The sequence below is a fragment of the Myotis lucifugus genome, unplaced genomic scaffold, assembly GCF_000147115.1.
Source record: "Myotis lucifugus unplaced genomic scaffold, Myoluc2.0 scaffold_9, whole genome shotgun sequence".
NCBI lineage: Eukaryota > Metazoa > Chordata > Mammalia > Chiroptera > Vespertilionidae > Myotis > Myotis lucifugus.
Genome location: NW_005871057.1, coordinates 8,013,546 through 8,085,634, shown reverse-complemented (window position 1 = coordinate 8,085,634; position 72,089 = coordinate 8,013,546). Strand labels below are relative to the sequence as shown.

Below are 72,089 nucleotides of genomic sequence, written 5' to 3'. Positions count from 1 at the left end.
CTTTTTACACTTACAATCTAGATTTGTATCAATAAAAAAATTAAGCTTAAGTCAAAAACCTTTCTAGTGCAGCTAAGGATTGAAATTCACTAGAATCTCCAGCATGTGTTCAGCATATAGAATGTTTACTGAAGTTACTTATTACTGCTGTATTATAGTTAAAAAATTTTTTCTAAATATGCCGGAATCTCAATGAATGTGGCACAAATTTACATGAATATATCATTCAATAGATTTAGAAGAGTTATAGAAGAGTAAAATGTTTGTGCAAAGTGTGGATTTAGTCAATTAGAAATTGATAGTCAAATCTAAAAAGGTATCTTCAAATGTCTATAATATTACTTTCATTCTAACTCTAAAATGATATCTAATTTTCTATATATTTTTATGTAGTAAAATTGGATATATATGTAATTATGATCGTCCCAATCATTTATATAGAAAAAACAATCAAGCTGTATTAGTGCATATTTTACATTTTAACACTAACTGAGAAGAAAAAGCCAACAGACACTAACCTTAATTTACAGAAATGACAAAATGGAAGTTGAAACCACCCAAGTAGATCAGTAAGACAATAGAAGAATGAGTTTCTTTGTTGGCTCTTGTTTGGTTTTTAGATTGCGAGTGTGGCAGAGACTGTAGTTCTCATCCAATATCCAGGTATTCCCTTATATTTCGGAGACCCCACATGACTAGCTGAGTGAAGGTGATGATTTATCACCAAATTTTTGAGGGGAAGAGAAGTGATGGATCACTTGTTATTCATCTCTATAATGTCTGGTTTAAAGCAGCCAAGAATGTGCAGGTCTCTTCAACTTCATTCTTTTTCCTCCTCTGTGAAGCTGGGAACAATTTGAAGAAGGTAGAGTTCCAAGACAGAAACAATCTGGATTCTTAGTCATCACTTAGAACAAAGTTCTTGTAGAAAAGCCACCTGCACCACAGTAGGTGTAATGTGAATGAGAAAATAAAGCTTTTGTAATGAGCCTCTATAATTGTGTCTGTGTGTGTGTGTGGGGGGGGGTGGCGCTGGAGGAGAGGGGGGAGCTGTTTGTTGCAAAAGTTGGCATCCCTTGATTAAAAATGGGGTTATTATCATTTATTTTAGTCCAAATCTCAGGATTTCCCTGGGGAAAGTGTTATTTCTTGCTGATTATAATTGCCTTCCTAGCCTTTATATTACTACTGCTGTATCATTTCCTTATAACATTTTTGTTAAACAGCAGGTATGCCCTGGCCATCTATTCTAGATGATTGATGTGGCGTAGCTCCCTCCCCACACAAATTTCCCTGCTCTTTCTCATAAGCCCCAGGAAGAAATGGAACTATAATGACATCATACAGGGTTTTATTTTACTCTTTTGCTACAGAGTTTAGCATTCTGTGATTTGGAATTTTTTGATTTATATATGTGCTCTGGAAATAAATAGTATTCCCATTTATCTTAGTATCTTCTTCCCCCCCAAATGCCAAAAGATAAGAAATGAATTCTTTGCCAATGCAATCTAAAGTAATATCTAGTCTAACACATCGAATGCCATGATCATTATAATATTTTTTTTGTAATTGACCCCAGCAGCGACACAGAGATTTTCCATCTTGACCCTGGTATGACCGTAGGAAAAGCTCTAACCATCTGGAGTAAGGGAATCACATGTTTTTTAAGCAAATTTCAACCAGAGGCAAAGTACATAAAGATAACAGAAACTGGTCCTTCAAAATGGGTGGAAAATACTTTTCTGGAATAGTGCAATAAACACAACAAAAATCTATTTCTCCAAAAGAGCTATGAGAAAGCTATCAATAATTGTTAAAAATCATCCTATATAATAAAAGCTTAGGTGGTGTCACACCCTTGTGCGATGCCCTCACAAGATGGCTGCCACAAGATGGCCGCGCACACAGCTGAGACAGGGCCTAGTGGCCGCTCCATGTGGTGAGGCCTGGGGGTTCCATGGCTCTGTGTGGTGTGGAGGAGGCCGGTCCTGGTGGGGGAGGCAGATCGCGGCAGGGGAGGGCAGTTGTGGTTGATCAAGTCAGCAGGGGAGTGGTTAGGGGGCAATCAGGATGGCAGGCAGAAGCAGTTCAGGGCAATCATGGAAGGCAGGCAGTCGAGTGGTTAGGAACCAGCAGTCCCGGATTGTGAGAGGGATGTCCAACTGCCGGTTTAGGCCCGATCCCTGCGGGATATCCCCCGAGTAGTCCCAAATTGGAGAGGGTGCAGGCCGGGTTGAGGGACACCCCCCTGTGTATGAATTTTGTTCACCAGGCCTCTAGTCTTTTTATAACTATGGAAATTAACCAAAGGCTTGCAACAATCTGAAGAGTTTGTGTGTTTTTTTTTACTCTAGAAAAATGGCAGAATCTTAAGTTAAAATTAGTGAGCTTTCCAGTTTTTAACTTGCCCTCTCCCTGCTCCACAGTAACTTTGAAAACCAGCAGCCTCATGATTATGATAGTTGGTAAAACCAACAGCCTGTTGAACACTGCAAGCTGGCAGACCATGTTTAGAACACGTCAGAAATCCTCATCCTTAGAGAACAGTCAGTATTTGACTTATCTCATAGCCGCCTGGAAAAGCCCCATTCATAAGAGATAGGGTAGTAAACTTAAAATATGATATAAAAACGACAAAAACATGATATAAAAACAACAGTGATGCAAACAATGACTGATAAAGTGATTAAACTTATTCTAATATCTCCCTGTACACCATATTAAGAGTGAAAACACTCTCAGAGTGTTTGACTAATTTCCCTTGTGATGAAGTATTTAGAACTTTAACTGTAACATCACATGCTCTTCAAACTCGAGAGAAAGCAACATATAACTGACCATGTGCAAAAACGGGTTCAGGTAGGAACATGCCTACTCTGTCTAGAGTTTGTTCTTGTGATTTATTAATAGTCATCACAAATGCTGGCATCACGGGAAACCGTTGTTGAATCAATTTAAATGGGAGGCCAGTGTCAGATGGGGACAAATCAATTCTTGGAATCAGAACAACCTCTCCCTCTGCAGATCCTGTTAATACTTCAGCTTCGATAATGTTAGGTCATAATCTTTTGATAATAAATCTGGTACCATTACTAAGACCCCATTTACGATTGAGATTTCTCAATAGCATGATGATTGCAACCACTTTCACTTTTAATTTATGACACAGCATTCCCGAAGGAGTAATACTATTAAGAAATTCAATGGGAAAATTTTCCTTTTCAGCAGCATCTGTGGAATCAATGGAATCATCACTCAAATATGTGTGAAAATCTCCATCGAGTATATCCAAAATTTTTTCATTTAATTTTTGAACATGCTCATTTTTTGGACAAAGAATTGCACGTTTAGATATATTTTTAATATTATCTATAGATATAGTAGTTCCAAAGGTAGCTTCAGTAATAGATGCATTACAAATCATTTCACAGGGGATTTCAATAATATCCATTCCTAAATGAAAACTGCTATCAAGTTTGCCATCTCCAAGTTTTACTAACCATTCACTATAAGCAGAATCCTCTGATCTCATATTTGTAAGAGACAACTTTCTAAAACATCCCCAAACATTGCAGTACTTTAAACTCATTTGTACTACAGCCAATCCCATAGCATGCGGTACAATACTGAGACATTGTCGAAAATTCCCTCCAAGAAGGAGAATTTTCCCACCAAATACAATATTCAGACTCATAATGTCTCTTAGTAATCTGTCTATGGTGTTTATAGCATGACTGGATGCCATGGTGCATTCATCAATAATGAGAAGTTGGGCCTTTTTAATAGTTTTAGCAACCTCACTGTTTATATCGAGTCCAGAAATTGAAGTTTCATTTAATGGAATTCATAATTTATATAGGGAATGTAGGGTGTTTCCACCGAGAAATAAATTTGCAGCAATTCCTGTAGATGCTGTGGATAAAACAGTACCACCACGACCTCTAATATAACGTATTAAAACTTTATACAGATATGCAGGTGAATAGGATTCCTAGTGGCAGGCCCCTGACAGCAAGCTGGCCACCTGTGGATTCTGTGAGGAATGGGGCTCCCTCCTCCCTCCTGTCAGGGTCCGGGGTGCAGGTGAATGGGGTTCCTGGCTGGCAGGCCACTGACAGCAAGCTATCCAACAGCAGATTCTGTGAGGAATGGCTGCCTCCTCCCTACTGTCAGGGTCTGGTTTCAAGGCCAGCCATGCCCACTGTTGGGCCAGACCCAGAGTTCTACCACACTGTGGCCTCCGCCTCAGAAACCCAAGACTGACTGCTGCTGGGAGCTCCTGGTGCTCCGAGGGTGGGTTCTTCCCTCAGGCCTCATGGGAAACAGCTCAGGGAGGGCGCAGCCCTTGGCAAGGCAACCCAGGACTCAGTACTTCCATGCTCACTTCGATCCGAGGGCGGGTTCCTGCCTGAAACCTTGCCCTCAGGGAAACAGCTGGGGGAGGGCGCAGCCATTTCCAAGACAACCCCTGCAGGACTGACTTCCTTCCGGTTGGTCACGCTTTGGGTCATGATGTTTCTTCCAGGGTTTTTATATAAGTAGATAGATAATACTTTTATTTAAGAATAGGTAAAATTAGTTGCAGGATATTACCAAAGTCAGGTAACCTTTTGTTATAACTTTCCATCTTCACTGAGACTGAAAATCATCCACAAGAGAAATTCTCAGAAATTTGGGTCTGTACTTCTTTAATTGCATAGAACATGTTTTATGCTTGCAGATATTTTAACATAAGACAGTCTGCAGTTCTGCTTGCCAACATGAAATTTGTTTCACACATTTTACAGCAGCTGGTATGATAATGAGCCAGTTTTTATGTAAATTAGTGATCTTCCTAATCAATTTTTAACTACAAAATTTAAATTTTTCTAATTTTTAAGTAAATTTTGTTTTAAATGGCATAATGCTTTATCAAATCTCTTTATTAGGTCTATTTTCCATTATATTAAGTCTCTGGTTTTAAGAGATATTTCTAAAAAGGAAAAAAAAATTCTGCTAGAACAACAGTTTTTTAAAGGTGTGATATAATGAAAGGTACATTTTACTTCCCCTTTAACTAGTACTATTATAGATGATATCTTTAGTAATGAAATATAGTGAAATTGACAAAAAAACTTTAAATATATTTACATTAATCATTTCTTTAGAAAGACAAATGACTACTTTTGGTTCTGAAGCTAATTATTCATTTAAATTGCCTGAGCCAACTTTTTTTCATATTGCAAACTAAGCAAATATAAAATGTATTCAGTTATTTACAGAGTGTAGGTTACTTTATTATTATTTCATGAAATGCTCATTTTTTCTGAGATTAAAGGAAAATACGTATTACTGATGGGCTTGCTGTTCTGCGACTGCATTTATTTGTGCCCTGTAGGATAGTAGTGTCCTCAGGATAAAAAGAAAAATTCTACTTAACCACCACTAAACTTGGAATAAAGTTTAAAGTCATATTTATATTTTATCTGAACAGTATGCATGTCTATGTAAAAACCACAATTGGTTGTACCTTTCAATTTAGTTATTTCTAAAGAAACCAGAGAAAACTTTTGAATTTAAAAATTCAAATATAAAGTAAGATTTATCTATGACTCAATATCATAAATATTTCAAAGACCCATTGGGTATATTGTGAAACACCAATAATCTAAGTTAAAGGATATAGGAACATTTTTATCCTCATCAATTTGAACAATTAAATGAATCTTTAATATTCAACGATGAGGTTTTTAAAATGATCATGGATTTGGCTTTTATATTTTTAAAAATCTTTATTGTTGAAAGTATTACATATGTCCTCCTGTTTCCCCCATTGACCTCTTTTAGTGTGCCCCTGCCCCCCACCCAAGCCTTCACCACCCTATTGTCTGTGTCCATGGGTTATGCATATATGCATACAAGTTTTTTTGGTTGATCTCTTCCCACCCACCTCCCCTTCCCTCTGAGATTCCAGTTTGTTCCATGCTTCTATGTCTCTGGATCTATTTTGTTCATCAGTTTATTTTGTTCATTAGATTCGACATATGAGTGAGATCATGTGATACTTCTCTTTCTCTAAGTGGCTTATTTTGCTTAGCATAATACTCTCCAGGTCCCTCCATGCTGTCTCAAAAGGTAAGGTCCTTCTTTTTTACTGCTGCATAGTATTCCATGGGGTAAATGTACCACAGCTTTTTTATCCACTCATATATTGATGGGCCCCTTGGCTGTTTCCAGATCTTAGCTATTGTAAATTGTGCTGCTATGAACTTAGGGGTGCATACATTCTTTCTGATTGGTGTTTCTGGTTTCTTAGGATATATTCCTAGAAGTGGGATCACTGGGTCAAATGGCAGTTCCATATTTAATCTTTTGAGGAAACTCCATACTGTTTTTCACAGTGGCTGCACCAGCTTACATTCCCACCAGCAGTGTACTAGTGTTCCCTTTTCTCTACATCCTCTCCAGCATTTGTCATTTGATAAGGAGTTAATCTCCAAAATACATAAGGAACTCATACAACTTAATAAAAGGAAGACAAGTAATCCAATTTAAAAAATGGGCAAAGGAACTAAATAGACATTTCTCCAAAATGGACATACAGATGGCCAAGAAACATGAAAAAATGCTCAAAGTCACTGATCATCAGAGATGCAAATTAAAACCACAATGAGGTATCACTTTACACCTGTCAGAATGGCTACCATCAATAAATTAGCAAATGACAAGTGCTGTGAGGAAGTGGGGAAAAGGAAACCCTGAAAAGAAAAGGAAAAAAAAAACTTTTTGTGTGTGTGTAAATCTCCATTTTTCTGAACTCTGGTGTTACATCTTTGGGAGTTTTTTAATAATATTGTCATTTTGAAAAATTTGGTGCTTAAAAGTGGATACCAAATTAAGAAAGTGATTTAGAGAAGGGCAGACTATTTTTTTTTTTTACAGTCTGTAACAGATGCCTCTGACTGTATGAACTCTGACAACCAAAGTCTCAGTGTTTTGTTTTGCAATGTGTGGCTAATAACTGTACCTACATCATGGGGCTGGTGTAAGGATTAAGAAAAATAAAGCATACAAATTATTCCACACATTGTAAATACAGTGTGGCCAAAAAGATCAGTCTTCTTTTTCTTGCAGGTTGAAATCTTCCAAGTTCTGCTCTTCCCCTGTGTGTGCTGCCTCCACCCCCCTCCCACACCAACACCATGTGGTCATTTTCCCACTCAGTGATGAGAAAACACTCAATACTCATTAGCTAAAATATAGTAATTGAACATTAAAAATTTTAAGGGTCTTTATTGTTAAAATATGCAAATGGATATTTTGTATCTTTGTGACAGGTTGTCAGACTCACCTCTTGGGATCTCCCTGTCCCCTTCTTATTTTCAAAGGGGTCTAGCTCTTGTGTTAATTCTCCATTTTCCTCCTGTTAAAGTCTATACCTTCACAAGTGAGCATGAAAAAATGAACTCTGAAGCCTGTGGATCCGGGTTTAAATCTCCATTCTGTCATTGAACTAGCTGTGTGATGCTTTTCATTTTTTTCCCTATCACCTCTGTATAATGTCTAGATTAGGAAAACCACCTCATTAATTAATTGAAAAGATTAAATAAGCCATTTAAAGCCCTAGGTACTTAGTGCAAAACTTAATAGCTATTTTCCTTTATTCCCCCTCATTGGCATCAGGACATAAATTAGTATTGGACATGTTTGAGGATACCGCTCCCCAAATACTTTGTGACTTGGTGCTTTGTACATGCATTTGAGATAAGTGTCAAACATCCGTGTAAAAGAGTGAGGGAGGAATATTTGCAGGCAAGTACTAGTAAGCCTTCTTGTTACTACTGTAAACCATTCCTACAAGCATGCAAAAAACTTTGTTTTCCACAGAAAATCCTAATTCTACTTATTTTCTTAATTCTCAGTTGCTATTGGTATTATTTCACTATATCTCAATTTCAATATATACTGTACAAATTATATGTATGAACACAATATTTGCCTGTCACCAATATGTGAAGTAAAAAGCAAATTCTGCATGATATTCTGTTAAGAGGTTTATTGAAACTGTTATTTTATTCCTGTGGGGCAGCAATCAGAGTATTTTTTACACATGGCAAGGCAGGGGCATCCAGGGGATCAAATCAAATTTAATAATAATAATAATAATAATAAAAACTATTTTAAAGAGACTGAGAAAAAGCTCTCTTGGCTGCCTTAAAAGCTAAGGATTAGTAGCAATGTTCTGACCTGAAATTTAGGTCTTGTGATTTCTTTCCAGGAGATTTTTTTTCAGTGCATGAAAAACCTGTCTGAAATGGGTTTATTATTTAATTCATTCGTAGCTGGATATGGACAGTTAAAATCTGTGGGATTGTTGGAAGGCCTAGAAGTGCACAGAGGTATTTTTATTAATCATCTGGAAGCGAAAAATATCCTTTACCAAGTCACCAACCTTTCTGCTATAATATGTTTAAGGTTCACTTTGCATTTATTTCAAATTTTGAAAATTTCAAGGACATGGAATTTAATCTCTGGAGCATAAGCCATGTTTAGGGGAAGATTCATGCATTTTCAAAAGGAGGCTAAGCTTTGTGCTCAGAGATGTATATTTTAGGAATTCTCCACTTGGCTTAATTATGATTGTGTCTTGATTGCCAGAAGAAGTGAGTCAGCCTTCACTTTGTACTGAGACCCCTTGGAGAAGAGTTGGAAGCTAAGGGGCCAGATAGGGTGCGGGTCAGCGCCAGAAACAGCCTTACCTAACTTGGCCAGAAGCGCTATCAGGCCGTGGCTTGCTGGCGGAAGCCCAGAGTGCTTTTCTTTTACCAGAGATGTGAATGAGCGGCTTGGAGAGAAAGCTAGGGAAAAAAATAAATAAAAGGTACCTTGAGTCACCCACTTTTTCTAGTCCCATTACCGCCTCTCAGAGAATATTCAGACGGTGAGAGGTCAGACCATTTCTATTGTCACCCTCGCTGAGACAGAGGTGGGGGGTGCGGGGGCGGGCAACTGGTGTCTACCCTTTGGGAGCGGGGTGGGGAGGCCCGGGTGGCCCGGGGATGTGCTTTGTTTAGCTTTGGGGCGGGCTCCCGGGTCCATGCAGCCCCGCCGGGTCCAGCCGGAGCGCTGGGAGGACGGGGGCAGCCGCAGCGGCCTCTGCGTCAAGGGGCGGTGGAGCGGGGAGGGGCGGTGCCGGCCCGGGGCTCCGGCCCCCCGCCCCCCGCCTCCCGCCCCCCGCCCCCCGCCTCCCGCCTCCCGCAGCCTCCCCTCTCCCCGCAGCCTGTCAGTACGGGCGGTCAGGCTAGTGGGCGCCTCCATCACACACACACACACACACACACACACACACCTCTCTCTCTCTCTCTCTCTCTCTCTCTCTCTCTCTCTCTCTCTCTCTCTCTCCCCACGCGCGCGCTGCATCTCGTGCTCCTTCCCAGCCCCTCGCAGGCCCTGGCGAGTCCCTCGGTGCCAGCCCTCTGGGCTGCGACCCCTCAACCCGCCCAGGGCCCGCCCTTGGCAGGCAGCAGCTGCTCGCCAGACCGCTCCTTCCCCGCCTCCCTCGCAGGCACCTGGCCCCGACCCGTTGGCACCGCTGCTCCTGTCGGACGTGGAAGCGGCCAGAGGAGCCGGTTGGACCCGCTAACGGTAACGCGCTCCCGCCGCCGAGGGCTCGGTTTACTAGGGTGGGGCTCGCCGGCAGCCACCCTGGGAGCCCGGGGACGCGGGCGGGAGCGGAATCGATGCTGGACCCGGGAAGGCTGTGTGTCCGGAGGTGAGGGCAGGGAGGGAGGGAGACTCCAAAACGCTGGGCTCTGCAGGAGACCTTCCGGGCCGTGCGCCCTGCAGCCCATCCGAGCACCCCCGGAGGGGAGGCGAGGAGCAGAGCGTGGGGGGAAGCACATGGGTCGAAACGTGCCGCCTCCTCCTTTCCTTCTCGTCGTGGAAACTGCCCACGGCCTCCCCGAGAGACTGCTCCTTTCCAAGTCAGATCTGGATGGGCTGAGGGTGGGGTTCCCCGGGGCAAGTCCAGGAGGAAAGCTGGGAGGGTCGCGACGGAGAAAGGCGCTCCTGAGGTTCTAGGTGCGTTGGAAACCCACCCCCGAGAGTGTGAGCGGCGCTGCGGGGAGGGAGCAGCCTCATTCCTCGTTGGCCCCGGTTGCTTTTGCTACTACTCGCGGCGACCGCCAAAGGCTGTGTGTTTTCACTGGAGCCCAACTACCTTTCGCCCGAGGCGTGCAGCGATCCGTGTTCCTAAAGTGAGCCTCTCCCCGGGCCGGGGCACGTGGCTACCTTGGACAGCACAGCCCGGCCGGGTGCTCCTGCGCACCCGGGAATTGCAGAGTGCGCCGCTGAGGGTGGTGTTGCTGGGATTTCAAGGAGATGATGGGGGGTGGGGGAGGACTGGAAACCCAGACCATTTCTGCGTTTCATCCACAGGGCTGGTCTGCGAGTGGCCTGGACAGAGGACACTTCTGAGTTTAGGACAGCCTTTCATGAAGGCACTCCAACCAGCCTTATAAATAAGAATGAATGAATGAGATGTCATGTCTCTGACAGTTAGTTGTCTCCCCCTGGGTGGCAGAGGCTTCGGGGGCCGGAATCAGTTTCTTTTCAGCGGGGAAGCGGCTTTTGCGCGCGCGTTGGCGGTGAACGCAGCCCTAGGTTCGCGCTCTCAGTTTCCCTTCTCTTTCCTCGCCCCTCGCGGGGACAGGCTGGAGTGAGAGGGGGCGGCCCTCACTCGGGCGCGGTGACGTCACAGTGTTTGGGTGCTTATGCAAATGACTGCGGCCGTTTCTCCCGGTCCGGCCGTTCTCCTTGGAGGTCTTAAAGGTAGACCCGGTCGTTCCTCTGCACCGTTTGTGTGGTTCCCCGTGCAGAAAGCGAGAGGACTGAAGGCTTTGCTTCACGTATTTCGTTTGGGCTCCTCATCACCCAGTTTTTAAAGCTGCCGTATAGCATTGCATGCCTGGTTGCTCAGGAGATATCCTGCTCTGACAAAGCGGCCCCGCCCAGATCCTGACCCCGCCCAGCACCATGCTGCAAGAACTGGGACGCTGCTGATACCCACTGACGTGTCTTCAGAGCCTAGTACTGGGCTTGACTTGTAAAAGGTTCTTCACTAGTACTTGGTGCCTGAATTTTCCTTGAAGAGTCCGTGCATTGCCCTCAGTAAGTTCAGAGTATTCGACCATCAGAGTCGTGGATTTCATTTTTGTGAGCGCGAGTGCCATTTTTACCCACCTGTATCTTTGCTGCAATATATTATCCCACCAAATTTTGAATGGAATGCATTGATGATTTTTCTCCAAATGAAGCATTCAGTATATTCTTTTTTCCCCCCCCAGAAAGACAGAAAATAACTGTTTTGAAAGGAAGACAATCTGTTTGTTGACACTTCTTTTTCTGATTGCAGTTGTATACCTGATTCAAGAATTACTTTATACTCCCAATATGTATAACTCAAAATATAGTATTTCAATGACATTATGAAAAGTTTTCATACATGTTTCTAGGAGATAAGTGCTCTATTATCCACTTAATAAATAAGAAATGCTATCTTAGTCCCTTCAGGCTGCCATAACAAAATACCATGAACTGGGTGGTCTAAAAACAACAGAAATTTAATTTCTCCCAGTTCTGGAGGCTGGGAAGTCCAAGATCAAGGCACCAGCACATTCTAGGTGTCTGGTGAGAACCAGATTCCTGATTTATAGATGGTGCCTTCTCATTGTGCCCTCACATAGTGGAAGGGTCTAAGTTAGCTCTGTTTTTATTTTATTTTTTTTAATTTTTATTTTTTGCTAGAGGCCCACTGCACGAATTTGTGCACATTGATAGTAAATTAATTAGAAGGTGGCCAGCAGGGCAGGACTGGGAGAGATGGGCCAGACACACCCTGGAGCCAGCCTTCCACGGTCCCTCCCCAGCTGGTTATACCTGGGTGGTGCTGGGGCTCAATGGGCATCTGTGGAGTGAGCGGGGTCTCTCCGGCAGGTGGGGTCCCTTGGCCTGGCCTGTGGGGGATCAGGCCGAAACTGTTCCTCTGACTCTCCTTGAAGTGTCACAGAGTGCGAGAGGACACTCTGCAAAGTTGCTTGTCACTTGGCAGCTCCTGTGTTGAGCATCTGCCCCCTGGTGGTCAGTGCATATCATAGCTGTCAGCCGGTCAGTCGGTTGCTTAGTTTTTTATATATATAGACTAGAGGCCCGGTGCACAAAAATTTGTGCACTCGGGGGGGGGGACCCTCAGTCCGGCTGTGCCCTCTCACAGTCTGGGACCCCTCGGGGCATGCCCATCTGCTGGCTGAGGCCTGCTCCCCAGGGGATTGGGCCTAAGCCTGCAATCAGACATTCCTCTGGCAGCCCGGCAGCCCTCGGGGGATGTCCACTTGCCAGCGGGGAGCAGACCTAAGCTGCAGTCGGACATCCTTAGTGCTGCTGAGGAGGCAGGAGAGGCTCCCACCACCACGGCTGTACTGGCAGCCGTCAGCCTGGCTTGTGGCTGAGCAGAGCTCCTCCATGTGGGAGCTCACTGACCACCAGAGGGCAGCTTGTGCATTGAGCGTCTGCCCCCTGGTGGTCAGTGTGTGTCATAGTGACCAGTCATTCCCAGTCTTTCTGCTGTTAGGGACAGTTTGCATATTACCCTGTTACTATATAGGATAGAGGCCTGGTGCACGGGTGAGGGCTGGCTGGTTTGCCCTGAAGGGTGTCCCGGATCAGGGTGGGGGTCCTGCTTGGGTGCCTGGCCAGCCTGGGTGAGGGGCTGATGGCTGTTTTCAGGCTGCCCACACCCCCTTCAGGGTGGGGGTCCCCACTGGGGTGCCTCGCCTGTCTGGTTGAGGGGCTTAGGGCTGTTTTCAGGCAGGCCAGGCCTGCAACTGAAGCTCCCAGTCTCTCCTTTTTTTCTTTTTTTTTATTCTGGGATTTATTTACCTTCTGTAATTGAAACTTTTTTGCAGGCTGGCTGGCTGAAAGTAGGTACCTGGGGTTTGTCTGATTTCAGGCTGCCCGCACCCACTTCAGGGTGGGGGTCCCCACTGGGGTTTGTTTAGCTTCTATAATTGCAACATCCTTGCATCTGGAGCTCAGAACTGGGCCGCAGCAGGCGGGGAACCTTGGCTTCCTCCATCTCCGGGGCAACCAAGCCTCATGTTCGCTTCAGCTGCGTGGCTGCCGGCCGCCATCTTGGTTGGCAGTTAATTTGCATATCACCCTGATTAGCCAATGGGAAGTGTAGCGGAGGTATGGTTAAATACCATGTTTGTCTATTATTAGATAAGATTACTTCCTAAAAGTCCAACTTCTTATCACATGGGGTTAGGATTTCAACATTTGAATTTAATGGGGGAAGATAAACATTCAAACCACAGCAAATAGTAAAGAATTTTTAAATTAGATAATAGCTATTTGAGAGACCAGTAATCAGAAGAGATCCCTGACTTTTCAATAATTGAATACTTAAAATAACTTGGAATAATTACTAAAACCTAAAATCTATATTTATAATGATTTATTCAGTGATCACAGTTCAAATTTTACTATGTGTATGGTAGAAAATATACTTCCTATCAAAAAACAAAACTTTTTTATAAATAGGCAAGCATTTGCATTCTTTAGATCTCTGGGGTTGTTCTCCATTTAAAAAATCATTGACTTAGAATGATAGACTTGAAAGAAACCTCAGTGATTATCAAAAGCTTTGAAAACTTCTACTTCTCAACTTCTATTACTACATGCATATGCATGATTAGATATAATAACATATTCCTATTCACAGTAGGTTTTAAAATAGTTTTTGAGCAGATGGCTTTATTAACAAAAATCATAGGCATAATCTGATATATGAAAACATTTAAGGTTATATGGCAGGAATCTTAGATTTATTTCCAATTTTCCTTATAACATAAAACAAATATTCTTCTAGACATATTTAGGAATATTTCTAAATAAAAAATTATCTGCTTAAATATTAACTTTGATCAATAGTGATTGTCTCATATTCCTTGGTGAAAACAAACTGTATATACTGGGATGCAGAGTGCTTTTTAAGTGCACAATGTCACTTGATATAGGATAGAGCTATTTTCACTCTTAAAGGTCACTTTATTTCTTCGTGATTACTAAGGTATGCTTTCACATAAGATTAATTGATTATTATCTTTGAGTAGAATGCTTACCCTGGGAACTTTTCGCCTATCAAAGTGAAAAATCAAGATGCAGAATTGTGAATACTGGTATAGTAACAGTTGTGTAAAAAATGAAATAGGTTGGGTAGATGAAGAAAAAGCACATTAACTTGAATATACCTGAGGAAACAGCATAAAGGTGATATAACTAGTAGAAGTTGTGCAGCTGATAAATAATAGAGCGAGGACACAACTCCAAGTTTGCCAGATTAAAATGCTGTTAGCCATGCATTAGTTAAATTACTATGCCAACAGTTTATCTTTAGATAATTCAATAAAGGTAGACCTTTAGATAATTTATGTCTTGCAAATCACAATTTCTTATATGTCAGATATTTCCTTCCAGCAAAAGTAATTTGGGAAATTAGCTTATTTCAGTTTTTCAATGGTTATATTTATTCTTTTAGTCAACTACTATTTATTAAGCTCTAGGGGGAAACAATGCAAATTAAAACTATTTTTTTCTGAAAACCTTTTCCATATCAAAACCTTGTTGGACAGTTTCAAGTAGTCACCATGAGAAGTTTTGTCCTTTTTCTAGAGATGTGTCTATTATTTAAAACTAGTAGCCCAGTGCACAAAATTCATGCACATTAAAAGGGAATTAATTAAAGGAAATATTATAATATTGCTATTTTCCCTTTCTCTATAATAAGAATGTCAGAGATAAAAGAAAATTAGTAAAAGGTATATGAAAATAATATATAAATTTGTTAATAAATAAACAATCACAACATGATATAATAACAACAAAGACATGATATAAAAACAACATGATGTAAAAATAACATTGATACAAACAATGAGTGATAAATTGATTAAACTTACTCTAATATCTCTCTGTATACCACATTAAGAGTGAAAACACTTTCAGAGTGCTTGACTAATATCCCTTGTGACGAAATATTTACAACTTTAACTTTAACATCACATGCTCTTCAAACTCGAGAGAAAGCAACATATAACTGACCATGTGCAAAAACAAGTTCAGGTAGGAATATTCCTACTCTGTCTAGAGTTTGTCCTTGTGATTTATTAATAGTCATCGCAAATGCTGGCATCACAGGAAACTGTCTTCAAATTAATTTAAATGGGAGCCCAGTGTCAGATGGGGACAATTCAATTCTTGGAATCAGAACAACCTCTCCTTCTGCAGATCCTGTTAATACTTCAGCTTCGATAATGTTGGGTTGCAATCTTTTAATAATAAATCTAGTACCATTACAAAGACCCCATTTACTATTAAGATTTCTCAGTAGCATGATGATTGCACCCACTTTCAATTTTAATTTATGACATGGCATTCCCAAAGGAGTAATGCTATTAAGAAATTCGATGGGAAAATTTTCCTTTTCAGCATCATCTGTTGAATCAATGGAATCATCACTCAAATACGTGTGAAAATCTCCATTGAGTATATCCAAAATTTCGCCATTTAATTTTTGAACGTGCTCATTTTTTGGACAAAGAATCTCATGTTTAGATATATTTTTAATATTATCTATAGATATAGTATTTCCAAAGGTAACTTCAGTAATAGATGCATTACAAATCATTTCACAGGGGATTTCAGTAATATCCATTGCCCATCTCCGAGTTTTACTAACCATTCACTATAAGCAGAATCCTCTGATCTCATATTTGTTTTGAGACAACTTTCTGAAACATCACCAAACATTATAGTACTTTAAACTCATTTGTACTATGGCCGATCGCATAGCATGTGGCACAATACTGAGACATTGTCGAAAATTCCCTCGGAGAAGGAGAACTTTCCCACCAAATGCAACATTCAAATTCATAATTTCTCTTAGTAATCTGCCTCAGGGCGCTCCAGGTGCTCTGAGGGCGGGTTCCTCCCTCAGGCCTCATCCTCACCAGAAACAGCTTGGGGAGGGTGCCTCAGGGCCAGTGGGACTGATGAAAGTGGGGGAGGTGGCAGGGAGGTGGTGTCTGCGCTTCTGATCATTTGCACACTCCTGCGGGCCATCAGAAGCCTCTGGCAGCTATCACCACAGCAACCCAGGACTCAGTGCCTTTGCGTTCTGAGGGAAGGTTCCCCCCCGCAGGCCTCACTGGAAATAGCTCAGGGAGGGCGCCTCAGGATTGGTGGTACTGATGGAAGTTGGGGGGGGGGGGGCGCGGGGGCATGGAGTTAGTGCCTGCGCTTCTGATCACTTGCACACTGTGTTTTATACCACAACCTGTGGCATTGACTGTGAAGGTCGCCACGGCAACCCAGCGCTGACTGCAGGACTGACTCTGGTTGGTCGAGCCTCTGGTCATTACTGACCCAGGATTTTTATATATTAGGATATTGGTAATGATTTTCTATCAGCATTTTCTTCATAGTCTTCCTATTAATCTTCACCAAATTTTAATTGTTTGCTTTTCGCATATATATTCTAGTTTTGGAAACAACTAAACATCTAATCATAAAGGCAAAAATATAGGTTACATGGTCATGTTAAATAATTATATTTTCTTAGGGTTACCATCCACCCTGTCTTATTAATTAAGATTATAAATTAAAGTATGATGGGCTGCTTCTCTGACTTCTAAAGTAAAAATAACAGCAATTCCATGAAATAATTTCATTTTTTTCTAGCAACAACTGGGCAGAATTCTTGGAGTATCATTTCTAAAGCCTCCTGATCCAGCTTTGAAGAGAAGCACATGTGTTTAATCACTTTTTAAAACTGACAGTCTCATTGGTTTGTAGACAAGCCTTGTACACTACTTGGTCTGTATCTGAAAAGGGTATAAGATACAGTATAACAGAAGATGAACTAGAGAAAGAAAAACTGCCAAAGTGATGGCAGTTTGAGTTGTTTGAGAGAATGTTCACACAAATACCGTGAGGCATTTTTTACTACTTTCTGTGTGTATTTATGTTGTTCCTTGTGTTTGGTGTGGTCTCACTCTCTCTGCCCAACTCTTATGCCACTTTTATCCAACATTACTGGACTCTGTTACTGTAATGAAGCTGGGTCATTTAAATTATGCAATATAGTGTAATTATTTGAGATATGCCTTTCTCTCTTAGATATAAGCAACTTAAAGCAGATATTGTATGTTTCATGTATGTTTGTATCCCTGAATGTTCATCATAATATCAAATGAGTGAATAAATGAATACATTAACAGAAGAGATTCTGTATAAAAGAAATTTATTTATAGGAGTGGCATGCAATTGTTTATGTAGTTCTATAAGTAATAAAATGGGACCTATACTTTAGTGAGAAAGGAAAAAAGGAAGAATTTTTTAAAAAGAGTCACCAAATTTTTAAAAATATATTTTTATTGATTTCAGAGAGGAAGGGAGAGGGAGAGAGAGAAACATCGACAATGAGAGAGAATCATTGACCGGCTGCCTCCTGCATGCCCCCTAATGGGGATGGAGCCTGCCTGCAACCAAGGCATGTGCCCTTGACTGGAATCGAGCTCGGGACCCTTCAGTCCGAAGGCCGATGCTCTATGCACTGAGCCAAACAAGCTAGGGCAAGAGTCAAGAAATTTTAATTACAAATGAACAGAGAATATTTTATGCATTGAGTTTGTCTTATCAAAGTGGAATTTTGATAGAAGGAAGATGTTAAATAAACTAAAATGTGTATGAAGCTCATGTAAACTATATAATTCTTACACTTGTGGAAATGTTAAGCTCTGAAAGGCCAACAATCATATGTTTTATATTTTGTAGAAAGATGTTTTATCATATAAATTAATAAGAAATGGTATTAATTTTAGTATTTTCCTTATTAAATACTATCATTTTTAATTTAAAATTTTACAGATACCTGTAGAATATTGGACACACAGATCCAGGATCCGTAAGACTTTTCCACCTTGAATCAAGGATTTAGTTGATATCCTCCTGTCTTTTCTTCATATCAACTAAATTATTTTTTAAAAGAATTAACAAATTTGCCATAAGAGAATTTAAGAAAAATAATACAACCCACACTCTCTAATGCCTAAGAATAGCAAGATGGTAAAAAAAGAATTAGAAGATGAAGTTATTGAATCTGCCAAAGACCTTCTTTCCAATGAAGATGCAGCTGATGATGCTTTTAAGAAAAGTGAACTAATTGTTGATGTCCAAAAAGAGAACCATACAGATGCTAAAGTATCTAACATCAAAGATGAAAGACAAGGTTGGAAGAATAGGCTACAATACATCCTTGCCCAAGTTGGATTTTCTGTAGGTCTAGGAAATGTGTGGCGATTCCCATACCTATGTCAGAAGAATGGGGGTGGTAAGTTTTATTTTTTTAAGTGATACATTGCTGAATAGATTTCAATTGATTATCTCAAATAGCTGCTGTTGTTGCTGGAGTCTCAGTAGTTTAGAAACTATGAATTTTATTATAAAGCTAGGGAGATTCCTTTGTTGAAAATGAGTTTCACTGTTTTCAGAATAGGTTTCCATAGGAGCAGATGGCTTGCTATGAATACACAAGGATTGCTTTAAAGGTAATACATTCTCAGATTCTTTCTGTGGATTCTATTAAAAAATTTCTAAATTACTGACTTTTTAAACAAATGTTGCATCTCTTGTGCCTGTCGGTTATTCTCTTTGGAAAAAACTGGTTTCTGGTATAAGGCAATATTTGTGAAGACAAAACTTTCTTTCTATGACTTATTAAATCTGAATTTTTCAAGTTGTTTTACTCTCCATAAAAACAAAAATTACATATCATTTAGAATGATTATAGTCTTCTAATGCTGACCAGAACTTTAAAGATTTCAGTAGAAGGGATTTAATGGGATCCTTTACAATAAAGAGTAATATGCAAATTGACCATCACTCCCTCACAAAGATGGCTGCCTATGACCAGGCGGGCAGGGGCTTAGTGAGGGATGACCAAACGACTGAACAGCAGACTGCATGGGGCAATCAGGCTGACAGGGGGGTTAGTGAGGGATGACCAAATGACTGAACAGCATGCTGCGTGGGGCAACCAGGCTGGCGGGGGTTGGGGGGCCATGACGGGTGACCAGGCTGGCATGGGGCCAGTAAGAGGCGACCAGGCCAGCAGGAGGGCAGTTAGGGGTGACCAGGCTAGCAGGGGCATTTGGGGGTGATTAGGCTGGCGGGGGGGGCAGTTAGGGGCTACCAGGCCAGCAGAGGGGGCCAGTTGTGGGTGCCAGGCTGGTGGGGGGGCTGTTAGGAGCGACCAGGCAGGCAGGCAGGTGAGCAATTAGGAGCCGGTGGTCCAGGATTGTGAGAGGGATATCCAACTGTAGGTTAGGCCCAATCCTGGCAGTCGGATATCCCCCAAAGAGTCCCGGATTGGAGAGGGTTCAGGCTGGGCTGTGGGGGACCCCCCCATGCATAAATTTTGTGCACCAGGCCTCTAGTAATTAATATTATACCAGTCATTCTTTATCCTTAAATATCATACATATTTGGTTCCCAATTCTGTAGTATTTGGGGGACAATGTTTTGTTTTAAAGAAAACTTTAAAGAAATTAGAATCCTTAGTTTTAAACAAAAATATATACATCAGCATGATACTGTAGTTTTTTGTATTTGTGCATATAAATACCAGGGGTTATTTAGCAAGTATTTCTTAAAAATTAAGGGGGGTGGACACATACAAAGGAATAGATTGTTTGTGTAGGACATAATCTTTATAGTACACCAAAGTCAAACTGAATGTTTACTAACATTTAGTTTGAAGCTTTATTACTTATATACATGGAAGTTGTTAAAATAAGCGTGGCTAAAAACTAAATATTTTATGTGCCTCATTTCAGTACCCAAAGGATAGAAAGAATATTTTAGTATTTGAGTCTAGTTTGTGATAGTTTTGTTGACTGAACAAATATTTTTAATTTTTATGTGATTGCCACCTACAAATCAAATGAAATAATATAACCATTCAATATGGAATTTCTTCTTAGCCACTAAAGATAAAAGTGTTATGGTGACAAAATAAGGTTTAAAATCTTGCTTAGTTAATTCAACCAGGCACAAAATCACAGGTTTGAAAAAACTAGCCTGTTTGACAAATCTTCCTGAGAGGTCGGAATCAATACATAGTCGGTGATCCACTACAGATCACATCATTCCACTGAAATTGTGAGCTCCTTAGCGACTCGGTAACATCACATTATTTATCAAATCAGCTATAAGCAGCTGTGCACTACCCTGCTTTGCGTTTCTTACAAATCACTTCATTTGTCATGACTTTGAGAAGATGAAATCTAATTTTCAGACCTCTCCCCTTATAAACCTTATTCATACTGTAAAGGAAGAAAGTTTTCTTGACTGAAGTGTCAGGTTGCCTTCCATTTAATACAATTTTTGTCTTGATGGAGAGCTGACAAAGAATTTCGTATTTAGTAATTAGCAAAGTGGCTCTTCTTTCTAATTTTCATGTGAAAGTAGTCAAAATGCGCTTCCTAATATTGTTTCCTTTCTTCAAATCACAAATACTAGAGAGTGATATTACAAAATACCAGTGAACTTCTCTCATTTCAAGATGGCTGTTAGAGTACAAAAGATTTTGCTCAATATGCAGTATAGCTTTGAGCCTTCTAGGTACTCAAGTGGTATCTTCTGGCTGCTGAGTCAAAGAGCCTCGCTACCCAAATCTTACTTATTCATTATTTGAGGCACTTTATGAATAATATGAATAAAAAGTAATAAACCTAATGTAAGTTGATTTATCTGAAAATATACTTAAAGCACAATGGTTAAGCTTAATAAGTGGTATAACATAGAAGCTACCAGCTCATAGTTTGAAATCAATTTGACTATGAATCCTAGCTCAGTGGTTGGCAAACTGTGGCCCTCGAGCCACATGCGGCTCTTTGGCCCCTTGAGTGTGGCTCTTCCACAAAATACCAACTTCTGCGCATGGGGAATGAAGTTTCAATCACACTGTACATGCGCGCCCACACGTGGTATTTTGTGGAAGAGCCACGCTCAAGGGGCCAAAGAGCCGCATGTGGCTCGCGAGCCGCAGTTTGCCAACCACTGGAGCTCTTTCGGACACTAGCCATGTGATCTTTTATAAGTTATTGTACTTTTTCTGGCTTATTTCCCACACCTATAAAATGAGGAAAATAATAGTACTTATGGCACTTACCCATTGGATTCTTATAAGGAATAAATGAGTAACTAACTACATGTACCTGACAAATGGTAAATAGTCATATTTTAGCCATGACTATTTTTAATATTAGATTAAAATAATCTAATATTTTTAATATTAGATTAATTTGAGTTAGAGAAAAAAGCTAAGTATCTAATATAATGTCTTGCATACATAACTGAGGAAAAATTTCCAATGAGTCCAGTCTTAATTAATTCTCTTTTTTTCTCCCCTGGTCATTCACTCACACATAAACCCATTCATATTCTAGGATTTGATGCAGGTGTTAAAATGCACTTTCATTTCTTTTGGAAACATTTTCAGGTTATTAGTGTCTGAATGTTACAAATCATTTTAGAATTAGAAATTTGGTAGTTCTGTTTTATAAGCTATGCATCCATGCTTTACATTATTTATTCCTTTGAACAATCAATTCAAGTCCAAAAGACTAAAAGTCAGCCATAATACAGTAAAGATCATTGACCACTGTATTAGGGAAAATTCTTGCATATGGTCATTATTTCAGCATTAGATAAATGTTGAGATAAATAATTTGAAAAAATATTAATATTTAACTTTTCATCTGAATACCTGAACAATTTGTACAGCTTCCTAAATCTATTTAATACAACTTAACATTTTTAAAAATTGGAAGATGTAATAAATGGCCTTTTATTTAAAAAGGGAATTGGTACAATTGATTGCATAACTCACCTGACAGTATCTGGTTGGACAAAACTCCAATAAGAAATTTGAATGTAGGTCTTACAGGTTATTTAAGGAATGATTTGTATACATATTCTCATGTAGAAGTGAGTATAGGTTTCACATTTAACTTTACCAATTAACTGTCTAATATTAACTATGTCAAATGGTACATTTAAAAATCACTATTTATATATATCTTAATTTGCGATTTAGCTGTAGCATATTTTTTAAGCATAGAAACTCTACTAAAAGGATAATAGCATATATTTTATAATAGACTAGTGGTCCGGTGCACAAAATTCGTGCAGGGTGGGGGGGGCAGTGTCCCTCAGCCTGGCCTGCACTCTCTCCAATCTGGGACCCTATGGACATCCCTCTCACAATCTGGGACTGCTGGCTCCTAACCGCTTGCCTGCCTGCTTGCCTGATCACCCCCTAACTGCTCCCCTGCCGGCCGATCTCCCCCAACTGCCCTCCACTGTCACAACCCGCCTCCTCTGCTGGGACCCACCTCCTCTGTGTGAGGTGGCGGAGATGACGGAACTGGCCTCCTCTGTGCTATGCGGAGCGGCCGCCAGGCCCCACCACCACTGTGTGCGTGGCCATCTTGTGGTGGCCATCTTGTGACAACATCATGTGTGAAGGCCACCTAAGCTTTTATTAGTATAGATAGTATAGATGGTGGCCATCTTGTGGTGGCCATCTTGTGATGACGTCACGCGCGAGGGCCCCCTAAGCTTTTATTAGTATAGATATGAAATGTCTTTGTTTCTGTCAATCTCACCACCCCATCACAGAATTTTGGAAAATAAAAAATTGCTTGTTTCCTAAAGTGTACTTTTTATATGAAGTATATATAGGGAAAATGACATTTCTCTGTGTTAGAGGTTATTTTATTTTATTATATTTTTATTTGAAGCAGCCATTTCTTCTCCTTTGTTGTTATTTAAGAAGAAGAGTCAGTTTTAGTAATATAAAATTTCATTCATTTTAATTTATCTGATTTGCAGTACTTGATTTATATCAATAGATGAATTTGAACAAAATTTAATAAAGTACTTCATAAATATTGTATGAATAAGATTTTTATGATGCCTGGCTGGTGTGGCTCAGTGTTTGAGTGTCAACCTATGAAACAGGAGGTCACGATTCCATCCCTGGTCAGGGCACATGCCCAGGTTGCAGGCTCAATCCCCAGTGGGGGGCATGCAGAAGGCAGCCAATCATTGATTCTCTGTCATCATTGATGTTTATATCGCTCTCTCCCTCTCTCTTCCTCACTGAAACCAATAAAAATAATATTTTTTTAAAAAAAGATTTCATGAGTTTGTGAAACCTACTTGAGAAAATAATTAATGTTAAGGAGACAATTATTTTATGGAAAAGTAAGTTGTTTACCCTTTCATTAAAATGAAACCAAGCTATTCATTGATATACTTACTTTTATCATAATTATTTTTTATCAGAAAGTCTTTGTAGCAGACAAATTGAGGTTTCAAATACTAGAAAGTTTAAAGTAATGAAATTGCATTTTCTTTAAAGTCCTTTATATTTATTATATATAGAAGTTCAAATATCATCTTTTATGAGATAATGAGAATTAGTGTATTCTCTACTGTGACTGTTAAAAATATAATCTATTTTATTTGTTCTTGTTTCTGTAGGTGCATATCTTTTGCCATTTTTTCTATTGCTTATGATAGTAGGTATTCCACTTTTTTTTCTGGAACTTGCTCTGGGGCAAAGAATTCGACGAGGAAGCATTGGTGTGTGGAATTACATAAGCCCTAAATTGGGTGGTATTGGATTTACAAGTTGTATAGTAAGTTTCCTGATACAGTATATGCCATAAAATTTTTATAATGTTTGGATTTATATTATTTGTATTTAAATAAAATATTTATGTATTTCTACTGAACTGTTTAATTATCTTTTAAAAACACTATAGGAGATTTTACTAATACACAAAACAAGATGAAATATATTAATATAGTTCAATCTTATTACTGCATGTTCTTAAGACCTGTGAGAGACTTTTTTTCAGAAAAGATAATGTGTTTTAAATGAAAATAAAATGAATAAGATTTTTAAAATGTTAAATGGGGTCATATACATATTATCCCATTGTTTCAAAGGAAGGGGCATCAGAGGTTTAATGTAACCACACTATTTTATTTTGCAGGTGAGCTTGTTTGTGGCTCTCTACTACAATGTCATCATTGGCTGGAGTGTGTTTTATTTTTCTCAGTCTTTTCAGTTTCCTCTACCTTGGGATAACTGTCCTTTGGTGAAAAATGCTACCCATACTTGTAAGACATGGCCAATATAATGTTTTTATATTTAATGATTATAAAGTTGGTAAAGGAATGAGCTTTCAAGATTTTTAAAAATAATGTAGAAAAAATTATTATCATAACAACTTTCCTCACATTTAGGATTGCCATACTCAGAGAGGTAGAACTTGGGCACCATCTAAGTTTACTAACTCTTCCCAAGTTACTTCTTCTCAGTTAAGCATAGTTGGTGTACAATATATTAGTAGTTATAATAGTTTCAGGTGTACAATGTGGTGACTTGATATCTCTATAAGTTACAATGTAATAACCCCACTAATTCTAGTAATCATCTGTTACTGTGCAAACCTTTCACAATATTATTGACTACATTCTCCTTCTCGAGTCGTTTTGTTGTGCCCCATGATATTAGGGTGAAATATTGTTAACTTTGACAGCCTTTAATTTTGTACACCTCTTTTGATGCCTTATAGTTTTTGTTAAAATAAAACAAAGGACAAAAAAAGTACTATTGAAGTAATTGTTTTATTTCATAGTTTTTCTATCATTTATTTTTATATCCTAGAATATAATAAAGAACATTTCCTTATAATGATGTCAAGTAAATATAGAATATGCCTAAAATTTTCTTGTAGCCACAATTTAAAAATAAACAGGTGAAATATTTTATTTAATCCTATGTATCCCAAAATGTTAACATTTCAACGTATAATTAATATAAAGTTATTAATGTAATAATTTGCATTATATTTCTCATATTAAGTCTCCAAAATTTTCTTTGTATTGTATATTACAAGACAGGTCATTTCGGGCTAGCTTATTGCAAAAGTCACATATGGTCAGCCACCCGTGCATTTGACACCTGTGCCCCAGTAAGATAATTCTGGGAGTGGAAGGGGCTATAAATTTGATATGTTTTCCTTACTTTGATAAAAAGTTCATGTGTTTTTATTAATAATTGTGTGATAAGAAATATCAAAGAGGATACATGTCTGTTGATATTTCACTTCTTCTGCAGTTGAGTTTTTATTGTGAATTTAAATGCTTCTGTAGAATAGTAATACTTTTCTAGAAAATGTTGAGAATTGATTTATAGCCTTATTGGGAAAAAATTCTTATTACTCTTTATAATCTGAAATTACTGTGTTATCTTTCTTTCTACAGTGGTAGAGCCAGAATGTGAAAAAAGTTCTGACACCACCTATTACTGGTACAGAAAAGCACTGGATATTTCCAGTTCCATTTCTGAAAGCGGGGGCTTAAACTGGAAGATGACCATCAGCTTGCTGGTTGCCTGGGCCATTGTTTGCTTCGCTATGATCAAAGGCATTCAGTCTTCTGAAAAAGTTAGTGTGTTAGAGACCCTCCTGATTCTGCAATCTCTGTGGGCAAATTGCAAGTAGCGCTTTGTTCTACATAGTTAATTAAAGATTGATAAAAAGTGGTGCTTTTATGATATGTTTACATTAATAAAACGACATAAGCAAAGAGATAAGTGTTTTATACTGAAATATAAAGTAATTTATAATCTTTTATTTCATCAAGAGTTTTGAAATTTTTTGTCAATACCATTTTTTTCTATTTATTGAGTTTACCCTAATATTTTGATTCTCCGATTATCAGTCAGTTCCAAACATGGAAATCGGGGAAAGTGGTAGAATAAAGAATTTTTTCATTTTAGTTGTCTTATATTATTCTAAGGAATGCTTGCATAAGATATCTTAATATGGTCTCTAGTGTGGAGGGTTTCTTAAAGATCTGAGCAGCACTAGGTAAATTATAAATTATCATAATTATAAATTATTATGATAATCTCAACAACCCACTCAGAGTAAATCTAAAAGACTAAAGGGCGCGCCTTCCAGTGCAAATGGAAAATGTTAAGTGGCTGTGGTTGAAAAAGGCATTAAGTGAATTCTAGAAACTTAGAATTCTTTTTTTTTAAGAATACATTAGTAAAGTAATTGTTATTCACTCTTTTGCTTTCATATTGCATTTTTTCATTATTACTGTCATTGTTTTAATGCTCTTATATCTCTTGGATGGACCATAGCAAGAATTTATTATTGATTCTTCTTTGCCTTTAATAATCTATTTCTAATATTTTTTTCTTTCCAAAGCATAGATCTGATTGTATATCTTTCCAGGCTAATATATTACCAATCACCAGCATATACTAGAAGTGGAGATAATAGTAGTAGTAGTAATAAATGATGATAGTGAAGGTGATTCCCACAATGATCAGAGCAAGAACAATAACAGAAGCTAATATTTATTGCAAGTGCTTTTTGCTCTAGGAAATGTGTTAGGTACTTTATATATTTTATCCCATTGAATTCTAAAGAAAACTCTAAGAAGTAATTACTATTCTCAGGCCTTCTTTACAGATATAAAATAATTTTGAGAAATTAGGTAATTTCCCTAAAGAATCGTGGCTAGTAATTGCTACCTGGAGTAAAACCCAGCTCTGTGTAAATCTAGAGCCCATATTATTTAATTGCAACCCTATAATGCCTCTCACTGCCATATTTTTTTACATCATATAGTTAAGATTTTTAGGTCAGAAGTCTACGTAATTCATCTTTGCTTCCTGTTACTTCATCTTAAATTAAAAATGTTTGATGATTTTAACTTGTAAATCACAACTAATTTCATATTTACCTTCCTGCTGGAACTCCCACACCATTTTTCCTTTGGAAAAATCAATGTGATAAATAACACATCTAAATATCTTTTCATCTTTTTCTGAGTGTCAATATACAATTAAATAAGTTCAATTAATTGGTTCAATTTGGTGTCTTCTACCATTCTGAGACACATTGCAGTCATATTTCAAATAAAGGGATCGATTCTTAAGTCACATCTAAGCACATTTACATGTTTCTTAAGATAATGTCATTTGGTAGAAAGAGAACCAAAAGTGGTTAGCCAGAGAAGTAAAAAAAATCTTTGTGCTTGAGTCTTACTGCCACATTTTGTTTCTTTTTAATCTGAGTGTGTCTTATCATTATTTTTTTAAAAAATTCATCCTTTTCTTATCACAAAATTTTGTGGTTATTTTTCTTATTCATACAATATAACTTTAGAAAATTTTAATATAAACTTATATATCATATATAATTTATTATTTAAATTAGAAGGTTTCAGTGGCTTTGGGGCAATATTTGAATAAATAATTCAGTAGTCACAGATGAGGAAAAAGCTGTAATTTGAGCAAAGATATGAAAATTGAAATTGTTATAATTCCTCAGTCTGAAACAAGTTAAACTTAATAGAGAAATGTGTGCCAGGGATAAATATAAAGCTCTCTGTTTGCCTGTAAAACAAAAAGAGCCTCCAAATAAATAATCACACAAGTACAGGATAGAGAAACATAATTTATGGGCAATATGGTTTAAAGGAAGTATATGAAAATACCATTTAGAGAATTTAGCAGTTAAAAGAAGAATGTGAGTCAACTTGCATTAGGCTTTGTCAACACACACACACACACACACACACACACACACACACACACCCCACAAGGACTGACTAGAAACTTCATGAGATAAAAGAAGAGTATGATAATCAGCTGATCCATGCCTGTAATACTGGATCAGCTGATCCATGCCTGTAATACTGGATTTTACTGAAATCTTTATTTCTCCCTGTATCGTGGAGAGAAATTTCAACCCTGTGATCGCAATCTTCACCTCGCTGAATAAAAAGAAGAATAAGGCTTAATCCGTGCTACAGAGAACAGAACTATGGTCAAATAGTGTGAATTACGGAGAATGGTGGGGTAGTGATACATCCTCAAATAAAGGAAGACTTTTCAGGAATCAAGCCTGATAACAAGGAAACGAGTTCTCTCAGTGAGTGTGAGCATGTCCATTTGTTACGGTCTCTGTTAAGGGGATACCTGCCCCAAGATGAAGTATGCAAATGAGAAGTTCTAATTTTTCTTCTAACTCTAAGTTAATACTTTTTGGCCAATACTACTTTGCCATTATTTCCTACTACTATGCTAAGGACTTGGTGTACATTAGCATGTGTAAATCTTTCTGTCAGTCAGGTGATTCGCATCTACACTAATAAAAGACAAAGATGCTAATTGACCATACCTTCGCTATGCCTCAAGCCACGCCCACCAGCCAATCATAGCGACTATATGCAAATTAACCCAACCAAGATGGCGGCCGGCAGCCACGGAGCTAGAGCAAGCAGGAGGCTTGGTTGCCTGGGCGATGGAGGAAGCCAAGCTTCCCGCCTACCCTGAGCTGGCTGTTGCCTTCGCTCATGGCAACAAAGTTTCAATTATAGAAGACAAATAAATCCCAGATACCTGCTTCCAGCCAGCCTCCACTGGGAGCTTGGGTGGCTGGGGGCCGTGGCCAGCCTGCAAACAGCTATCAGCCCCTCACCCAGGATGGCCACACCCTCATGGGGTGAGGGTTCCCGATGGGGGCTTAGCCAGCCTGAAAACTGCCCTCAGCCCCTCAACTAGACTGGCCAGGCACCCCAGCAGGACCCCCCACCATGAAGGGGCTGTGACCAGCCTGAAAACTGCCATCAGCCACTCACCCAGACTGGCCAGGCACCCCAGAAGGACCACCCCACCCTGAAGGGGGTGTGGCCAGCCTGAAAACAGCCCTCAGACTGGCCAGGCACCCCAGCAGGACCCCCCCCACCCCCACCCTGAAGGGGGTGTGGGCAGCCTGCAAACAGCCATCAGCCCCTCACCCAGGCTGGCCAGGCACTCCTATATAATAAAAGGGTAATATGCAAATTGACCCTAACAGCAGAACGACTGGGAATGACTGGTCACTATGACACACATTGACCACCAGGGGGCAGATGCTCGATGCAGGAGCTTCCCCATGGTGGTCAGTGTGCTCCCACAGGGGGAGCTCTGCTCAGCCACAAGCCAGGCTGACGGCTGCCATTACACTGGTGATGGTGGGAGCCTCTCCCGCCTCCTCAGCAGCACTAAGGATGTCCGACTGCAGCTTAGGCCTGCTCTCCTCTGGCAAGTGGACATCCCCCGAGGGCTCCCAGGCTGCCAGAGGGAGGTCTAATGGCCAGCTTAGGCCCAATCCCCTGGGAAGCGGGCCTAAGCCTGCATGTGGTCATTTCCTGAGGGGTCCCAAACTGCAAGAGGGCACAGGCTGGGGTGAGGGATTTTTGTGCACTGGGCGTCTAGTGGTTTTATAAAACCTCATTTTCCTGCAAAATTAGCATGTTTAAGGAGAACAAATGTCCAGAATTGGCTATAAAGTCCTCAAAGAAAATGACTTTCTCAAAGTGTGTTTATAATAAGCATTTTAATATTAAAAAAAACTAACAAAATTATTTCGTATGTTTTATGGTCTTCAGTGGTTCGGTGGAATGGAAATATTTTCAGACAATGTGTTTGTTGATAAACTAATCTCTTACTGAAAGGCATTCCAGTTGTCAAGATCCAGAGGGTCTTAAAATTAGCCAAAGAAACATTTCACTGTTTCATTTCTCAGTTCTTAAAAGTGTTTATTTTCTGGACGAGGTAGTCAGTCATTCATCAAATCATTTAATGCATATATATTGATTGAGCACCTACTATGTGTCAGGCACTGACCTTGTTCTGAAGATAGAGGGATGAACAAGGCAGACAAAACACCTTCCCTCATGAAATGTCCAGTCTAGTGGCAGAGGAAGACAATAAACATATTTGAAAAATAATTTCATTTAGCAATGAATAAAATAAAGTGTTGTAAGGAGAATGTGTAGACTTTTACATATAGAGAGGTAGATGAACCTATTTTTAATAATAGTAGGTATCTATTTGGTATAAGATTATACCCATATGATTAAAGAAATAATTTGAGTTTAAAAACTCAAATGGTAGAAGACACCAAATTGAACCAATTAATTGAACTTATTTAATTGTATATTGACATTCATCTGGACACCTCTGTAAAGAGCTGGCTTCGGATTCATCTTAAATCTCAGAATTTAATAATTAATATTTTGGTGTGTGTGTGTTTTACCTGTGACCTACTTAATACTACTTACATGTTTAAATTTTTGGTCATTATTTTTCTCCGTGTCACATTAAATATAATTTTTTAAAATATATTTTTATTGATTTCAGAGAGGAAGGGAGAGGAAGAGAGAGATAGAGACATCAATGATGAGAGGGAATCATCGATCGGCTGCCTCCTGCATGTTGGACCGATTGCCCTTGACCGGAATCAAATCTGGGACCCTTTGGTCCGCAGGTCAACACTCTATCCACTGAGCCAAACTGGCCAGGGCTAAATATAAAGTTTTATTGTTCATTTTAGGAAGCTATGCTAGAGTCTTTTCATTGAATCCAAATCAGGGTCTTTAAGAACTCAAATACTTGTTGAACTAGTAAATGAAAATTGAAATGATCTGACAATATAATTAGTTCATAATTTTAAAAATATTTCAGAATAAAGATGAGTTTAATTTTTATGGAATGTATGCATAAAGGAAAACTTAACTTTGTATAAATTCTGTACATTTTTTGAGTATTTACTATATGTTAGGAATTAACAAATATGAAAATATGAATAGGGCACAGTTTTGTCCTCATGGAACCCATAATTTAATGGGTGAGATAGATAATTACAGCAGAATAAATGCAGTAATAGAGGTATATAAAAAATGCACGATGGGCTATGGCTGGGTAGCTCAGTTGGTTAAGAATGTTATCCCAATACGTCAAGGTTGTGGGTTCAATCCCCTGTCAGGGTACATACAAGAATCAATCAATGAATGCATAAATATGTGGAACAACAAAACATGATCTCTCACTCTTTAAAACCAATAAATATTTTTTAAAAAAATCAATGAATGCATAAATAAGTTGAACAACAAATTGATCTCTTTCTCTCTCTCTTTCTCTCTGTCTCTCTCTCTTTCAAATCAACAAATAAAAAAATTTAAAATTTAGATGTAGTCACTGAAATTAACATGAATCTGGGGTAAGTTTTCATAGAGAAGGTAACTTTGGGGCTAGAGTATGTGTTTGAGGAGAAAAAATAATGGATGCATGGAAAATAGCATGTACAAAGCCCAAAGATTGCTGAGTACACACACCTTTATGACTTTTACATACAACTCGTGCAGCTCTTGAAAGATGAAACTTGAAATGTAAGTTGACTTACATTCTAACAGTAGATGGGCTGTTAGAATGATTGGCTGTTACATACCAAACGATGTAGACCATTTGAGGATCTTTAGCTATTCATTGACACCATCAAATCTTTAGAGAGATCATTCTAGTGTAGATGATGGATTTCAGGAATGAAGGGAAAATCTGGAGGTTAGGTAACCAGGAAATTATTTTAATGGTGATACATCAGTAAGGTTGGAAACAATTAGATATATGTGTGAATTCAGTGGTAGAATCAATAATTTTGCTTGATGAGTTGGTTATGGAACATGGGCAAGAGGGACTTATTATGGGTGTGATTAGCCTGGACAAATAAAAGTACAGGAAGAGTCATTTCTTCTCTTAGTCTCTAATTTGAAGTTATATTAAGAACATGCTGATAATATGTCACAGTTATTGGAAAAACCATAACCTATTCAGACTACTTTATTGTGTAGCCTTCATTTTCACTTTTAAAGTAAGTCGAATTAATGAAAGTAAGTCATTTATGAGGCAGGAAAGTTGAGTTCTGTTAAAAAAACACCTCCTTTACAAAGTAAATTCTTACTTCTGGCTAGCATCAAGATTTGTGAAGAAGAATCATAAAAAAGAATAGCTTTAATTCAAGTGAGATCAAGACTATTTAAGTAGATACATAAACTGGCAAATTTAAAGAATACTAAAATTAAGCAATAAGAAGAATAAAAAGTACTCCATCTGAAGGCATTCTGATCTCAAGTAATTAAGGAATTAAACCAATTTTAAATGATTATAAAATTATGTTTTATTAAAAACTAGAGGCCCAGTGCACGGATTCATGCACCAATGGGGTCCCTCAGCCTTGCCTGCAGCCTCTCGTAATCCGGGACCCCTTGGAGGATGTCAGACTGCCAGTTTCGGCCCAATCCCCACAGGCCTGACTGAGGGGCTGAAACTGGCAGTCTGACATCCCCCAACGGATGTAGTAATGCACAAAGCAACAGGTGGCCGGAGAGGAGTCTAAGCCCAGGCCAGGCGCCATGCTGCTCCAGCTCATCTCAGCCCCGCTGTGCTTGCCGCTGCCACCATGTGGTAGCGCTGCCATGGAGGTGGGAGAGGCTCATGCCACCTCAGCTGCACTCGCCAGCCATGGGCACGGCATCTGGCACCCATCAGTCAGCTGAGCAGCGCTCCCGCTGTGGGAGTGCACTGACCGCCAGGAGGCAGTTCCTATGTTGAGCATCTGCCCTCTGGTGGTCAGTGTGCATCATAGCAACTGGTTGACCCGTCGTTTGGCCACTTAAGCTTATAGATAGATAGATAATTAAATTAAAATATTGATTTTACGTATGTTGGGATTTTATTCATAACTAAAGGCCTGGTGCATGACATTTGTGCACTGAGGGGGGGCCTCTCCAGTCTGGGACCCCAAGGGGTCCTTAATGCTGCCACAGAGTCGGGAGAGGCTCCCGCCACTGCTGCTGCCCTCGCCAGCCGTGAGTCCGGCTTCTGGCTGCGTGGTGTCCCCCTGTGGGAGCACACTGACCAATAGGGGCAGCTCCTGTGTTGAGCTTCTGCCCCCTGCTGGTCAGTGCTCATCATAGCGACTGGCCATTCTGCCGTTTGGTCAATTTGCATATTAGCCTTTTATTATATAGTACTAGAGTCCTGGTGCACGGACTTTATTTTGCACTCCCAAAATTTGTGCATGGGAGAGGGGTCTCTCAGCCTGGCCTGCACCCTCTAGCAATCCAGGACCCCTCAGGGATGTCCGACTGCCATTTAGGCCCAATCCCTATGGGCAGTTGGACATCCCTCTCAAAATCTGGGACCTCTGGCTCCTAATTGCTTGCCTGCCCACCTGCCTGACCACCCCTAATCACTCTGCCTGCCTGCCTGATTGCGCCTAACTGCTCATCTGCCTGCCTGCCTGATGGCTCCCAACTGCTCACCTGCCTGCCTGATCGCCCTTAACTGCCTCTGCCTGCCTGCCTGACCTCCCCTAACCTCTCTGCCTACCAGCCTAATTGTCCCTAACCACCTGTGCCTTGGCCCCCACCACCGTGGCTTCATCAAAAGGATGTCCGGAATGACATTCGGAAGGTTGTTCAGCTGTCCAGTCTAATTAGCATATTATGCTTTTATTATTATAGACTAGAGGCTTGGTGCATACAATTTGAGGGAAGGGTGTCCCTCAGTCAGGCCTGCACCCTCTCCAATCTGGGACCACTCGGGGGATGTCTGACTGCCAGTTTAGGCCCGATCCCTGCGGGCCTAAACCGGCAGTCAGACTCCCCCTTGCAATCTGGGACTACTGGCTCCTAACTGCTCGCCTGCCTGCCTGATTGCCCCTAACTGTCTCTGCTTGCCAGCCTGGTTGCCCCCTAACTATTCCCCTGCCAGCCTAGCTGCTCCCTAACTGCTCCCCTGCCAACCTGATCACCCCTTAACTGCCTCTACCTTGGCCTCTGGCACCGTGGCTTTGTCCGGAAGGATGTCCAGAAGACACCCGGTCTAATTAGCATGTTACCCTTTAATTAGTGTAGATAAGTTTTTCTTAGGGTGTTCCCCATGCATTTAAATATAAGTACAATTAAATGCAATTATTAAAAATAATACATATCATTTAAAAATAAAAATAAATGCAATTAAATAACAGTGGATAGAACTATAGAAGTGCAAATTATAATATTGATATGTATGCTGTTTGTCTATAGGTATTACTGGATTCAGTATTTCTTACTTGCCCTACACAGGTTTCTCCTCCATTCTTCCCACCCTCCCTCCATTCCTTCCCTCCACAGATACATATTGTATACCTACTATGTGCCAGCAATTGTATTAGGTGTTTGGGATATGATAGTGAACAGGAGAGAAAAGGCCCCTGACCTCACAGAGTTTACATTCAAGTAGGAGAGACTGGAAATTAACAAGCAAACATAAAACAAACCAAAAAACAGAACAAAACAAACATAATTTCAACAGTGCTGAGTCCTGTAAGTAAACAAAACAAGATAATGTCACACAGGGTAAAGGGGATACAGGGGAGGGCAGTTAGTGATATTGGATGGAAGAAAGCACAGCTGTTTTAGATTGGTCTAAGCAGACTTCCTGGAACAGATAAAGCTGAGACATAAATAGCAAGGAGAAAGCTCCTGTGCAGATACGGGAGATGAGTGCAGCCCTGCTCTGGCCCTAAGTTGAAGCGCTTAGTCTTAGGACAGGTAACAAGGGCCTGCGGGACTAGAGTTCAGTGGGAAGTGAGTGGTGGGACAGGCAAATAGGGCTCTGATGTAAGGCTTTGCAGGTTCGAGGGAAGAATTGGGATTTTATTTCAACTGTATTCAAAGTCCCTGGGATATGTTAAGCAGGGGATGAGTTAATCCAAGGCATCTCTGGTTAAACACCTGAAACCGGTTAGGAAAATATTACAAAAAGTGCAGGACTACTTCTGAACCTTTAACTTCAGCCACTGGATGGATGGTGGGCCATTTACTGAGATGGAGGTGCGTGAGGATGGGTCTGGGGGAAACTGAGAAGTTACCTTCTGAATCTGAAATATTTTAGAGACTTAATAGGCTTCCCCCTGGAGATATCAAGGAGGCAGTAAATGTCTGGATAGGACATTATTTTTCTGTAAAAAACATTTGCTTAACTTAAAGCAAAGCTTCTGAAGCCGATGGTTATTTGTTTAAGTTCCTTGGGGGATTTAAAAGGGACCACTCTCTAGTCCAGAAGCTAGACAGAATCATAAGGAAAGTTTGGTTAATGAAAAAAAAAAGACTTTTTTTTTTAACCTAAAACAATAAAGTAAGAATTTTTTAGGGGATTAGTGCCCATTTATTTCTCTTAAATATTGTTTATTTTCTAAACTATAATGAATCAACACTATTCAAATTACACAATATCTCTGGACTATTGTAAAGGAGATTAAATAGAACTTTCTTATTTCTTAGTACATCTCAAACAAGATCTTAAATAAGTCATAAAATCAAGACTAATAAGCATTCTCAGATGGCTATACAAGTTATTAATCATTTTATTAACCATATAAAAATAGTAACTGTCAAAGTATAGAACAGAACACAATCTGAACTATAAAAAAGAATATATGTGTCTCACCTATTTTTGTTTTTTTTCTTTGCAGATTGTGTATTTTAGTTCTCTGTCTCCATATGTGATACTTATATGTTTCCTAGTCAGATCACTCTTCCTAGAAGGTTCAACTTATGGCATCCGCCACATGTTTACCCCTCAGGTATGTACTTTGTTTCTATTTAAGACTTATGATCTTGAAATCATTATATTTGTTGTTAAAATTTTCCCACAGTTTGATTCCAGAGATAATTGTCCTAACATATATACATCAGGCTTTCAAAGTATAGCTGTTATGTTATCTAGCTTAGATAAACCAGAGATTTTATATGTCTTTAATTATCTCCATCTAGCTCCAATTTTAAATGTACCATTTTAGTTCTAGATTAAGGCTGTCACTATTGAAACTTTAACAATTTCTCTATTATATTAAATTGACTTCCAATTTCTATACTTGTAAATTTTAGAACTTTTCAGTCTTTATTTTTCTCCTTCTATTTCAGTGGGTTCTTAACATTTTGTGTCATGGATCCCTTTTAAAAAGACAATAATAGGAACTTCTTACCAGAGAACATATTCATTTTCTTATTGTGCCAGGAGGTGAACAAAACATATAAAATCCATGGACCCAGGTTAAATCCCTTCTCAGAGAAAATCAATCTTGTTTTGTTTTGAAATTTTGTACTTTATAAAATAATATTTACTTGGTGAGTTTTGTAAATAAATGTACATTTTAGGAAAATTCTCATTTGATTTCATAAAAGGCTCAGAACTTCAGTATGCTCTGTCATTCCGTTTAGTGCTGAACTCAATGCTGGGCACATTGAACACGCACAGCAATCTTTGTGGACCAGGTATTTTGATTTGACAGGAAAGAAAACCAAGTTTTGAGATGTATATTTATTTGGTTAGTCATGAAATGAACTTATACCCCACTATTACTTTGCTAATACTATTTAAGGCAGACAATTTCAAATTTAGGTCAGCAATTGGAAGTTACTTGAAGAATGATCATGGTGTTAGACTTGGGCAGAAGATACTAGCTTCCCAAGAATTATTTGTCACTTGAGATAGCTGCTTTGATACTCTGTACAAGGGGCTGTGTTTTTTAGGTATCTGGTTCTAACTTGGTATTCATTCTCTAGTAGCAAAAATATTGACATTGGTGTCTGGTGTTCTTGAGTGGTTCATAAGTCCTGTTTAACATCTATCATTGTTGGGACACTTCACTGAGTAACTAGTTAAGATTCATCAGTTTTGGCTACATTATAATGCAAATCACCTTCAAATGGGACATAACTTAGTGACCAACATTATTTATAATATTAAAAAAGAAAAGTGTTTTAAGTTTAAAACAACTAACTAGCTTTGGTATGACTTTCTGGCATATCACCTTTTTCTAAGTTGGCAATTGTTTGAGACATAATTCTCAATATTTGATTTAAATAGATATTTTGGAATTTAAACCCTTTGTTATGGCACTTTTTGCATGGCCCCTATATTCAAATCTGCAGCATTATTAACATTCTAAACCGGGTCTACAGATCACTTAAAATATAGTTAATTCTTTGTTCAGCTCACTTTTCATTGACTGTAGATAAGATTCTGTGTTAGTTCACTATACGGTGTGATAGTTGATATAATAACAATAAGAAGGTGTTAATTACTTTGAATTTACATTGCTTATATAAGGGAAAAGTACCTTAACACATGAAATATTCCCTAAACTGTGAATGGAGATTTAGTTCCTGAATTAGAAGTATAGCAATCTGAATAATGTCCTTAGTAAATAAGTGCTTTCTGCCACCTAGTGGGTGAAGTGGAGATAGGCAGTTGATTGTAGTAGTAGTAGATCAACACAGAATTAGTTAAGATAACAATGGTCAATAAACAATATGCCTATCTCAGTTAATTATACATACATTATAAGTATAATAATTATTATGTTATGAAAAAGTCATACATTTCAATAATAATAACTAAATGAATTGAACAATAAATTCTAATATTTGAGAGAACCATGGATTTTGTCATCTCTGAGTGTGTTCACATTTCTGTTCTACCCCAGAACTGCTGTGCAACCTTAGGCAGGTTCCTTAACCTTTCAAAGATGTAGATAATAGCAGCAACAATTTCATGGATTATTGAAAAGATTAAATCAGATTATATATATATAATCATCAATGTGCCTGCCACTGTAGTCTATATATGTTGGCAGTTTTTGAGCAGTGAGAGTGTGGTAGGCAATGTGGCAAGTTGTGTCTTATTACCCCCATGATTCAGCTAGGGAAGCAGAAACAGAAAGGACTGGCCACTTACCCTAGGGGGCACTATTTAGACTATTTGGATTATTAAGTGGCAGAATCAGTATCTGAAACTGTCCGTGGATTTCATGTTCTTACCTGTATTTGGCATTGCTCCCATGAAAGGTAGTTTCATCACAATTGTTAAAAAAAAATGCCAGTTAAAAACATTACTGTTACTGAAATCCAACTTAACTATTTATTGTGGTCTTTGACACATATGCCTAATATTAGTTGTTCCATTTGAAAGGTTTGATAATTATTTAAGAAGTAAAGCAGAGTTACTTGAAATACATGTTCAGCACAGATTCAGAACTTTAGAACTTTGGATCTGAAAGGGTCTTAGATATGATATGAGGTGTGGGCAAAAGTAGGTTTAATTTACCAGCCATCATTACTTAAAAGGTAAATCATAAGTAGGGATCTGAAATAATAGCAATAATAATAATAACAAGAAGACAAGTAAATAATACAATAATAAATAATGACATACGATTAAACTCTGCTTTGCGTACTCACAACTGTGAGTCTACTTTTGCCTACCCCTGTAGGTGCATTTCTCTAACTATGAAAAAGAAGGCTTTCAGGAAAATCTATTTGAATGAATGAATAATATATGAATTAACACATATGTGGATATGCAAAATACAAATAGTTTAATTCTACCATACTCATGATTAATATCTGCTTTGACTATTAGACTTCCACCAGAAAACACAAAACAGGGTTTTAGTTAAGTAATTATTTAACTTTTACTGATAATTGATTTATTTTGCTTTGGGAAGAAAACAAAGACATAAACAGGAAGTAATTGAAAATAGTTCACTTCTCTTTTAAATAGTCCTTTGATGATTTGTCTTAAAGTATTTAAAAATTTCCATGTAGATAGAAAATCTCTATGTAAGTAACATCTCCCTCTGTAAGCTTGGTCATCTATAGTATTTCTTGTTCATATTTCTTGTTTCATTTTCAAATGAAAAACCTATTATTTCTAATTAAGAACAGATTACCCCCCTAATTTAAATATTATGATGATATATTTAATCAATACAACTAATTCCATGTAGATTATTCTGAACTATTATTTTGAAGCTGATTTCTGTTATGTTTCATTTTAAACAGCTTGAAAAAATGCTGGAACCCCAAACCTGGAGAGAAGCGGCTACTCAGGTGTTCTTTGCCCTCGATCTGGGATTTGGTGGTGTCATCGCCTTTTCAAGTTACAGCAAGAGAGACAACAACTGCCAGTTTGATGCTGTGCTGGTGCCCTTGGTCAATTTTTTCACTTCTATCTTGGCCACATTGGTGGTGTTTGCAGTTCTGGGCTTCAAAGCAAACGTCATAAATAAGAAATGCATTGAAGAGTATGAGTATTAATTTCCTTTAGCATTTGATGGCAGAATTATATAGAAATTAAACCCCCCAAACTCTTAAGTGTTCATTAACATGTTGTTCTGTTTTTCAGAAATGCTATAATGATTGAAAAATTTTTGAAAATGGGCAACATTCCTCAGGCCATTATTCCCCCTAACATCAAGATTTCAACTATCACTGCAGAAGCTTATCACGAAGTTTATGACATCATCAAAAGAGTGAAAGGGGAGGAGTTTCCTGCTCTTGATCTTCGTTACTGTAAAGTTGAAGATGAGCTAAATAAAGTTAGTAGCTATATTTAAGCAATAAAATAGGTATTATTCAGTTAAAAGATTCATTCTCCAGAAGACATTTTTGGTTAGGAAAATGACCGTTACAGTTTTAAAATTTACATTCTTTATTTCAGAGGACAACTTTCTTAAATCATTAAAGGTTTCCTTTATTTTTTTAAATTTCTTTATTGATTAAGTTATTACATATGTGTCCTTATCCCCACATTACCCCCTCACCTCCCCCCCACTCATGCCCTCATTCCCCTGTTGTCTGTGTCCATTGGTTAGGCCTATATGCTTGCATGTAAGTCCTTTAGTTGATTTCTCCCCCTTACCCCCACCCTCCCCTACCTTCCTCTGAGGTTTGATGGTCTGATCGATGTTTCTCTGTCTCTGGATCTGTTTTTGTTCATCAGTTTATGTTGTTCATTATATTCCATAAATGAGTGAGATCACGTGATATTTATCTTTCTCTGACTGGCTTATTTCACTTAGCATAATGCTCTCCAGTTCCATCCATGCTGTTGCAAATGGTAAGAACTCCTTTTTTTACCGCAGCGTAGTATTCCATTGTGTAGATGTACCACCATTTTTTTAATCCACTCATCTACTAATGGGCACTTAGGCTGTTTCTAAATCTTAGCTATGGTGAATTGTGCTGCTATGAACATAGGGGTGCATATATCCTTTCTGATTGGTGTTTCTAGTTTCTTGGGATATATTCCTAGAAGTGGGATCACTGGGTCAAATGGAAGTTCCATTTTTAGTTTTTTGAGGAAACTCCATACTGTTCTCCACAGTGGCTGCACCAGTCTGCATTCCCACCAGCAGTGCACGAGGGTTCCTTTTTCTCCACTTCCTCACCAGCACTTGTCTTTTGTTGATTTGTTGATGATAGCCATTCTGACAGGTGTGAGATGGTACCTCATTGTTGTTTTGATTTGTATCTCTTGGATGATTAGTGACTTTGAGCATGTTTTCATATGTATCTTGACCTTTCTTCTGTCTTCTTTCAAAAAGTATCTATTTAGGTCCATTGCCCATTTTTTGTTTTTGATTGAGTTCTTTATCTTCCTTTTGTTAAGTTGTATGAGTTCCCTATAAATGCATGCAAAAAAATGAAACTAGGCCACCAACTTACACCATACACAAAAATAAACTCAAAATGGATAAAGGACTTAAACATAACATGGGAAACCATAAAAATACTAGAGGAATCCACAGGCAGCAAAATCTCAGACATATGCCGAAGCAATTTCTTCACTGATACTGCTCCTAGGGCAATGGAAACTAAAGAGAAAATAAACAAATGGGACTACATCAAAATAAAAAGCTTTTGCACAGCAAAAGAAACCATCAACAAAACAATAAGAAAGCCCACTGCATGGGAGAACATATTTGCTAATGTTATCACCGATAAGGGTTTAATCTCCAACATTTACAGGGTGCTCATACAACCTAACAAAAGGTTTCCTTTACTTTTAAAAGCAATTTCATTGATTAATCCACAGTAATTTAAAATATGAATATAAATGAAGTGATTTTCATCATATAAAATCAAATCAGCCTGATACCTTTCCTGGTATAATATTTAATATAAAAATTGTACCATGATTATCACATATTGCATGACTATTTTGATATATTAATAATTTTTGGTCATTTTAATAATTGTGTTCAACAAGTTATGATTAAATTCTTTTTCTTTGCCAGTGTAATGTATTTTAATAAATATAAAATAGATTAACACTAATATTCTTGTATTGCTTACCACCTTTTCCCTGTATTGTCAAAAATAAAGTGTCATAGAGAAATTAGCCATTAATCACTTGATTTAAGATACTTGAGCCTAACATAAAGTATCATGTGCAGCATGATCTCACTCATATGTGGAATCTAAATAACAAAATAAACTGATGAACGAAGTGGATCCAGAGACATAGAAGCATGGAACAGAGTGCAGAATCTGGAAGGGAAGGCAGGGGAGGGTGGGTGGGTGGGAAGTAATCAACCAAAGACCTTGTATGCATATATGCATAACCCAGGGACACAGACAACAGGTGGTCAAGGCTGGGGGTCGGACTGGGTGGGCTGGAAGGGGTCAATGGGGGAAAAAGTGGGACATGTGTCATACTTCCAACAATAAAGAATTATGTAAAAACAAACAAAAAATAATATCCTCCTTGTTCAGCAGAGTGAAGGGCACTCATGGCTGCGGGATCAGGGCCTCCTGTGGCATGATTATGTCACTTCCTGATCCCATGCAGCCCTCTCTCACAGAGCATGTAGCTTTGGGAGGGAGGGCTACTGTGGTCCTTGGTCCCCTGTGCCCTCCTGACATGAGGTCTCATGCTTGATCTGACCCACCCTTTCAAATCCCCTATTCACTCCTAGTGATTTTCTGCTAGGACCCTGCTTCCAATCTTCCTTGAGCCAAGCATCCAAGGGCTGGCATGGGGGGAACTGTTACAGAGCTGGTTAGTCAGATGTACATGTCAGGATAGGTCTGAACATAAAAAAAAAGAATCATGTGCAGAAAATTATGGAAAAACTATATATATATATATATATATATATATATATATATATATATATATAGTTTTATATACATATAAATATATATAAACCTAATATAAACCTATATATATCTAATATGCTAAGGGTCTGACCAATTGGTCTACCATTTGGTGCATACTGACCACCAGGAGGCAGACGCTCCAACCCGTAAGGTTAACTTGCTGCTGGGGTCCAGCCAATCAGGACAGGGTAAGAAGGGCTGGACACGCCCTGGAGCCTTCCTGTGGTTCCTCCCCAGCTGGCCAGCATCTTGTGTTCCTCCCCAGCTGGCTGGCCCCCATTGGCCTGGATTGAGACTGGGCAAGAAAGACCCAATTGGCCCCAGTCGCTGGCCAGGCTGAGGGACCTCACACATGCACGAGTTTGTGCACCTGGCCTTTAGTCAATAATATAAAAATCTTGAATCCTGTAAGGAAAGACAATCTTAGCCTTTAAAGGTGTTTTGTTGTTTTTAAATTCTGGTTTATTTGTTTTCTTTATGAGATAAGACAATCAACTTGTTAGTTGAAAGGCACAGTTTCTTAGGAGACAATGTGATTCTGCATGTTTATTTCCAGTCCCTCAAGGCATTATTCAGAGTTTCTCTTCTTTGTAACTGATGTATGTAGCCATCACTTAAAATTGCTCTGTATTCATGTTGTTATTCTGTCTATTTTACAGGAGGTTGAGGGAATTGGTTTAGCTTTCATTGCCTTTACAGAAGCGATGACACATTTCCCTCTAGCTCCCTTGTGGTCAGTGTTGTTCTTCCTCATGCTGATAAATCTAGGCCTCAGCAGCATGTTTGGATTCATCGAAGGGATCATCACGCCTGTGGTGGACAGTTTCAAAGTGAGCAAAGAATTGGTTACTGGTGAGTTTTTATGTACTTGACTTTCCATTGACTGATACAGGCCATTTTACTCTTGGTGTTGTTTGGGGTTTTATTAATGTCTATTTGTAAATATGTATTGCTAATATTTGTTATTTTTTATATAACTGTATAATCATATAACTATGTAATGTATAATTGCAAATGATAGACTTAATACATCATACTATTAGTGAATATTTTTACATTGCTCTTAATTAATAGTAATGTCATCATGAATTACTGTCACTAGAATAAAGTCATAGATTGTTTATGTATTAATTTGTATACAAGTCAAATAATTAACTATAGTAAGGTGGCTCAGACTTCAAATTCCTTTCCCAAATTTTCTAAAATTGATAAATCCAAATTTCTAGTGTAGAAGAAGTTGTGGTCTACTAGTAGTTCATAGTTCTAGTAGGAAAGCAAATAAAACAACTTATCAATATCGATGCTTGTTAATAAGCCAATCTGCAAGCACTTAGTAAAGTACCATTTTGAACTGCATTTGAAGGATGTAAAAGATATGAGAAATTATAACAGAGAAACAAAGATATAGGCAAGCCACTTCTCCAAAAAAACAATTGTATTGTTAATTAAAAGCAATCTGGGTAGATAAAAGACTTGTACCATGTAATATACTTATAGGTAGCATAATAGAGACTTTACATGTCATACAAATTAAGAAGAAACAAAAGTCATCTTGAATTTGAAAGAGGAGAGGTCTTCTCACAGGTCAGAGGATGTAGCACATGGAGAGCTAAAGAGAACAGTGAGGAAGCCAACCAGACCAGCGTGCAAGAACAGTGTTGGGAAGTGATGCAAAAATAAATTGGCTAAAAAACATGTAGGTGATCTTGAATGCTGGGCAGTGGTGCACAAGCTCCCTGAGGTTCTGTGTTTAGCTCTGAAATATTTCAGTAATATTTTATGTGTAAATAAGTCTCAAATATACACCTTTACCACTTACTGCTCTGCTAAGTGTGTGTGTGTGTGTGTGTGTGTGTGTGTGTAAAGCAATTTAAGCAGTTCCTTAAATATTGATACTAAATATCCTCCACTCAGCTGAACAAAAATGAGAAACTTCTTTATCTTTATCAAAAGGCAGTTTCTACTTCTTCAGTTTCTATTCCACTTAAGGCTATTGATATTCTGCCTGATGTGCAGGCTAAATAACAGCCATCTTTGCTGCTTTCCTCGTCTTTGTCTCATAGCCAAAGCCCGTGAGGTAAGCGGGCTTGCAAATTCAGGAAAAAGCAACAGTGTAGAGGGAAGAACACACATGGTAGTGTCTGCTGCCTACTGGGAGACCTATTTGGGCAGAGCAAAGGGAATGTATTCTCTTCCCCCATTACCTGTCTTTGGGATCATACCTGTATTCAAGTTATATTTGACCCCAATAAAGTGATCCTCCATCAACTTTGCCAGATGTATTTTTGTCTTCTCTAGTGGAACAGTGAGATTTAAATAAGTGAATCCCCTGTGATCTTTTCATCTCACATCTCCAGCAAAACTCTGTCTGTACCACCTAGAATTCACTTTCTTCACGTTTGCCTTATACTGTGGTGTAATTAGGAGACAGTGGAAGTGACACAGACTATGGTCCATATTCAAGCTTTGCTACTTCCATCCTGAGACTTTTAAGTACAATATACTGTGACAAGCATTTAAACATTTCAATATATGATAGATTCCAAGTATAGTACATGTTACTTCTCATTATATATATATATATATATATATATATATATATATATATATAATTTGTTTATGTATGGTGCAGCTCATAACCCTAGCATAGTGCTTCAGAGATGGCCTAATATGACCCATACCTGTTGACATTGTTGGAAACCCCATCTTCAAACCCAGGGATTTCTGTGTTCTCACCTTCTTTTGCTTTTGCTCACTTCTGTTAAAAGGTGGTTGACAACTAGAACACAGTCATCTTTTATTTTTGAGGGTTTCTCTACTAATGTGCATGAGAGAATAAAAAGTCAAACAAAACTATGGTAATATTATATGGATTCCAGAAGTTTCTCTAAGTTTTTATATTAATGGTCAGAAGTTTCTCTATCTTTTTCAGATTCTAGTGCAGAAATTTCTTTTAGGTGGTTCTTCTTAGGTTGGATAATCAAATTGCTCAACCCTGTTATAATTGTACTAGAGGCCCGGTGCACGAAATTTGTGCATGGAGGGGGTGTTGCACCCTTTCCTATCTGGAACCCCTTGAGGGATGTCCGACTGTCAGTTTAGGCCCGATCTCTCACAATCCAGGACCGCTGGCTCCTAACCACTCACCTGCCTGCCAGCCTGATCACCCCCTAACCACTCCGTTGGAGGCTTGATCGACGCCTAACTGCTCCCTTGCTGGCCTGATCATCCCCAACTGCCCTCCCTTGCTGGCCTGGTTGCCCACAACTTCCCTCCCCTACCGCGTGAGGCGGCAGAGACACTGGTACTGGCATCCACCATGCCGCATGGAGCTGCAGAACCCCCAGGTCTCACTGTGCAGAGCAGCTGCCAGGTCCCATCTCCGCTATGCACATGCTATCTTGTGATGCCATCTTGTGACGACGTGAGGGTGTGACGACCACCTAGGCTTTTATTAGTATAGATTCCCAACTGGTCTGTTAAGCAATATCAAAATATAGATTTGGGTTGGTGCTAAGGCAAGGCCTGCTAAGTTTTTTTAGTTATGCTTTAAAAATAACCAGACTTCAGTAAAATATAAAACTATGTATTTTATCACAATTTTATTATAAGCTGCATTACTCTCATTATTAATGCAGAAATTCATAGCTTCCAAAACTATAAAATGAGATTAAAACTAGGAATGACCACCCAGTCGATGTGGCTCAGTGGTTGAATTCCCAGTCAGGGCACATGCCCGGGTTGTCGGCTTGATCCCCAGTTTGGGGTGTACAAGAGACAGCAGATCAATGATTCTCTGTCATCATTGATGTTTCTATCTCCCTATCCCTCTCCCTCCTCTCTGAAATCAATAAAAACATATTTTGAAAATACGTAAGAATGACCTATGAAAATTTTCTGCTGGAAAAGTTCACTTTGCTCTTAATAAAGAGAAGAAAGGCATGGGGATTTATACTTTTAAAATCTTCACAGTTTTACCTCATTTATTATTTGTGCTTGGTAAGTAAGTTTGCATAGACTAAGGGAGATGGTTGTATTACTCTCTAACAATGAATTTATATTAAATGTGTGCTAAATCCAGGTAACTATTACCACTATGTAATGTTCCACAATATTAAGAAAGGTATTGCCTATGCATATTATTGACAAGTTATAAAAGTGAAAACAAAATTATATTTTGAATATAGTAAATCATAATACGACTTAAAATACTTGATTCTAAATAAGGGCTTAATTTTTTCATTTATTCCTTTTGTCCAGTTATTTGTTGTCTTCTGGCATTTTGTGTTGGTCTGATATTTGTGCAACGTTCTGGAAATTACTTTGTTATAATGCTTGATGGTTATTCTGCTACGCTGCCGCTTCTAATTGTAGTCATTTTTGAGAATATTGCTGTATCCTTTATCTATGGAGCAGATAAGTAAGTATATTTTCATCTTTATTTTGGAAACACCAATTGACATTATCTATTTAATTTAGAAGGGGAGAAAAATGATTAGAGGGGAAAATACCACAAACAAAATCTTTTGAAGGCTCTTCTTTATTTAACAATTTTAATGAAGTATATTCGCCTATTAGTAATTAGATCGAATTGTGTAGATGGTAATATAGTCTAGGATTCTGGAGCTTGGATTTAATACAGGTTGTCAAATAGAAACGTCCAAGATCTAGTGGCTATTTTCCACAAACCTTATTGTTTTGAGTTATTGTTATCTATGTTTTACAGATGAGAAAACTCAGGCTCAGTGAGATACCAAGTGACTTGCTCATCAAACCTGCCCAGAGACAGACCTGGGACTCATAGTCATTTCTGCTTAACTCCCAGCCTATGCTCCTCATTACTTTGCTGACCTGTTTCATGAGAGGAATTTCATTTTTTTTTATATTTTATTGATTTTTTACAGAGAGGAAGGGAGAGAGATAGAGAGTTAGAAACATCGATGAGAGAGAAACATCGATCAGCTGCCTCCTGCACATCACCCACTGGGGACGTGACCGCAACCAAGGTACATGCCCTTGACCGGAATCGAACCTGGGACCTTTAGGTCCGCAGGCCGACGCTCTATTCACTGAGCCAAACCGGTTTCGGCAAGGAGGAATTTCATTTTTTATGCTACATAATGCCTTGTGTAACAGGCCAATTTTGGGAAAATACAGGGTGTCCCCCAAAAATGTATACACAGTTTAATAGCTGATAGCTCAATTTTGAGAATGAAATGTATTTTAATAAACACTGCCTTTATAATTATCCAAAGTGTGTGTATACATTTTGGGGACACCATATATGTACTGCTCTGAGATATATATGGCATTTGATATACACAACTTCATATTTATATGGAGTCATTATTTGAATTCACTAGATGCCTTTAACCTCTGAATTATATACCTGCTTGATGTGAGAGGTGTATATACTTGCTGTGAGATGAAGCATGAGAGTAATCTCAGAAGAAAAATGTTCCTGGAGGCATTTTTGGCAAAATATTGTCCATTTTTTTAAGTTTCTGTCTTTAGTGAACATGTATAGACTAAAGCAATAAGATCATCAAGCTTATTAGAGGTCTGTGTAAAGTAGGAATGTGTGTTGAATGAAGACCAGAGCCCTCTTACACATCACAGAGAGGAACATATTGACATTGAATAAGCTTTGTGAGAATGTTTTCATTACTGTCAAAAGCTCCAGGTAAGGGAACTTCCATTTTGTAGTCATGTACTAGATAGCAATAGTAGCAATGGCTGTCTGACATGCACTGATTCTTAAACTTCATAAAAATACTCTGTGGTAACTAATAGCATCCATGTCACATGGAGAATGTGCCCTCCTGTACAGAAGGACTTACTACATTAGTTGTAGAGCTAGGACTTTAACTTTGACTTTAATTTCAAAACCAGCCATCTGGACACTCTATCAAGCTACCTACAAGTTCTAACCTGCATTGTATTGAAATTTGATAAAGTATTGATGATGTTGTGTTCATAGAGTAGGAAGTCATCAGTAGAAGGAGACATTTCAGTAGTTGGCTAAAGAGTGCTTTACCTAAATAAAAATTACAGTATGTATTTAACTGGTTCCATTTTACTTTATATGATCTTAATTTATGTCATCTTCCAGTGTAACTTTTTGATAAGTATAAAATGTCATATGGTATCATGTCTAATTCCCTGTCAAATCATTGGTCTAATGCACATTTATAAGGTAATACATAAAATTGAGAAATAATTGCCTTCTTTTTATTTAGATTTATGGAAGACCTAAGAGATATGCTGGGCTTTGCTCCCTACAGATATTACTACTATTTGTGGAAATATATTACGCCTCTAGTGCTATTATTCCTGCTAATAACTTCTACTGTGAATATGATATTAAATCCTCCTGGCTATGATGCATGGAATAAAGACAAGGTAAAATACAAAATAAGGAAGTTTTTACCTTTTGCTTTCTTCACAGTATATTTTACTATTTAATGACTGGTGTTGCTTTTATGCAAAAATCTTGAGATTTATGTTTTGTTCATTCCCAAACATATATGATTTTTTTATACATTGTAGATTTTTATACATTGTAGATTACATCAAATATTAATTTGGTTCTCATTAAAGTAGCTTTATTCATGTCACCACATAGATGAACCAATGATTATTCAGCCTTGAACTAGAAAATATATTGCTCAAACCACCAGAAATATTTTCCCTTACAAATGTATTAAATCATATCCCAGATACTATTTTCTGATGAAAAGATGCATCAACCATATAGATACAATGTAAACAACTGTCGAAGTAATATTTTGTTATAACTATTTTATATTAGCAATGACTATTTCAGTTCTGTCTTCAGGCTGCATTACCCATATCATAATGCAACCATTATGTATACATGGGATGTTATAAAGTTAGAGTGCTTATTTTTCAGGAGTATTTCTGACCTTTATTCTATGGTCAATAATTCTATATAGTAACAACTGAATTCATGGCGAGGCATAAACAAGTCTGTTATCCCTCACCAAAACCCCAGAAATGTGATAAAATTTAGATTTCAAAAGTCAATATGGCATATGTAACAGGTATCTATTGCTTAATAACAAACTACCTCCTCAATGTCACAATTGAAAGCAATGCTGATTATTCTTTCTTGGGTGCTATGGGTGAGCTGGATGAGTCTTCTTTTGTTCTTGCCTGAGCTAACTCATGCAGTTGATTAAACTTGAAGAGCCAGAGTCTCTCTGTAATTTTTTATTCTTGGCTTCTTCCAACTAATATGACTTATGGCAGCATTCTATGACATGAGCAGAAATTGCAAGGCCTTTAAGGTCTAACCTCGAAGTTGCTTAATTTCACTTCTAAGCCATTCTATTGGACATAGTAAGTCACAAGAACAGGTCGAATACTTTGCTTACAAACCTGAGACAAATATAATATTTTTTTCCATACTTGCAGGGAAAATAGATTATTAATACATATTTTGGTGTTAACAGGCATCTAAGGAATTTCTGAGATATCCAACGTGGGCAATGGTTATCTGTATATCTCTGGTAGTCGTAGCACTCCTCCCCATCCCGGCTGTCTTCATCATCCGTTGCTTCAACCTTATGGAAAACAGTTCCGGTAATTTAGCCTCCGTGGCCTATAAGAGAGGAAGGGTACTAAAGGAGCCTGTAAACTTAGAGGGAGATGATGCAAGCCTCATTCATGAAAATTCAAGCGAAATGTCATCTCCAAATTTGGGTAAAAATATTTATCGGAAGCAGAGTGGATCACCGACGTTGGACACTGCTCCCAATGGGCGATACGGAATAGGGTATTTGATGGCAGATGTGGCAGATATGCCAGATCTGCCCGAATCTGACTTGTAGCTGGGGGCGGGGGTGTTGGATCAGGAGGGTTTATTTTGGTTAATTGGTATCACTGAACATTGTCTTCATGAAGAGAGAAGCTTTAGGCCTCACTTATCAGAGGGCATCTCAGGTGTCCCCTGGCTGTGATCTTTAACACGAACAGTGTATGCAAATTCAGCTGGTGTGTTCCTTTGGGTTCTCCAGTTTACATTCGCACAGGAAGAGTGGCAGACAAAGCTTACAGGGACTGAGGTTCACGTTTGTCAGAATTTTTAAAAACACTTTTGGTGATTTTTTTCAAGTATTTCTTTCTCTACAAAAACAGGTGTTACCTCAGTTTCTAATAATTTCTGGATGAAATGGCATTTGCAATTCAAAAATGGTGGACGCACTTTAAAATGCATAAGTTTGCCTTTAGGGTAACTCCCAGCATTACAATGAACAGTTCTGTAAGTTGGTGCCTCTCAGCACATTTCTGTGACTATTTTGTGTAGATAGGCTGTACTTATTTTGGTTGCATTGATACCTTGTCAGGCAATTAGTTGAAGAAAACTGCAAAGTATTTTCTTATGTGATTGCTGTATAGTGCAATAGTATCAAAGAATAAGAAGGCACTGATGTTGAGACGAAAAGTTATATTCAGGATCATGTGTATGATGGTTGTATATTTTGTGTGAAATATGTGTGAAAATGACATAAGTGTGAATCACTTAGCACTCTCAAGAATTATGCAGATTCTGCATTGTTCTATGCCGTGTGCCTAAAAAACCTACTTGATGTTTATTGTGGATTCAATATTACTCATAGTATATTTATACAATATACTTGCAGTGTATATAGATGTATATTAGTATTCTAAGTACTGATTTAAAAACTTGAAGCAAGATGGCATTTTATTTCATATCTTTCTGTTTTGCTTCTGTTTTCTGCAAATATGAATCCTTTTTTAAGTGATTGTTAAAATTGTACGGCATTACATTTTAAGCTACAAATAAAATTTAAAAATGATATTTGTTTTTCACATTGATTTTTCTTGTATCACTTGAACTGGATTACTTTGCATTTCAGTCAACACTTAGGAATTTCATCATAATTAGCCATCATATTTCAAGTAGGATCAATATATGATTAACAGAGTTACCACTACTTTGGAGACAACAGCAAAGTAGAGTATTACGGTGAAATGGTGTTTTGATGTGGTCCCACAATTCTTGAAAAAAATACTTGTAGTCTCCCAGGAAACCACATGTACAGTTGGCAGCTTGCTGGTCAGTATTATCTCAGAAGTATAAAATATTATGGTGATTTTTATGAAACTGTTGTATATATGAAATTAGATGAAGCAGGAGAACTCCACTGAGTACCATCTCATTAAAAGGCTTTTATTTATAACTATAAAAATATATTAGTTGTATTTTTTAAATTATGGCTAAAGCAGCAAAAAATGGGAGATAGTACCGCATCATATCCATTGATTCCTCTTTGCCAAATATTCTTGGTCTGCTATAGGCATATATTATAGACTGCATAATATTTTATACTTCTGAGTCTCTCCTTTTCGTTTATTTTCATTAGTCTGTTCTTCAGCTACCCATTCATTTATTTATTTGCTCATCCTTTCAGCATCTATTCACCAAGAATCTATCTTATTCTCAGTGGTAAGCCATGCACCACTGTAAATAGAATATGAATTATCCATCTTTTCCCCAGTTTCTCTCCTTCCTCACGGACACCCCTTCCCCACCCTTTCCCAGGCAGTGTAGTATTTAATCAGTGAATGGTAGTATGAATTATTCTCCTCTGCACTTTAAAATTTGAGGCTACTTGTTTTTGTATTACTTTCCACTACTTCTGTAAACTATGGTGTACACTTGCCCCTGAACATAACATAGCCAAGTATTGTGTATCTTCAAATATAAAGGCAGGCTGGGGAGTGTGCAGGAGGGCTGATAGTGTGTGCAGAGTGGAATATAAGAACAATAGAGAAAAAAATTACTATTATATATTAGAGTCATAATGTGGGAGTCTAACATATTGGTGCAATGAAGTCTTAGGATGTAATTTTGTGAAAGTATATTTGCATTTCCATGTGTCTCTGTTTATGTGCATTTTTAGACAGAAGTTTATTTTTTCATTTAATCTTCAAATATGTACAAGATTTCAGAAAGTTTAAGATAAAGATACAGTGTTATTAATTACTAGAGGCCAGGTGCATGAATTTGTGCACGGGTGGAATCCAGCTGGCCCACCCTAATCGGGGTCAGGGGAAAGGATGTGGGAGGTTGGTAGTTGAACTCCTGGTTGGTCAACTCCTGCCCAAGGGGACAATTTGCATATTAGCCTTTCATTATTTAGGATAATTATGCTTTTGAGTTGCCTGTGCCCTTTCTGTATATTTTAAACATACTGAATTGGAATCCTTTTAGAATTGGATGCAGGACATGAATATTTTTTTAAAAAAAACACATATTGTAATGTTAGTTAGGTACCACAGGAATGAAAAAGATAAAAAGAAGTACAAGTAAAATATGAAACCGGGTTGTCTTGAAAGAGAAAGAAAACAACAATGTGAAAACTGTGATAACGGGTGAACACCATTTGGTGGATAGAAGCTGGAATTTAAAATAAACCCTTTGAAAGTAAAATATCTTTCTCCTTTTGATTTTGTTCTGGTCACTGTGTTTCCTGAACAATCCCAAAGAGATTCCTATTTATCTTGATTGACTATGAATAAAATCAATAGCAATCACATGGATTTTTTCCCCATACACTTTAGTTGTAAATTGTTTGAACCGTAATGTATTGACAAAAAGAAAAAAACCATAAAACTCTAGAAAACTGTTGGAAATATTAAAGATAACACTTTCCATAAGCTATCCATTACTGAGCATAGCACATTTTTACCTTTATAACTTAGAACCGAAGTAAAATGTTCCATATGTTATTTTGCCTCAAATGACTGACTCCAAAATTGGCTGATTTACTAGTTATCCTGATATGCATTCCCACCTAAAACATTGCCTTAAGAATGCTTATCACGTGGAGGTAAAAGAGAAAAGGTGCTGAGACATTATCTCGTCCTAAAATCAATGTCTTTTGAATTCTACTAATGTTTTAGCATACCACAGTGATTCCTGGCACCATCATCAAAACACACAGATGTATGTATTACCACACCACCACCACCAAAAACAAAATACCTGATTTATATGAACAGCAAGAAATGTGCCATGTGGTGCCTAGACAATGCCATATGTGCCGCCATGTACATAAAAGGAGCCATGCCTGTAGATTAATGGTGATATCTCAGCTGCTATTCTGTTTCCACTGATGGCCTTTTCAGGGCATATTCAGTTGTGTACTAAGGAAGGTAAAGGTTCTTTAGAAGAGACTGACGTATTTCTAAGAATACAGTTTTCTCAGTAAAAAAGAAACACATTAAAAGGGCTGCAAATATATCTCATTTTACTGTTCTTTAAAGGAATGCTTATAAAACAAGCAACCAAAAAAAAAAAAAAGAAGAAGCAGAACATGATACCCCAGAGCACCCCAATCTGAAATGAATGAGTAAACCTTACATTTGTGAGCATGGTAGCAATGATGACATTCATTTTATCTGTTCATCACAAGCAGTTACCCATATTATTATGCTTTTTAAAATGGGTTTTTATTGATTTTGGAGAGAGGAAGGGAGAAGGAGAGAGAGATAGAAACATCAATGATGAGAGAGAATCATCTATCAGCTGCCTCCTGCATGTCCCCTACTGAGAATCAAGCCTGCAATCTGGGCATGTGCCCTGACCAGGAATCAAACCTTGACCTCCTGGTTCATAGGTTGATGCTCAATCACTGAGTCACACTGGTTGGACTTTACCCACATTATTAACCAGATACACCAAATTCATAGATGCAGAGGCCTGGCCTATATTCATTTCTCCAAAGATCTCTCTTTTGTCAGTAATATGTTTTTTTCCCTTTCATTTTAAGGTTTGCTTTATTTTAGGTAAATATTTAAATGATCAAATTGGGAGATTTGAGGTCAGTTAGATTAAAACTGGTAGAATTAAACAATGAAGATAGTTTTTCTGAGCAAGAGAGGATCTGGATGGTCCAATCTCTGGGGGGAAAAAGCAAGTAGAAATTTATTGATTGTCTGCTTTCTTAATAGACATTTGGGTAGAATTATTTTAATTAAGCCTTTCTGTAAATATAAGAGATTTAATCATCTCAAACTTTTTTTTTAGATGCTGTAGATAGTAATGCAATGTCAATGTAGAATACCAACCAACAGGCCATTTTGATAGGGGAGGGGCATGTAATAGTTAAAGAATCACAGTTGTTTTATACTTATTCACATAGAAAAGAGATTTTTCTTACAGACCCTGGGAAACTGAAGGATGTGTCACCAGAAGGAAATCAGGGACCAGAGACAAGGATATCTCAAAGCCCAGATGAGCCGGACACTGAAAAGAAGATACCTGTTATGCTCGGATCAAGGGTAGAACCTACCTGAGAGGAGACAGCGTCCCGGGGCTATCTTTGCAAGGACAATGATAGAAAGAAGGCCCTGGGAACTCCCCAGTTTTAGATTTTTTTACCCACCCTCTAACCTTATATAAACACTGGCTTGAAATGAAATGTCAGAGCAGTCTTTTCAAAGTATTACACCTGCCGCTCTCTCAGATGGCCAGTCATCTGAATAATAAAAAGCACCACAAAGATTCAACCTTGTCTCTACTTATTCGAGTCTGGTATTGATGGGTAGCAGGATCCTTTCGTGTCCAGTTTCAATTTGAAATAGAAACATTTACTCTCACTTTTTTTAGCCAAGTGTGGTCACCAATAAACTGATTCTAGAACTTAGATTCAGTAGAATAAATCTAATTATTTACATAGTATATACACATCATATGGAATTTATTCTATAGTTTATTTTCACCTCATAGTCACACCTAATATCCATGCAATATTGAGGGTTTTTTTTTCATTCAAAACTTTTTCACTTTGATTTTTCCCCCACCTCTTCATAAAATATTTATATTCAAACAAATCCCAATTCAAACGAGTTACCCAAACAAGTCCCATTTCACAAACTACCTTCCTATTGAAGTTTACAGATGGACTACAAAAACAACATGCTTTTTTGTCATCACTTTGTGGTTAATTTACTTCTTTTCTTTTCAAAACTGCAGTAGTTCATATCCTAAACTTAAATTTGTAAAATATTTTAATTTTTCAAATTCAATTTATTTAAATAACACTGTTAGAACTAGTTCTCTATTTTCAGGCAGAGTCAGCAAAACGCCTCTAGGATGGGGTTGATTGATAGAAAAATCACTTTTTGGGGTATTTCCCCCATAAAAGTACACTTTCTAATACATACAATGATGACAAGCTCTAGTTTAGAAATTTTTCCTTGATTTTGCCATGAAATGAAAAAACAAACAAAAACTTGACATTTCACAAGCAGTTTGTTTTATGGGAATTCAATTGTTGTATATGATTAAGGCATAAGTATTTATTTTTCATGATGGAATAATTTCAGGTAATGTTAACGCCATGAAGGATATTTTTTAAATAGGGAGAGAATAATTTTGCATTTAATGATGCTATTTGTGAGTGAAAATAATGATGATGATTTGTCAATAGTCTGAAAAAATTTGTCTTTGCATTATTGTTAAGGTAATCAAAAAGTAATTTTATGTTTATGAGTCTTTTAACAGAAAAAAAAGTACTGCTTGTATATCATTAATAAAAAAAACAAAGCAGTTTTAGTCTGTTCAGAGAAAATAGGGAGATATTTCCAGCAAAAGAGCTTACTTGTGTGAACCAGACAGAAGGCTGGACTGTGGGGTCTTGCTGCGTTAGGCTTCCCCGATCAGCCAGGCATGGCAACCCTGTCTGCTCTTATTGATTAGCTCTCAAGGCTGATTTGGAGCTTGTGCTGTCAAGGTTTTAGGTTTGTCCAGTTGGTTTCACACAAAGAAAATTCTAGGACCTGTCACCTTAGAATGTAGCCAGCGCTAACAGCAGCCCCATCTTCAAAGGCACCAGGGAACAAGTTGAGAGAGGGTTAATCGCCGAACATAAGCTATGGGAAACCTAGAAAAATAACCCTTACTTGTCATTCAATGTTGTAAGAAGCATAGTATGTCTCAGGTATTATGGATTTGAAAAGATAGAGACTCGGCTGCTGAAAATTATAGTCCAAACTTTTGAAACAGTGAAATGTAATCATTTAAGAGCTCTAACTTTGAGGCCTGGGCAGCTAGATATAGAGAAATTAGCTACTGCGTCCCTAATTCTTATTAACAGCATTTAAGCTGGGTGTTTATAGGATTTACCTTGGTTAGCCCTAAACTTAAAGTCAACTTGATTTCCCTTGGCTCTTTCCTCTCTCCTTGCCCACGCGCAGGCCGCAGTGTTCTCTAGGCCTCTTCCGTCCTCTTCGCCTTCTCCTTAATTCACATCTACTAGTCAAGGCATAAATGACTAGTAAAAGTTTTAGGTTTTTAGCTCTACTCCCAGAGACAACTGCCCCATTTGATAGAGAGTACAGTCTCAAATCAGTGCCCCCCTTTAATCCAGAGAGCCCTAGTTGGGGCGGGGGGGGGGGGGGGCGCGGTGGCAGTGGAAAGGGCTTCTGCTCTACTCCATCTCCCTGTATTCAACTTAAAGTGGCTTCACTTTTTTCAGTTTTGGGGTTGGGTAATATTTCATTAAAAATGAATCCCAAGTTTACAAAAGACAATATGCAAACATTTCAATTTTACTATATGAAACATGTATAAAATAAGAACTCTTTGATCCTGAATTCAGATTTATATTTTTTTAATATGAGCTCTGCCATTTATTAGTATGTAACTCTGGACATTTATCAAGCCAATCTGAGCCTCAGTTCCTTATCTGTAAAGTGGATTTACTAATAATATCTACCATGTATAACTATTATGAGAATTAAGGAAGATAAAATGCTCAACACAGTTGCTGGTCCATATTAGGTGGTAATTATACTCAGGCATTCTTCAAATGCAGAAGGTGATCCTTTACAATCTTGGAACTTTTCAAAATACTTAAAAACAAAACCATATATAAGTATTTTCCTATATGTAAGAATAGCTGTGAGATGCCAAGACAAATTAAGCCTCTTAATTTATAAATGGCTAAGGCATTATATACTTCTGTTCCATTACAAGTACATTTCCTAAGCTAATGCTACTTATAAAATACAGCCAACTAGAGAAGCCAAATATGTTACAGGATCTAACTAACCAATGAATGCAGGGCTGAAGAAAGAAAATGTAGCCCAAAAGTCAAGAGCCAGAGAGTTAGGCCCAGCCTGCATGGCTCAGTGATTGAGCATCAACCCATGAACTATGAGGTCACTATTCAATTCCCTGTCAGGGCAATTCAGTTAAATTACCAGTCCGGGGTGTGCAGGAGGCAGCCGATGATCAATGATTCTCTTTCATCATTGATGTTTCTATCTCTCCCTCTCCCTTCCTCTCTGAAATCAATAAAAATATATTTTAAAAATAAAAGAGAGAGTTAAAGAAGGAATCAGAACCAAGAAGCAAATGAAAGAATGAGGTTTGAGGGACCAGAACTTTGTGAATAGAAATACCAAAATCTCCTTCATATGGGGGTAGAAATGGTTTGTTGTATTGGCTCAAAGGAATCAGATCAATGCGGACTCTCTTTGCACTCTATAAAGATAATATAGCCAAGATGACGCGTGCATATATGGAAAGCAAGTTGGATAATATGTGTTGACAATTTCAGATCTGAGAATCTAGAGAGCATGGGAGGATGTGAGTGACTGGGCTACATGTCTAAATTCTTTTAAAATGCGACAAAAAAACAACAACAAGGAAATAACATACAGCCAAAGGCCAGATTCTGCTAATAGGCTGCCAATTTATAATCACATCACATACAATATCTCATCTGTTCTTACTATCATCATGGAGTCCATATAACATCTTGGGAATGGCATGGCCAGGGAATATTTCTTGATGCACTGTTATCCCAGCAGGCAAATAAGAAGACATGGGAGTTAACTTATGAAAATGTTTGGGTGCTTAGACAACTGTATTTACCTAAACACATAAACATGTAGACAATTCAGAAAGGGGAAAATATGTAAAAATGTCCTGCAAAATATAATGACGGCCTTTTTCATAAGTCAACTGCCTGGCCCTTGGTAAATTCTGGAGTGCTCTGGAGTGCTCCTGGTATGAAATCTTAGAGAGAGAACAAGGAGGGAGGGTGTATTTGTTTTCTAAGGCTGCCATCGCAAAGTACCAAAGACTGGGTGGCTTAACAGAGCAGAAATCTATTCTCTCACTGTTCTGGAGGCCAGAAGTCTGAAATCATGCCATGCTCTCTCTGAATGCCCCACACCTTTTTCTTAGTTCTGGTGGTATTGGAAAAATGTTGGTGTTCCTTGACTTGCCGATGCATCACACCCACCTCTACCTTCTTTGTCACATGGTGCTCTCTCTTCTCATGGCTATGTCTCTTCTTAGAAGGGTAGCAGTCTGTTGTATTAGGGCCCAGCATGATTCCGTATGCCTTATCTTCATCTGATCTGCAAAACCCTTTTCCAGATAAGGTCACATTCAGAGGTACCAGAGGTTAGGATTTAACATATATATTTTTTGGGGGGGGGGAGGGAGCACAATTCAACCCACTACAGAGGTGGTTGCACCTGTATTCCTTTGTGTTCCACTTTCCTGATGGAATTATAAATTATATATTTTATCATTTTCTTTACTTTCTAGAGGAAAATGCAAATAACTGGAACATTTACAAGTGTAATTATGGCCTGACTGTTTTCTTAAATATCTTTCTAAGGCTCTGCATTTCCCTCAGGATAAAGTCCAAACTGTTTATGATGATAGACCTGGTTTTTCACAATAAGTTTCTGCCTTACCTCTGGCTCATCTCTTCAGCATATTCTACACCCCAGCCGTGGGCAAGTGCTGAATTTACACTTCTTTGAATCTTAAATTCCTTCTAATTCATTTCTTTGCACATACTGTCCAGATGGATCTACATTTCTCTCCATCCCTTTCTTTATCTTTAGCTAGAACCAACACATCTTTCAGTTCTCAGTTTGGATGGTATTTCCTTTGTGGGGCTATTTGCCTTGTTGTGCTCTGTTTATACCTGGACCGGCACTTATCCCACTATGTTCAAATTCTCTGTTCCCCACATTAGCCAAAGGTTAGATGCTTTGTTTTATTTAGAATTGTATCTTCAGGACTTAGATAGGGCTTGGCACAGAATGGTCATGCACGTTTTTTGGGGTGGGGGATAAGAGGTAGGAAGAGGAGAGAAAGAGGTATGGAAAAGGGAAGAAGCATTAGAGGAGAATAAAAAAGGCCATGTCAGGTGCCCACACTCTTATTAAGTAGGCTCAAACTGAAGCATGGTAGCATCCATCTCGGGTAAAAATTGCTGTTTAATATTTTAACCCTGCTGATTTGGCTTCTGTAATTATTTCCTTGCTAAAATAATAGAAAAGTTATTTTGATTTTCTGAACTTATATAAGTTATCCCATTCCATTGAATACTCCATTGATTGCGGTTTGAATACCCCATTGATTGTGATCTTACTGGTCTTTTGAAATACATTCCTTTGCCCCTGGAGACCAGGACAGCACAATTACTCTAAATTGCCTCAGTGGCTCTAGATAATGTGTTTCCGTTGACTCAGTGGTCCCAAGACCTGAAACTATAATTAATCTTTGTAGAAAACTAACTTGCTCAATCTAAGCTTCTATAACAAACTGCTTTTTGCAAACTAGGTTTCTCATTCCAAACCTCAAGATGTAATCAATATCTTTGTGATATTTGCCTATATAGGTCTGATGTTTTGGCCAAAGGGGCACTACGAGATTTGGAGAACATTTGCCCCCTCATAGTCCTGGCTTCGAAATAAATGTGGCTCCTTAATTTGACTTCTTGAGGCGTCCTTGTGTGATTCACGGGGTACAATACAACAAAACTAGACTACCAATTCAATTTGTTAAAATGATCTAACAAGAGATGAGCTGACAATATTTGGGTTCCTTTTAGGAGTAATGGATAGATATATCAGATGTTTTTTATAAATTATCTTGATCATAGAGTACCAGTAGACTTTTGGACTGAGAAACAGGAAAACGGGTATCCTGGGTTCAAATGCCATCTCTGCAACTTAGTATCCAAGTGACTGAGTAATACATATACTTCTCTATACTTCCTTTTCCTCATCTGTATATTAGGGATGATATAATACCTACCTTATATGATTGATGTGAGAATACTATAGTATAGGGGAATATATGTAGAATGCTTTTTACCTAGAACAATGCATATAAAATAGTGCATGTTATATAGTACTAATTATTATTTCAACATTTTCTTATTCAGCTTTTTTCATATGGATTAACCAGCCATGGTAAGCAGCTATTGTTTAAATATTAAAATGAATATTTTTATAAGGCATAAACTCAACTATTATATTTCAGTTTTTCATGAAATATACTATTCTAACTCTGGTTCAAATTCAAAGAGCACTATTTGAGAAAAAAACTTGTGGAAATTCTATGTTGACTGAGGAGAAAAATTATACAAATAAAAATTCTTAAATGCTGTTTTGTACTAAGGAAGTTATCTAACAAAAAATAAAACAATAATTGGACAGAATAGAAGGAATTAAATCATATTAAAAAAATTTTTTCTCTCCACTTTGAGATGTTTAAAAACCTCTGAGTGTCATACAAGTACCTTCCATAAGAGGGCAGTAGCACATTTCGATAACAATGCAAGGTTTTCAAATATTTTCATTTACATTATGACTAACTAAAGTGACAGTAATAATTGGTGTTTCGAATGTTGTATATTTATGTAAAATTTTTGCTTTTATAGCTTAAAGCTGTATGTTTTACACCTTTATTATGATGTAACTTTAAAAGGGAAAATATTTGTATGTAGAAATAAAATCTGTATAAAATATAAAAAGACCAACATAATTGATTCTTAAAAACAAAAATACAAACAATAATTACAAATCTTGTTTTCTTTAATAAAAGCAACCATAAAATTAACATAATGTATTGATATTCCAGTAGCAATTCTGAACATTAGTAAAATATTTTGAGAATACTTTTCTCTTGTTAAATATAAGTAGCTAAAATATATTAGCCAATTTTTCCATCATTGTATTGACACTTATTGTGTGTGTGTATGTATTAGCGACTGTAGAATGCCAAGAATCATCTTTTGAAAATAAATTATTTGAAAATAAAAAAAGTACCTCTTTGTAAGAGATAATATAACAAAATAAATGTATTCACACTATTTTATATACTATGCTCACAAGTATGCAATATTTTTTATTGATGTAAACTCATAATGTTTCTTAAGAAAAATCTTCAGGTAGTGTAATGATATTTTTACAATATATGATTATGAGTTTGGGGATACATACATTTTTTTAAGAACTTAAATCTGAGAAATGTAAATGAATTGAACATCATATCAATAATACTACCCAAAATACATTTAATCAACAACTAACACTTTTTTAGTATTTTTATGCAAAAGAAAGTTCACAGCAAGACCTTTGCATTTCTGATGTAAAGTTTATTCTTCACCACATCCATATGAGTTAGCTATCTCAATATCATGAGCCCCTTTTTATACTTGATGAGTATAATCTGTTGGCCTAGGTCACAAGCTAGCAAGTGGCAGAGTCACATCTCCAGGAACAGAGATTTTAACCAGTTTGTTGAAATAAAACGTCAAAATTTCACACGTTTGTAAAAACTAGGTAGTTGATCTTATATTTTTACTTTTGACCTGTGTGTCACTGTGTAAAAAAGAGTCCATTTTAAATATGATTGCATTTGAGCTAGGACCCAAGAATGAAATTAAAGTGATTAAAAGATATGATGAGGTTTCCTCCTTTTTCTCCCTTTTCCTCCTTAGTAAGTAATGAGCTTTTCCTAAAACTGCTGGAATATTGATACATGTAAATTAGAGGGACGAAAAAAATAAATGTAAGACAGTGGAGTTACAAACATAGAAAGGGTGACTAGAATTGGAGTTAGCAGTGTGAAATTATGATTTTTAAAATAGATTGTAGATAAGTAGGCATAGAAATGGATGTAAATGCATATCTATTTATAAATGTATATCTCTCCACCAACCAGCCAGTGAGTAGTGATGTACCATTTACCACAAATAGCACTGAGAGCTTGATTTACAAACACTGCTTTCCACTAAAATGTACCAGGGCTGTTTAAAGAAGTGGCTGTCTCCAGGGCTTGGGCAAGGAAAATACAAGATGAACTTGGGACACCTCTTGGGCTGGGAACACGGAAATGCTAAAAGAATGATGGAGATGTGTCAAAAGGGTACAGCAACAACTTTGAAAAGGCTTCCACCGACCAACTTTGAGAGAATTTAACATCAAGTAAATAACAAAAGTAACAACTGTTAATACTTTGAGTAAACCAGAAATTCAAAATCCATACATACAAAAATAAGTAACCATGCATTAAGTTGAAGGGACAATAAGTTCTACTTTAAATAAAAGGGATGCTGAAATCGGAAAATCAGCATTCGGCAACTTTCATACTGATAAATTTATGCAAGCATCATGAATGGATGCAAAAATTGATGAGGATCAGAATATTTACAGAGTATCAAAGTAGATTTCCACCAAATACCTTTAAATTATTATTAATAAATACATTAGGTAATTAATTCCACAATGTAGAAACCAGGGACTGTCTTAACCAAACAATAAAGGCTAATATCACAAGTGAAATTACAGTTAGCCATAGTGTACTTTCTAATACAATATAATGAGAACATGCATCCATATAAAAGGTCCACAGGGTAACTGCTCTGTAGTCTTTAAACCTGTCAAAGACATGAACTACAGGGAGAGAATGAGGAACACCTTCAGCTTAAAAAAGGCTAATGAGATGTCAATGAAGTGCATCATAAAATTCTGGGTTGGATCTTAGTTCTGTACAGCAAATTATTATGGATTTTGTGGATTAGGTGAGAATATTTAATGAAAATTTGGTCAATAGTAATTTTCAGATTGTGATGATTTTACTGTGGTTATGAAAACAAGTGTCCTAATCTGGACAAAGTATATAAGGAGCCTTAATATTACCTGGTGATTTTTATGTAAATTAGAAATCATTTCAAAATATAAAGGTTTCATAAAAGCAAGAGGGAGGAATTTATTGGGGAGAGAGAACAGTGAATGCCAAGGTGCTAAAGCTGAGAAGGGAGGTAGACACAGGAGGGCGGGTGGCTGAGCATAGGGAGGGCAGGGGTGCCCTGTGCACCAGATAAGGCTTCAGATGTGTGCAGGAGCCCTATCTTGCTGGCCAAAGGCACTGGATTTTATCACAGAAGAAAGAAGAAGCCCTGAAAATTTTATAACATGATCTGATTTATGTTTTAAAATTATACTCTTTGTGCCAAGTATAAATTGAATTGGGCAGGGGAGTGGGGGAGGGAAGAGGAAGTGGAGAGCAGGAATGAGGGGGAAGGGCTGTGGGAGATGATCATTGCTTAGCCAGAGTGGATGCAATGCAGATGAAAAGGAATAGGCGCATTTGAGATATATTTTTAGTTGGAACCTATAGCTAGAGGCTGATGGATTGAATGGAAGAATTAAGGCTGACTGTGAAGGTCTCTGTAAAATAAGGGAACGTGTCAATGATACATTTTGGTATGTCTCAAAGTACATGCACAGCATAGGGTCTTGCATATGTAAAATATTCCATGTATATTGCATATATGCTGATTGGTACTTTTTATATCATTTGGAAATCATTGGAAGTGTGAACATAATTATAGAATACTGCTTCTATAGTGAATGTTTTATGAGGAACTTGTACCTTGAAGCATTTTAAAGTCCTAATGTAAACTATCAATGTGATTACCCCTATTATTCTATCACATTTTAGATAATTTAATAGCAACTCCATAATGGTTCAGAACGCCCACTCCTTAGTTGCATAGAAGTAGCATTAAAAGTAATTTTACAGTGACTACTGGACTCCTAAAACAATACTGCATTTCAGTATTTTCTGACAAATGTTTATCTGATTATTCTCCAAGGATCCCAGGGACTAGGAAACCTTTGCATTTGCTTCAAAGACTAATCAACAAATATTGATCTCTTCTGCCTTCTCTTTTGTTTCCTTCTGCTTCATCCATCTCTATCATGTCACTTATGAGGAAAAAAAGTATGGGATAGAATGGTGTATTGTTCAGAGGTCATTCATTCTAGATTAATCTGAAACAGGATGGACATTTAAATGGATAACAAGAGGTTTTCCAAACCATTCTAAGAGCTGAGGATGTGGTGGTGAAGAAAGCACTTTCAGGAAATGAAAATAAAGAACGAATCGTCACCAGTGACCTCGGCTGCCTGCAGCCCCGGGGTGGGTTATTTTCAGGAGGAGTCCGGAAGCCCCAGGAGCTTCCACTAATGATCTTACAGGCATGGACACCGAAGTGGATAATACTCAGGAAGAGTTCAGTGGTGCTAAAAATACCCTTCATGTGCTGCTTGCCTGCTGACGTCCACACATCTGGCTGCAGCTGCCACAGGTTACTCACGCCTCCCCTTCCTCCTCTCCACCTTTCAGCTGGTGAAGGAGTCTCGAAAATGTGGCTTTTAGTTTCCTTCGCCTGAAGTGTTTGAGAAAGCTTCGAAGGGCAGGGATGACACTGAGAATCAATAAATAATACCTATCATAGGAAGGAGGTGCTATTCTTTCCTTGAGCTCAGTATACAAATTAATGGTTTCTTTCTCTGCACCTGCTCTTAGTCAGTTGAAGGTGAATATTTGCTCTTTAGTTCTCCAGAATCCCTTATAGTTGTATAATAAGAAGCAAAGCGAGGAATTTGGGAATATGAAATTCGGATTACTCATATTTTTGTCAAGATGCCAAAGTTAACTCAGTCACTTTTTGTTTTGTTCTACTTTGGCAAACATGTATGGGGAACAAACAATGGACTTCCAAACCCAAAGTCATTATGTATGTCATAAATTAGGTCAGAAAACAGCATTTGGTTTAATGACAATTTACATAATTGCCCTTGTAGATCAATTTTATTCTGGTGGAAAATATTTATTGACTGCTTAAATGTGTCAGTAACTCTATTAGTTTTGGGGGACACTAAATTAATAGTCATTGAGATTGTGCTACTGGCTCTCAGCTGGCTGAAGTTCTTTACCTGGTAGTAATTTAAATGTTGATTCCTGAAGGGTTTGAATCATGAGTGGACCTGTCTCATTTGTCTGTTTGTTTGTGGGCTTGTCTATTCATTTATTTGCTTTGCTCTAATTTTTATTTATTTTTTAAATATATTTTATTGATTTTTTACAGAGAGGAAGGGAGAAGGATAGAGAGCCAGAAATATCGATGAGAGAGAAACATCTATCAGCTGCCTCCCGCACACCCCCCACTGGGGATGTGCCCGCAACCAAGGTACTTGCCCCCGACTGGAATCGAACCCGGGATCCTTCAGTCCATAGGCCGATGCTCTATCCACTGAGCCAAACCAGTCAGGGCAGCTCTAATTTTTAATTACTTTATGAAAATAATAAGAGGAAACCCTAGAGAATCCCAGAGGTTCCAGATAGCCTCCCCTCAACTATATGGCAGCAACCACAATTTATTCTTACTTATTATGATCTATCACCCTGGCCTATCACCTTTTGCCTCTTGCTTGCATGACATGAGGAATACAAAATGGCAGATGCTGTTTTAAAGGCCAATACTCTGAAGGCTGTGGTGCACTGGAGCAGATACACATGGACTCCCAAGCACTGATTATGTGGGTTATTTCTCAACTCTGTGTTCAGTGACAGCACCTTGGATGATGGAAGTATTTACACTACAGATATCAGAAAATTCTGCAAGGCAGGGCCTGTATCAATTGCGGCTTCATGACTGATTATAAAAACAAGTACCGTAGCAGCTCTGCATGTTTTCTCCAGCATGTTGAGTGTGTGTGTTTGTGTGTGCAGGTTACTTTGCCCCACTTTTATTCTCATCTTTATTATTTTACTAGTAGCCCTGTGCACGAATCCATGTGCCAGTAGCTCACTGTCACCCTCCTGTAGCTCGCTGCCCCACCCTCCTGCTGATCTGTGATCCGGACGTTACGTGGTCGGTCGTTACGCATCAAGGTGTAATGACCATTTGCATATTTCATCTTTATTATATAGGATTAAGAATTGTCAAGGGTAGTTGACTCTATATGTTTGTCTTTAGGTTACAGAATATTCAGTGGGACCAGGACTGAATGTGGGGAGTACAGTGATTAACAATATCTAGTGATGGATTCTCTGGCCAACTGGATTTTGTGTTGCCCTTTTTAGGGTATAGATGAGAACATCTTCATCTGTCAAAAAGATCATTGAATATTTTTAGGTGAAAGCATGAAGCTGACATAGGCATTATATGGCTTTCTAACATGCACCCTGAAAAGACTGTACATAGGTGATGAGTAGCAGAAAGGATTCACCTTGCTGGTAATTAATCTGTTCTCTGCTCTGAGATGCTGGTGTTGTTCCTGACAGTCCTGTCCTAGCAATAGCTGCACACTCTGGGAATAGCACTTAGTTCCAGTTTCCGGCCTTTTAAAAACACATTTCCCAACACAGCCTCATTATGTCCCCTCAGATGAATCTGTTCTGGTTGAGAAGAAGTTTCTCCTTAGAGAGCTGGGCTCATCTCTGAGCTCCTGAGTACCAGCATCAGCCAGGCAGCATCTTCCATTCCAAGGCCTAGGTTTCAGCTCTGCTGAGCCTCTTCTCCCTTCCTAAGAGGACTGAGAGCTCCTCAGAAATCTCTTTTCAAGCTCCTAGCTTCTAATCCTCATTCACTTTTCCTTTCCCTAACTTAATGATAATAGCTGGTAGCTGCTTACCCTCTTTACTATCTTTGTGATGATAAAAATATATATATTTTGAGCCCACCAATACCACTTTAACCAATTCTCTATATTAAATTACCACTATTAAAATAACTAGTGTGGTTTCTGTTTTCACAGACTTTTATTAACAACTAGAGGCCTGGTGCATGAATTTGTGCATGGGAGGTGGGGAGACGGTGGGAGGTTGGCTGTTGGAGTGCACTGACCACCAAGGGGCAGCTCCTGCATTGAGCGTCTGCCCCCTGGTGATCAGTGTGCATCATAGTGACTGGTCATTCGTCATTCTGGTTGTTTGGTCATAATGGTTGCTTAGGCTTTTATACATATAGATGCCATCAATAAACATATATCTGGAAAAATGCTGGACATTTCACTCCCTCATTCTTTGTTATTATAAAATGAAAGATCAAGTTATTATTCCTACATATTCTATACCTTTCTGTTACACAAGTTTATTGTGTACCTCTAGGAGTCTTAAACAGAGACAACGGTCAATAGTGATAAAAAAGAATAAGAAAAATATATGCAATAGAATAAATTGCTCAACATAATTAAGCTTTATGGATTAGACAAGAAAATAACTACAGAAGTAAAGAAATTGTAGAAGTGGATGATTAAAGAAATGAAGAGATGGAAATAGGCAAAATAAAGATTTTTAAAAAGTTAGTGATCCCTAGTTTTTTTTGTTTTGTTTTGTTTTGTTTTGTTTTGTTTTGTTTTAGGGAACAATTCCAAAACTATTATAAAAAAATAATAATAAAAATTAAAAATATTTTGCATGCACCATCACTTCATAAAGAAAAGACTTTTTAATACAAATGAAAAAATAACATACTATCAGAATATAAATCAGTCCTTCCCTAGAAAAGACAGTAACTAACTTTACTCAACATAGATGCATGCAGACATACCACAGATATGCTTTAAAGATCATTCTCCCCTACTATATTTGGGGACAAAAGTAATTATAGTATATCTTCAGCTAAATAGATTAATTGAAAGCAGGTTTCTTTAGTGTTGTTTCCCAAGCCTCCCACTTCTGAAACGGACTGCCACGCATTGCAGCTTCTTTGCTGATGATGGTCTGAGTTTCAGAATCATTGGCCTCCCAGGATAATGCTACCATGTTTTCCACAGAGATGTGCACATGTGAGAAGTCAAACTTTACTGTCTTTCTATTCTCCCATTTATAAGACTTTACTGAGAAATGGTAGTAACTAGGACATTTAAGCATAAAAGAAAAAATACTGAACCTGCACACTGAATATGGATTCTTTCATAGTTTAATGTGGGGAAAAATAACTGTTATGGGGTCACTGTTTTAGAGCTAGACAAAAACAGAGATGGGATCATTTTCTGGAATAGAACACATTGAGTTTTTTATTATATAATTTTCAAACATACACAGGGAAGAGGTAATCTATATATATAAAAGCCAAGAGACCAGAATGACTAGAATGACTGGAACAACCAGTTGCTATGATGTGCACTGCAGCCGGCCAACTGGCCTGATGGGGGTGGGGCCAGTGGCCAACCTCCTGTGGCCCCTCCCCCCGGCCAGCCTGGCACCAATCTGCCCTCCCACCCCTATTGGGGGAAGGGCCAGCTGGACCCCACCCATGCACAAATTTGTGCACTGGGCCTCTAGTGGTATAATAAACCCTCATGTATTCTGTTCACCTACTTGAATAATTTTAAAGGATTGCTTATCTTTTTAAATCTATTCCAGAACTACCTTCCTCCCCCCCCCCCCCCGGCGTATTTTAAAGCAAATCTCAGACATCAGATACTTAATTTGATTTGCCAGATTTATATTAAATATAGTAGGTCCTTGGGTTACGTCGGAGATCCATTCCTATAGCGCGACATACTGCGATTTTTGCCATAAGTCGGAACCCACCTACATAAGCATTTATGTCACTCACATGGAGCACATACACAGCAGTAATGAAGTGAAACAGTAAAAAAAAAAATTAAAAGAACGATAACAATTCCTGACCTTTACTTGTGGTAAATAAATAATAGAAAACAGCCTTAACCAGTTTGGCTCAGTGGATAGAGTGTCGGCCTGCGGACTGAAGGGTCCTGGGTTCGATTCTGGTCAAGGGCATGTACCTTGGTTGCAGGCACATCCCCAGTGGGGGGTGTTCAGGAGGCAGCTGATCAATGTTTCTCTCTGGTCGATGTTTCTAGCTCTCTGTCCCTCTCCCTTCCTCTCTTCCCCACCAACTGCTCTCCCTCCCCTGCAGGCCCGGTCTCCCCAACTGCCCTCCCTTGCCGGTTGGTCCCCCCCAACTGCCTTCCCCTATTGGCCCGGTCACCCCTAACTGCCCTCCCCTGCTGGCCTGGTCGCCCTTAACTGCCCTCCCCAGCAGGCCTGGTTGCCCCTAACTGCCCTCCCCTGCTGGCCATCTTGTGACCACATTGGGGCGGCCATCTTGTGCAAGGGCTTGACGGTCAATTTGCATATTACCTCTTTATTATATAGGATGGGAGATGGTGACATAACCATGAAATGACGTATGTTGAGTCTGACGTAACCCGAGGACTGCCTGTATACTATATTCTCCATAGGATACTTTGCCTATCATGTGGATACCAAAGTACTCTCACTCACACCCCTGCTTCTCTTCTCAATTCCAAAACTATACACCAAGGGTTATGGGTCAATGAAAAATAATGCTAATTGGTGTGCATTTTCCAAGCATCTGTCCCTTATGAGTATCTTCCTTTACAAAAAATCCCTTTGGAAGAAAACTAAAATATCACATTTACTTTCTGTATATTATACAGAAGCAAATAAATGAATGAAGGTAATATAACGGTTTATTATTTTCCTGCTCATAGCAATCAGTTATCCAAAGGGTCAAGAATGAGAAAAGAGAAAGGGTGGTTTCTAAGTTCTGTACATATTCACTGCATTATCTTTATTTTCCCATCTTATTGTGGACAGAGAAGACATCCTCTTAGACTGAGTCATGTATGAAAGGTTTGCCCCTAGCATTAAAATTAGATGTGTGATGACATGAAAAATGTTAATTTCTGCATAAAAAAGTCTTTGACAAATATAAATTTATGCCTTTATAACAATTGTTTTCAGACTTTACTGTGATTAAAATTACCTAGGAAGCTTATTTAAACAATAGCTTTCTGATCCTTAAAAATGGTGATTTAGTAAGTCTGAAATAGACTCAGCAATCAGTATTATTTTTCACTAATATCTTTGAGGATCTGAATGCAAATATTTGTGAAATTTACTGTGAGAAATATTCTTCCACAGATTTTAAACATATGAAATAAATTTTGACTCACAATTGAAAAGGAAAAACAGTGTAGGGAGTATATATGATGTTTAACTAACTCAGATGCACAAATTATTTCACTTTACCTAATGCTTTCAGCTCCACAATTCTGTGAAACACCTGGGTCTGAAGACTCTTGCTTCCTTAGATCCAGCACACAGTAATCTAAGGAAGACATTTATCTTCCTTCCTTTTTCCCTCAAACTCTCAGTCTTTATACTCCATGAACTAAAACTTATGCTTGAGAGAAAAGACTGGCTCCTCTTGAGGCAGAGAAGCCCAAAGTCATGACTTGATAAAAGGGATTTAACACAAATGAAAATACACAAATTATCAACTTGATAAATTTTCTTGCCACCTGAGTAAATCTACTGGTATTAATATCCTTGACCATAATAACAATGTTCATACCACTTACAATTACCATTTGGCATAATTTTTTCTAGTTATGAAAGTAATTCATAAACATCATAGAAATTTTGGAAGTACTGAAAAATTATAAAAGTAAATAAAATTATTCCTAATTTCAGCATCTGGAAATTATGAGCTTTTTCTAAACAGTCCTATAATCTCTACACCAAACCTTTTATTTTTTGTTTCCCAAGCAGAATCCTGAAAAAACCATAGATCAAATAATCTCAGAGGAGAGACTAGTAAGAATAAACATGACATAATGGAGTCTGGAAAATAATAATTGCAGAGATATTTAGGTGCGGTTTTCTTCTTGCCTGAAATCATTCGGTTTACCACAGGACACTGGCATGAGTGTCCATTTGCACTTAGTGGTCACTATGGTTGATCTCTGAGATAATAAATGGCTTAAAGCAAGTTGGATTTAATAGTTTATTTTTAAAAAGCAATGCAATTTATCTATATCTTCAAGAAGTACCAGCACTTAAATATAATACTGGTAGAATTTTAGGCAATTATTACATATTACCTTTTATATTAGTTTGTTTATTGTCTCTTTAGTATGATCTTGTATTTTTGGCTTAGATCCTAAATCCTTATATCTAGACTAGCCCCATTCAAGTCTGTTGATGTCCTCAAAATTTTTTCCACTTCTGGAGTTTTACTGAATCAAAATCTGCAGGGATTAACTTTTGAATTCTGCACTTTTATTAAATAAAATGAGTAACTTTAGTGGCCAAGTTTGGGAACTACTGAAATAGTATAAAAATATGTGGGTTTCACTAAGAAGTTATTTTTCTTTAACAAAGTTTTCAAAAGATTTAAATCTTCTTGTAAGTGACCCAAATTTGTATATTTCTGGTCTTGCAATGGCTACATTTTGAAGAAAGGTTTGATAACATTGTTTAGAACTGCTAAAATAACTCATCATTAATTAGTTTCTTATCTCCCCAATTTCCATGCAACTCAAGAAAACAGTTACAACTCATATTGTTCTTTTACCAACATAATTCACCAAAAGATTTTCTTTTGCTTGAATTATTCAAACTACTTTAATACCATATTGAAAACCATTCATTTTATTTTCATTTCTGCTATCAAAGTTGTGTATTAGTTTTTTTGGTGGTTTTAGTTAAAATAAGAACAATTTAACTTAGTTGTAATAAAAACGTTTCTAGTTATAGTTATAAAAATGTAGTTATAGTTGTAGTTATAAAAATGGAGGAATAGGGGCATTTCCTTTTGAATCTTATGTATGCCAATGAATAAATTTACAGGTGTCATGAATTCTCCTCCTCCTCCCATGCCTCTTGTACCACTGAATATTCAGAAAATGTGGAAAGAGCTAGAGAAAAGAGTTATTTCACAAGTGTGCACATATAGATAGAAGATGGATTTAAAATAGTTAGAGTATGTTTTTTTCTGAGAGGCAATCTTAAAATTTTGTCTTTCTGAATTCAGAGAATTATAGCATGGCTGAAATAAAATATTGGACATAAAAACTCTCTAAAATGTAGAAACATCATGAATTGTTTTTAAATAACACCTTTTTAG

At 37.9% G+C, this 72,089-nt stretch overlaps 1 protein-coding gene across 1 annotated transcript; it reads left to right on the top strand.

Annotated features, from left to right (window-relative positions):
* Positions 1–18,111: 18,111 nt before the first annotated feature.
* SLC6A15 (solute carrier family 6 member 15) lies at positions 18,112–50,310 on the top strand. Its single transcript, XM_023749770.1, has 11 exons — positions 18,112–18,427; positions 23,647–23,804; positions 24,165–24,291; positions 25,441–25,622; positions 35,541–35,651; positions 38,914–39,155; positions 39,257–39,449; positions 42,675–42,867; positions 46,276–46,435; positions 48,255–48,417; positions 49,491–50,310. The coding sequence occupies exons 1-11, from the start codon at positions 18,142–18,144 to the stop codon at positions 49,866–49,868; spliced, it is 2,193 nt and encodes a 730-aa protein (XP_023605538.1). The 5' UTR covers positions 18,112–18,141; the 3' UTR covers positions 49,869–50,310.
* Positions 50,311–72,089: the final 21,779 nt, after the last annotated feature.

Excerpts from the sequence above, each read along its gene's own strand:
- SLC6A15 (XM_023749770.1), top strand. The coding sequence starts at position 18,142 with ATGCCTAAGAATAGCAAGATGGTAAAAAAAGAATTAGAAGATGAAGTT. Across the intron at positions 39,156-39,256 it reads AATAAGAAATGCATTGAAGA|AAATGCTATAATGATTGAAA; the intron begins GTATGAGTATTA and ends TCTGTTTTTCAG. Across the intron at positions 39,450-42,674 it reads TTGAAGATGAGCTAAATAAA|GAGGTTGAGGGAATTGGTTT; the intron begins GTTAGTAGCTAT and ends TCTATTTTACAG.